Genomic DNA, 58,814 nt, shown 5'->3' with positions numbered 1-58,814 from the left:
TGTAATTTCTTATTTGTTTATAATATTATGCTTTGCTTGCTCCAGATTCAATATTTACACAAAACTGAAGTTTGTTTCCTTATGAAAAGGTTCAACTTTACATATCTGGAGAGATGGGAAGACATAAACAATTGCAGTAGTAAAGATTGGGTTTGGCCCCCGACTTCGTTACAGTTTTTATTTTGGCCCGCTGCGAATTTGAGTTTGACACCCCTGGTTTGGAAGATACTGAGGGAGCAGTTTCTGTGTGTGAATAAATTGCCTTAACTTAGGACATTTTTCATCTGAGGGAGACAGCCAAAGTCACCAAAGTCATAAGAAAATTTACCATGTACGTAAAAATTGTATGTTTGTTATGTATGTTTATCACATATAGATTAGTGATTCACCATTTTTCAAACAGTTGAAATTATTGAGAATGAAACAAGGCAAAGTCTCACATCTTTAACACAACTGCACATCACGCTATCCACAACAGTCTGTGTGTCAGTATCTAGTCTGAGGTTTGTCACTAAGGGGTCTTGGCCACAATACATACATGCATTAAGACCAAAAACATGAACAGTTCAAATTTACATACACCTTTGTAAACTGCATTTTCTTTATTGTTCTGAAACTCAATGCTTGTAGCAGTTGTTATATTATTTAAAAATGCAAATCATGTAGATATTCAAACTGTCACAGACAAACACAGAAATACTTTAGTATACAATATACTATATCCCTAAACACTCATTTAGTGGAAACAGCAACCTATGTTACCTTCAGTTTGCCAAATATCTTAAGCATTTAATCTGATATGAACAGAAAACTTACAATATAAAAAAATACAAATAGATAAGGAGACCAATGTGAGATATGAGAACAAAGATAAAAGAATATCTTAGAACATATATAATCCTGCTGGCCACTTTGTATTGATATAACTCAGTTGAAGGCACATTTTGCCTGTCTTTGTTTACTGATCATAAAGTAAATAAGTTAAACTAACCTGTTTAATTTCCAGAAAAAAACAAATGTGGGTAAAGATAATTATAATAATCCACTCCACTCCTCAGACTTCTTCTTTAAGAGTTTCTCCCAACAGCAGTCCAGTATAGCTTTTGGTAGAAGTTCTGCATCATCCACCACACTGATTACCTCGATTTTCACTAGAGGCGTCAGACTGGCTGCCTTCACAGAAACTGGAAAAAAAAAATTCAAATTCAAACGTTTAAAACCATGCATTATATCAGATTATTTAAATGCACAATGAGGTTACTTGAAAAGTACAGATGGGTGATGTATAAGACGCAATTAATTTACAAAAATCATTTGCTTACCCCCCTACCCCTTTATATGTTATTCTGAAGAAAATGTAAAATGCAGGGTGTGTGTGGAGCTAAGGCCAGAGTGAGGCAGAGAATAACAACAGACCTGTGGTCAGCGGCTTGTCAGCCCTGCAGTCCTGACTGTTGTTATCATGATAACTTCGCTGTGTAATTCTCTTAGACTCCGTGGTCAATAAGTAATAACACAAGGGTTTGTGCATGAATGTCACCTAGGCAAACAGTGGAAGTCAAACATCAAAAATATCTTGTAACACAAACATTTCATAATTGACATGCCTAATTATAAATTAAATTTAAGGAGTGTGTATGGTTCACATCACAACAAAAATACAATTAACAGCCTAATGGTGTGTCTTTTCCTGTCTCCACAGACCCCTAGTGGTGTGCAGAAAACAGAAAACCTTGTCAACATGTAAGGAAGGAAAACAATCGATTTTCTTTATAAACAACTGACATAAATCATAATAAATTGTCCCAAAGGTGCTGTTTTGTGGCAGAAATGTTGCTTACCTATAACCATAGAAACATTCTATTTCATATAGGTTTAGCCAACTAAGAAGCCCTGCTGGTTCTGTCTGATATCTAAGGCACAGCTCATCCTGCCACTACAGCCGGACATCTTCTCCTTAACGACCGCAAACTGGCCCAAATCATGATGTTCGCTCCTTCATACTTTACATTTGGGATAATGTTTTCATGATGATATGCAGTGCCCATTTTATGTCAATTGCAGTGCTGTGTGTTCTTTCCAAATAGGTCAACATTGTTTCATCAGTCCAAAAAAAAGGAAACTAGATTTGGGCCTGCTTTGCTGCATCACGGCCTTGCAGTGACAGCTTGCAGTGAAGATAAATTCCCAAGTGTATCAAAAAAATCTTCAGCAGAATGATCAGCTGATACTAGAAATTGGGTGATGCAACAAGACATTAACCTACAACAGAATGGCTTCAGAAAAACAAAATCTGCCTTTTGTAGTGGCCAAGTCAGAGCCCAGATCTTAAATCAAAAGAGATGCTATGGGACAACTTTAAGAGAGCCATGCACAACATGTCCAAATAATATGACAGAGCTGAAGTAGTTCTGCCAGGAATATCCAGGAAGGGGCTAAAACTCCTCCTGAACAATGTGCAGGTCAGCTGCAGGAAGGGCCTGGTTGAGCTTATTGCTGCCAAGACCACACCACACTGAGTCATCTTGGACACCAAAAGAGCTACGTTAGCATTTAACACAATATTTCTGGATATTCTGAATTCAATCAGACTGCAGATACAAGATTAAATGGTCTGCACTTATATGTAGCTTTTCTACCTAGCTGGTACCCAAAGCGCTTTACATTGCGTCTCATTCACCCATTCACATGCACAAGCACACACACATTCACACACCGATGGCAGAGCTGCTATGCAGCTGACCTGACTCACCGGGGGCCTCCCCCATTAATCAATTATAGGAACTCTCAATGTAAAGCTTGGGGGGTGGCTGTGGTTCAATAGGTAGAGCAGTTGACTGCCAATCAAAAGATTGGTGGTTCGATTCCCGGCTGCCATGTCACATGCCAAAGTGTCCTTGGGCAAGATACTAAACCCCAAGTCGCCCCCGGTGAGTCAGGTCAGCTCTGCCGTGTGTGCTTGTGCGTGTGAATGGGTTAATGAGATGGAGTGTAAAGCGCTTTGAGTACCAGCTAGGTAGAAAAGCGCTATATAAGTGCAGACCATTTACCATTCAATGTCTGCAGACTATTTAACCAGTCATTCTGTCATAACAAAAACAAACTAAAACCATAACTGTATCATTAGATTCAGAAAAAGCAATCAATAAATGTAACTGAAATGAACAGTTACACACATACTTTTTACCACTTTACATATGTTTGGTTTCGTATAATTGTTAAAGCATTAGATTAGACAAAAAAAAAAAGAACAACAATAAAAAAAAAAAAAACTACACTACACCAAAGGCCACAACAATCACAAATGGGGTCAACATTTCCCTGAACAAGGGGGAGCTGGAATTTTTGTCCTTATGTGTACTGATATGAGGCATTCTAGGGTATCGCTCCGTGTCGAACAGCAGGGGGATCAGGATGGCTCACTAAATTCCAAACATCCCTTACCTATTTTGTGCTAATAAACAGGCCAATTGTCCAATGTTTCACCTAACAAGCCTATTCAGGTCAGGTGTAAAGTGAAATGAACTTGGAGAATAAATTTGTGGTCTCTAACCAACTATCCTCAGACTGAAGAAGCTAGTTCAATGAGTAGTAAAATGTTTCAACCTAACAAGAAGGAAGTCCAGTTGCCATGACTCCAGATTCAGATTTTTTTTTTCAGACTAAAAAAGGCTTTTAAACACAAATTATTTTACACAAACAAACGTTTTGTCTGACCTTTAACAACAGCTGTAGTGCACTTCCAAATGGCAGGACCCCCTTTTGAATGAGCTTAGTGAGATGTCTGCTTTTGTCTTCGTCTTGTGCCTGTGTCAGTGGATTCCTTATTTTACTCTGAAGGTTGTTGTGTTCCATAGTAGTTCCTGATTGCGGGGTGCCACTCTGACAACTGACCTCCTTTTCGAGCATGTTAGTGTGTGTGAGAGTCTTCTTCCTTGGGGAAATTAAAGGTGCAAGAGATGTGGGTACCTTAAGGTTAGTGGCATTGTTTGGCAGTACCAATCTTAACAGACTGAGCCATTTCATTGGTGTATAGCTTTGGTTTCTCTGACTCTCTTGATAAAAGCTTTTTTGTGCTCCTTCTTCTTCTTTAGAGGATACCAGTGTAGAAGTACCAGTGGAGAAATTATATTGCGATTGTCTCACTACTTGATGGTTGGTAGACTGAGTGAAAAGTCTGGACTGGAAGATTACATACACATGTAGCAACTTCATTTGCTTCTGCAGAACTTTCATTAAGCTCTTCTGACGGGAAGCAAGGGAGGCGAGTTGCATTTTCAGCCCATGTTGCGAAAAGAAGTTAGACACACTCCTGTACAAAGATTCAAACACTGCTGTTAATTAAGTGTTCTGCTTAGACATTGACAGTTAATTAAAAACTGAATAGATACCACAATGTTTTTAAAAATAGGCTGGAATTTTTACCTGTTCCAGACAGGTGACAGTAAAAAGATTTTACAGAAGAGACACTGTAGATTTTACATTCTATATAACTGTGAGGTTGTTTAAAGTGTGTCTGACCACTTGTCTGCTTTAGTTATATGTTGCCATAAAGCTGCTGTACATCTAGTCATGGTGTCATCATCAGTGTGCTTACCAGTACAAGTTTATTGACGTTATAAACCAATCATGGTCAATAAAAGTTGGAATAATAATGTAAATTATACAGGCAGAGGCAGGAAGACTTAGCAAACTGGTTAAGAAGGCTGGCTCTGTCCTGGGCTGCACACTGGAGTCCATCGAGGAGGTGGCGGACAGGAGGATGTTGGCTAAACTAACATCCATCATGGATAACCCATCCCACCCCCTGCACCAAACTGTAGAGGCTCTGACCAGCTCCTTCAGCACGAGACTGTTACACCCACAGTGCAAGAAGGAGCGCTACCGCAGGTCATTCCTCCCCACAGCAATCAGACTTTACAATACAGTACTACAGCGACACACTATGTACCTACATGGTGTATTTCATTCATTGTTGCTGTTGTTGTTTCTGTAATTTGTTTTTATACTGGTGTTAACTGGTTATATTATCGTTGTTTAGTGTGTAATTAATTAATTAATTTAATTGTCTTGTAATTTGTTTTATTTTTTCTTGTGTAGTTAATATTGATGCTTGCCACTCTATATTGCTTTTCTATACTGTTCTATTTAATGTCACCTTGCTGCTGTAGACAAAAGAATTTCCCCATTGTGGGACGACTAAAGTTTATCTTAACTTATCTTATATTATCTTATCTTATGTTATAATCTTATATAATCTTATATCTTATTAATTATTATTATTACTCATTAATGTCAAAGTGAAAACAGGTTTGGACAAAGTAATGTCAATTAAATAAAAATATGAAATTAGTGTTTGCATCAATATTCACCCCTTTAGGTCAGTATTCAGCAGATCCATCTTTGGCTGCAGTCACAGCATGAAGTCTGTGTGGACAGGTCTCAATTAGGCTTGCAGAATTGAACACTGGAATTTTATGCAATTTTCTTTGCAAAACTGCTTAAGCTCTGACAGATTGTGCGTGGATCATGTGTGAACAGCCCTTTTCAAGTCCAACCACAACTTTTCTATTATACTGATGTCTGGGCTCCGACTCAATCCAAAACATTTACCTTGTTGATGGTAAACCATTTCTGTGTAGCTTTCGTTGCATGCTTCGGTTCATTGTCTTGCTGGAAAAGAAATCTTCGCCCCTTATTTAGTCTTGCTGACTAAATCCTTCAGGATTGTCCTATATTTTGCCACATTCATCATACCCTCTACCTTAACAACCCTGTCAGGGCCGGCTGCTGAGAAGCATTCCCACAGCATGCTAATCAAAAAGGCCAAAAAGCACCATTTGGATCTCATCAGACCAAAGAACCCTCTTCCAATTGACCATGGAGTCTGTTCTACCTATTGGCGAACTCAAGTAGTGATTTAACATGAGTTTTCTTCAACAGTGTCTTTCTCCTTGCCACTCTCCCATAAAGCTCTGACTGGTAAAGAACCCAGGCAACAAGTGTTGTATATACAGTCTCTCCTATGTCAGTTGCTGAAGCTTGTAACCCCCTCAGAGTAGTCATAGATGTATTAGTGGCCTCTCTCCTTAGTGTCCTTCTTGCACGGCTCAGTTTTTGTGGACAGCCTGTTCCAGGCTGATGTAGACATGTGCTGCTTCAATTACTTGATGATGGATTTCACTGAACTCCGGGGATGCTTTTCAATTACCTGTTCTCTGAGTCGCTGGAAGTGTTCCTATGTCATAGTACCCAGGAATACTGATTAACCATTTTAATCATTTTAAAGATTAAAAGAGTGAATATTAATGCAAACTCTGATTTCACTTTACATATTTTAATTAACTGTTTGTATTTTGAAGCTGATGTATTTTTCTGATTTTTTTTGTCAAAGTTGCCAACTTTTAACTTTTATTTTACCTGGTTACTTGAATGCATGTAAACACACTAAATTACTCTTTTGAGTGATATGTTATCATAATAGGCATAATGTCCAAAAATAATGTTTTAATATCTGTAAAGCACAACTTGAATTTACAAAAGAAAAGAAAATACACTGATTTTGGGAGACTCATTTACACACTACACTAACGATTTAAATTTTATTTCTACTATTGTATTCTACCATTTATATTTAGAATATTTACTCCATACCAAGTAGAAATCTAACATCCTCCTATGTCATTTGGCCATGTTATTTTGTGGTTGGCTCATTTGCTTCACGTCAATTGAGAAAAGTTTCTGAACTGACCAAATTCCCTGGGCAAGATTAGCCTTCACCAAATGCTGTTTGGCAAGCACATCAGTGAGCACACACTGGATCTGTCTTAGAGCTGCATGATATCTGCCTGGAAAACAGAACAACTACAATAAATTATATTAAATTGCTGTGCTTCTAGTTGTCATCACTTTCAAAGCAAACTGTCAGTATTTTGCATCATAAGTGTTGGAAATTATGGGCTAATTATTATTCACTTCGATCATTACAATGTAAATTAATGTTATTGTTGCTGTCAGTGAAGAAGGCTGGACAGTTTCAGCTATTCCACCTGCATCCTGTGGCTCTGATAAAGGCCAAGTCAACATTTCTGTTTGGTTCTTTCCCACCTCATCCAAAAGACGTGTGACTGCCTTAGAATGACTCAGCTACAAAAACAAAACAAACATGATTAGTAAAAGTAAAGTATAGTAAAGTATCAACAATGTGAAAACTATTTAAATAAAGTGATGCTGCATGTCTTAAAGAAAAGAATAGCAGCAGATGTTTGAACTTGCACTATACATAGTTAGACCTTGTCAGCCTCACCTGACACTAATGCCGACTTCAGTTTAAGGGTATTTTACTTACAAAAAAAAAATCTTACAGTGGTGGTGTCTTTCTTTCCCCGCTGAGTGTCACTGCGTTCTCTGGCTTCATGTGTGTCATCCGATTCTTTGTACTGTATATTTGCTGTGTCACTGCAGTTAGAATTGCTCTGGCAGGAGAGCTGTATGTAGCAATGGGCCTCTACAGATATGGCACATCAAAGAATCCTACACTCAGATTTCAGTTGTAATCATCCCTCTTAAGAAATGTCTGTCTTAAAGTCTTAAAGTTTTCCTGGCTTGTTACTTAAATTCCTATTCTGTATCTAGGTCTAATTTCAAGGACACTATATAATTATTTTACATTGTGTTTACATTCCACACTGCATCACACCTTTAGTGGTAAAGTATATGTAATTATTATAGTCGCTTGCATCTTTTACAATAGTATATCAAAATTGTCAGCATTTGTTCAGTGAAGGACAACTCAATTGTCTAAATCATTGCATGCTGAAAGACTATGACGTACTGCAGCAATATTCAAGAAAATACATTTGTAAGGCACAACTTTGCAAGTCCCCACACTCTTGCATCATGTCTTGTAAGCTACAACAGTATTAATCAAGCTATCACCCTAACAGCATCATTTCTGGCATGTCATTTCACACAACAGAGTTCTCACTTTGCTGTAACATACATTTCAAGTATATAGCACTACAACTAAAAGTTTATAGTGTGTTTTTCTCAACATTACATCTTAACAGTTAGTTCAGTCTCCAAACAACCCAGACGATTACAATTACACAGCTTCTTTTTGTCATTGCCTACTTGGCTGTTTATATTTGTTGCAACCAGTGTAAGCCTACTTGTGTTTTGGTACTGAGACTGTGTGGTCTGTGAATGCATGGTTATCTGTTATCTATTAAGCTGTTTAATTTTTTCATCCTCTGCCATTTCTTGTGGACTTAGACTAGCACCATTCCTATTGCTGACATTTGACCCATACTGGAGGACAAGTTTCACCACCTATACATTTAAAGCATCCCATTAGTGGAACCTTCATTAGCTATTTTCATATTAAACACAACTTTGTCTATAAAACCCATAGATTAAAGTGTGCTCTTGAACATGGCGTCTGCTCTACCTATTGGTGAACTCAAGAATTGATTTAACATGAATTTTCTTCAGCAGTGGCTTTCTCCTTGCTCTCTCCCATAAGACTAGTAATGAACCCGGGCAACAGTTGTTGTACATACAGCCTCTACTCAGTTGCTGAAGCTTGTAACCCCCTCAGAGTAGTCATAGGTGAGCTAGTGGCCTCTCTCATTAGTCTCCTTCTTGCACGGTTACACTTTGGCTTGGGACCATAGCTGATGCTGTGAGGTGATGTCAACAATCATGTCCTGTTTAAGTAAGTAAAGTTATTGTGCCCTTTCCAACAAATACTTAAATGCTGCATTCATACCACCAAATGCAGTCGTGTGATGTTCTAACTTCTAACATACAATTTACTTCTACTTCTTATACTTCTCTGAACATTTACTATGAAAATTAACCATAGAGAGGAGCACCCCTTGGAGATACCACCCTTACTAAGATAACATTTACAGTGCTTTAGTATGCATAAACACCTTCTTCTCCTTTCTGTGTGATAATATATTTATGTGATATCTCTCATTTTTTGTAACTGAATCAGTTGTCATGAAGAAAGCATCATGTACAACTGATAGCCATTCATACAAAATGGTTTCAGCAATTAAGCTAACTGGCTATAGACATGGACAGTTAAATATCTCAAAATACGTCAATAGGACCCATCAATTGACATTTGTACAAAACTCTAACTTAGGTCAAGAACATTCCAATGCCATGAATACAATATAAAGTATAGCATTTAGTGTTGCATAGAGTACAAGTATAAATTGTTGTAATATACGGAATTATAAAAGTTTATACCAACTCTAACTTACCCTAACTTTGATAAGACAGTGAAAACTACACACAGAGTTTTTTTCCCATTACCTGGTAGTGTCCTGATATAACTGCATCATGTAAAGGAATGACACCAACAAAGCTTCTAGAGTTAACATTAGCTCCAGCCTTCAACAGCTCCGCTACCACTGCTTCATTGCCCACAGAAGAAGCCTCATGTAGAGCTGTCCAGCCTGACAATTCAAGTCAATGTTTACTGAAATATCAGAATATAGTATAGTGATCAAATGCAAATAAATGTCTAAGCTGTGTAAAAAAAATCTGCATAATCTTTCATGTTGACATTGACCCCAGCTTGAATGAGCGCTTTGACCCATTCAAGATCTTCTCTCTTGCATGCTTTATGCAGAAGAGTCTCTCCCTTTTCGTTTCTCTTCTGTAGCTGTATCTTGTTGATTTTCACACACCTTGAGACATTTGCTTTAAAGATGCATAATATCAAGGTTTGTCAAATAAATTAAGATAAAACATGCCAAATTTAAATGTAAAATACATGTCCTACACTATACAACAATTCAACAGTTTATAATGTACAATAACCTGATTGAGAAGTAGACTTACCATTGCCTGCTGCAGACTGGATACAGCTGGACTTTGCAAGTGGTTGACATATGTCCATATCTGCTTTCTTTTCCTGGCCTTTGTTGTCAACTTGCAGATTTAAATATTATATTTCCTTATTCACATTTATGTCTTCAGCTGCCTTTTTTCACATTGACAAGCATGGAGATTATGCAAAAAGCTTACAGAGTCAATATCTGTAACTCATAGTACTCAATTTCTGTTGTGTTCCTGATAATGGTCAGTCATCTCCTCTCAGAATGTTGCTGTAAAACATTCACACACAGAAAGTACAGAAAATACAATAACATTTTTCTAATGCATAATGAAAAGAATAAATACTACGTAAAAGGACCAGACCCCAAATTCATTACAAGTACAAGAACATTATAAAAAAGATCACCAGCAGGAAGGATTTTTTTCCATAAGCAATTGCCCTCCTAAATAGCTGAACCAAAACAGAACTCTGCACTGTTTATTATTTGTTACAATTGTGCAAATAACAAACACTAATTTGAGAAGGATGTGCAATGAGTTTTGGTTTTTAAATGTGAAATTACTTGTTTTATCACCACAGGGATGAATACACTGTACAGTGCTATGAAAAAGTATGAAAAATGTATCTCACAATTATAGTGAACCTAAATATCATGGCTTTTCAGTTGACTATTATTATTATATAATTGAAAGGTTTTGAACATTTAAAAAAAAAAATACTGACAGACAATATATGGTTCTTATTACAAATGTTCTTATTATTTAACATGTAAACTTAGGTTATTCAAGATTCAAGATTAAATACACAGATTACAGTTATGCACACAGGGTTCTATGTGGAATGTGTTCCTGGAATATGTATTGTGAGGGGAGTGTGTGTGTGTGTGTGTGTGTGTGTGTGTGTGTGTGTTCGAGGAAGCCAGTAGGAAAGGTTACACACGAGAAAGTAAGAAGTTGGACAGGGTATAAAGACAAATGAGAACGCTGGTGTTGATGTTGTGCCGACTGTAGCATATCAAAGAAAAAGGACAATAAACGTATTTGTGTAAATACCTTAACCAAGTGTCGAGGGACAGCGCATCCGAGCCTGCGTACCAGAGTTTGTATTGACGTAGGTCAACTACTAAAAGTAATCATCACATACCATTACAGCAATGAGTAATGAGTAAATAAGGTAACAGTATGGTAATCACGGTTTTAACGGATAATTCAAATGTGAAATGGTAAGAACCGCCGGTAATGTTTCACGTCATCAGCGTTAGCTAGTATTAGTTTGCTAACACAGAAAGTCTAACCTTAACGTTAATAAGATGAAGATGAAGAAGAATAACTATGTCTAATTACCGTTACTGTTAATGTCATGTGTATTCTTAACTGTTTAAATAAGGGTAAACTTGCTTGCTTGCCGCTTTCTTCTGATTCTTTTTGCAAGTTAAGGCACTGCGGTGAAATTGGGTGGGTATTTAACAGAGTTAGGGACCGTGTATAAATTGTCATTCTGTCAAAACCTTTACAAGCTTTATTTATGTATGTATGTATTTATTTATTTATTTATTTATTTATTACTAGAGTTATTACTAATAAAACGAAATAACTTAAATGTAATGTACGCTGCAGTACTGTGCAAAAGTCTTAGGCACCATTAAATTTTTCTTTTTGGGTTTGGCAGTGCTATTATAACTACAATATATACCTTTTTATATTGTAATCACTTGATTAGAATACAGCTAGTGTACATCAGCAATATGTTCACACTGATAAAAAACACAAAAATATCAGAATAAACATGTACGTCTATAGAGAAAAAAGGACAAAAACAGAAGTGGAAGATCTGATAAGTATTTCCCAGCAAGGACCTGGTTCAGCATCTGGCAGGATGTCAAGTTGGTCCTTCTGCAGCCTAAAGAAGCTTGGCCAGAAATGTTTTTTGTGGTAAAGCAAAAGCCAGGAAACCACTTTTTCTGTTTGTTTTTTTTTTTACATTAGAAATAAATACTGGTCATTATTTATAAAAGAACAAAGCAAATGGTGTCTAAGACTTTTGCACAGTACTGTACATATTATGCAGAGGCATATTTTCATAGAAATAAAATATTTTCATATTTAAAATAAAATATAAAAATATTTGAGACTGTTTCCAGGATAGAAACTCAACATTCTGAGGCCCTCATTACAATATAAGGAGATTTTAACCATGTGACTATATGCAAGCAAGGAGACCTATACCCCCAGAGATGGTAAAACACTGCTACTATATGTATGATAGTGTATATCAAGGAGGCCTATACCTCTTTTGCCTTACCTCCACTTGACAGGTCTGATCACTGCCAAGTCTTACTGCAGACCTATATAAACCATGTGTACTTAGGAAATCTACAAACACCATTACAGTCAGGAAATGGACACCTGCAATATTAATGCAGAATATGTGAGATGAATGAAAATGGGTCATTAATTATAGTCTAGGATGGAGCGATTATATGACAAGAAATTGTCAGTTCCCCCACCCCTTACAGAGGTGGGAAGAATTGTAAAGCTTGATGGCCACAGGTAGAAAGGACCTCCTGTGGTGTTCTGTGGAGCACTTAATGTTGATCAGTCTCTGGCTGAACGCGCTCCTCTGTCCAGCCAGCACACTGTGTAATGGGTGGGAGGGATTGTCCAGGATTGAAAAGAGTTTGGACAACAGCCTCCTCTCAGTTTCGACAGTTAGAGGGTTCAATTCAATTCAATTCAGTTTTATTTGTATAGCGCCAATTCACAACAAAAGTTATCTCAAGGCACTTTACAGTTTAAGGTTTAAGACCTCACAAAAAATATTTATACAAAAAGAATATAGAGGAAAACCAACAACCCCATTTGAGCAAGCTTTACGCAACAGTGGAGAGGAAAAACTTCCTTTAGAGGAAGAAACCTCCAGCAGAACCAGGCTCATAGTGGGCGGCCATCTGCCTCGAGCGGTTGGGGTGAGTGGAGAGAGAAGAGAGAAGAGAACAGCAGGCAATAAGACAACAACAAGCAGCAAGAACATTGGACAGGTGAACTGGATTCTGGAGATGTACGATGGTTCAGAGTCACCTGATCCATCTCTAAGTATAAGCTTTATAAAAAAGGAAAGTTTTAAGTCTAGTCTTAAATGTGGAGAGGTGTCTGCCTCCAGAACCTGAACTGGGAGCTGCTGAGGGGCTTGATAGCTAAAGGCTCCCATTCTACATTTGGAAACTCTAGGAACCACAAGTAAACCTGCAGTCTGAGAACGTAGAGTTCTGCTTGGAAGATATGAAACTATAAGGTCTTTAAGATCGGATGGAGCCTGATTATTAAGGGATTTATGGGTTTATAATTAGTGAGGAGAAGAATTTTAAATTAAATTCTGGATTTTACAGGAAGCCAATGGAGGGAAGCTAACGTAGGAGAAATATGATCTCTCTTGCGAATTCCAGTCACAACTCTGGCTGCAGCATTTTGGATTAACTGGAGGCTTTTTAATGAGTTATTGGGACATCCTATTAATAATGAATTACAATTGTCCAGTCTGGAAGTAACAAATCCATGGACTCATAAAACATCTGCAGCATTGTGCTGCAGAAGTTGAAGGACCTGAGTCTCCTGAAAAAGAACATCCGGCTCTGAGCCTTTTTGTGCAGTGCTGCTGAGTTCTTTGTCCAGTCCAGTTTGTTGTCTAAGTACGGTCCCAGATATTTGTACTCAGATACGACCTCAACCTTCTGTATAGAGAGAGGGATGACTCCCAAATTTCCCAAAGTCTATCACCAGTGCATTTACTCCAAATCAGTTCCTAACTTCTTGTGACATTACATTTTGTGGTAGCAAAGATTAAACTAGAGACAGTCCCATTCATGCCCTTGGGATGCTGACCATCCCAAGGTCAAAAATCTGGGAGTGTGCCATTTGGTTGTTATTGATGCAGGACCATTGGTACCAGTAGTTGTGGCTTGGAAAGCACACATCTGAGTCATTCTGATGGTAGTCATCTCCCGAGATTTGGACAATATGTTCAGATTCTCAGATTCTCAACCAGAGCCGAGGGCCTTGATGTATGCATGTAAACTTGCCGCAGGCAAGTAAACCAATGTGTACGGTGATAGTGCTCGTACCCATGGGACTTTTCATCTCTCGTCATCTTTTTGCTTCAGCCAATGGAGAGGTTGTAAGAAGGCTGATAGTTCTCATGTGCTGCATGGCAAGCAAATCAATAAGCTATTGGTGGCAATGATGAAGCCAAAAGCCATTGCCATCATCAAGTGAGCTGCCCGTCTAAAAGGTGATTCTGTAGTCACACTAAGAAATGCAGCTGCTCCCCGAGCTGCGAAAAGTGCTGCTTCAGAAGGTGAAAAAGCCAGTATTGTGGTTCATGACTCACAGGGCATAACTAGGAGATGGTTCATAGGATGGAGGAGGAGCAGTCGCCAAACCCCAGGCTGAGTGGTTTGATTCCCAGTTCTTCTGGGCTACTTGCTGAGGTATCCTTGGACAAGACACCAAAACCCCATAGTAGCGCTGACTCAGTCTAGCAGCTGTCCAACTGAATTTCCCCAAGGGGAAAAATAAAGTATACATTATTATTATGCAACACATAGTTCAGCAAGAATCTGTGGGGCCATTTTGTGATTACATTTTAGTGTTTAAAACAGATATAAATTATACAATGTGCTCTATCACCTAGTCACCAGGACCCTCCTTCACAGACTGTGTATAGTACTGTGTTAATTTTAGATGCTGGGTATTTTTTATGGTGACGTTTCAAATAATATTACATTTTACTCAATGAAAGATAAAATTTAAACAGAAAAGTCAATACTTATAGTAAGACAATTTATCTTTACAAATGTTTTGGATTCAAACAGTTCAGTTATATCACACCATATGTTTTTTTTTTTATCAAAATACATAAGAAAATCATATATCAGAGATTTCAACCTGGTGCTGAAAATTTGAATGAAGTAATCTCTGTGTTAAAATACTCAAAATACAAATTAATGTCATAACAGATAAACATACCTTCTACCCTGACAATGTAATTCTTACAAAAAGAAGGGAATATGATGTCATGCAGGCATTACTTATGTGAACATTTCTTTTGCCATTTTACAGAGACAGTGTGACAGCTGTTGCAGATTCACTAGGACTAGAATAGAATACATATTGTCATAACCCTGAGGTCCTGGTTTATACAGTACACCTTATTTTTCTATATCTTATGTTCTACTTTGTTCTGTGTCTATCCTCTCTCTATTAATTAACCTGAACTCTTGCACCTTTATCTGCCAGTATTTCAAATCACCTGTCAGGTTGCTGCCTAGATCCTAGTTTTGATGCCTAGTTTTTGGTTTTGAAACCTGATTTGCAATTTGGTCTGACTTTTGCTCTGACCCTTTGCTCAGTAATTATTTTTATTACTGACCTGTTTGTGGAGTTACACTCTGGACCTGAAATATGTGTACAGACCTAGCCCAATTATTGATTTATAGGATGTGGAACCTGGATCTTGTTTAGCCTAATTATTTTCATGGTACCATGATCCTAATAATAATGATACACCATTGTGAGATTAGAGTAACTACTAGAATGGTCCTGGAATTACGCACCAAAGGGTCAGTATTGATCAACCAAGTTCACAACAAAAGCTGTTATTGAATCTAAAAGAATAGATTTTCATCTATAAATAGTGCTTCATAAACAGTAAAAATAAACAATGCTTTGATGAGAGTATACTTCTTCTTCTTCGGACAGCTTATACACTCATAAGGTACGTGGGAATGGCACTTAATTCTGCGCATGCCCACTGTTTTGCAAATATCCAACTTAATAACAGAAACACAGAAATAAGGCTCGATATTTGGCTTTGCTTTATTTCTTCATTTGATTACCAATTCCTTACAAAAACATGGAAACATGTTATGTTTGCATTTCCTGATTCCAACAAAAAACAAAATTCTGGTCTGTTTATTTATTTTTTCCACACTACATAGTACATTTCTCCTCTGTGCACTGGTTCTTCCAGCTCCACTCTTCACGTAGTCTCTCATGATGTTTAGGCCCCTGCTAAGCGGTGGCGAGATTAGGCGTCCTCGCTCTGGCCATGCCCCAATATTGCAGTCGCCTAGGAAACGGGGCGTGGATAAAGCCCTCGTGAAGCAGGTAGCTGAAATGATTGGCTGAAGTGTCGGGTGATGTAGTAGCGTGCCATCGTTCCATCGTTTTTTTAGTGAGCTACTGAACTCCTCTGTTTTTGAGAGGGCCGGCTTCGTGTAGGTTCAGTCAGTCTCCTCTGGTTTCTTCTATACTCATCAAACTTGAGTGACAGCTTTACTTTTGCGTGCTTGCTTAAGGTAAGTCAGTCTTAACTTTTCATTATAAACAACTGAATCCATTAGGCTAATCGCCGGTCAAGCCGACATAGAACTTAAGCGGAGCAGTGGTCAGGTGCTATGCCGAATTTTGCATTCTTGCAGAGATAGCAAAAAAAACTTTATCATAAATACGTCATTTTTTTTTTAATGTCAAAGTTAATAAAAAAGTATCTGCTTCTAAAACGCTTGACGTCAATTTCGATGGGATATGCGACACTCGCACTTGTTGCATGCCTGATTTCTTCATTGTCAACTTTAAATAATCTAAAGCAGCGACACATACAGTCATCGCCTTGCGGTTTTACATTTGTGATGACTAGAGGTCAGCATGGACACTGATTTCACCGCCGTCGTGTGTGATAGTGTGTAATAGTGCGTGTGAATGGGTCAGTGTGAAGAAGCATAAAACCCATTGTATCACCAAGATAGAAAAGCACTACATGTGCACATTATTTCCCATTTAAATTGACTTTATTTTAGGCTAATGTCTATTTCATTATTTTACTTATATTTTGTCAGTTCTCCTGTAATGCCGACGTAGCTCTGAGTTTTGGTGCTGTCACTTAAAGTGGGGATCTTTTGAGAGTGGAGTGATTCACCAAGGTCTGACTACTGTTTGATGCCTCTTGCAATAAGTTAAACTCTTTACCTTCAAAATTGACCTAATTTATTAAATCACTTCATTTTAATTTATTTTAAAGGTCATGTCTCTACATAACACGCTACAATATTGCATTGATTGAAATTACTGACAGTAGGAAGTACAAATAATGTGAAACCGGATCGTCATTCCATTTCTGGTACTACCCAAAATAAACAATGTTAACATTTTTATAAAATAAATTAAAGGAAAATTACATAGGATGTCCCAAAAGTTCAAATCAGAATATAGAGAGCAGTAATGCAAACCTTAATGTCAAACTACATTACACAAGAACAAATCAAATAAAAACAAAGTTAAACAAAAAGCTAACGCAGCAGGTATGCTAAAGCCTAAACATACTTAAAAAATAGTAATACAACCATCTGGGGATAAGCCCCCTTTCAGACTGTTGAAGGTTAAATGAATGTATAACTAATATTATTGTTGTTATTATTAATACTTCCAGTGTACATAGTGTACTTGTGTAATTTTTCTAGCTCCATTGCACCATGCTGACTCGTCTGTTCCGTATGCATGGGCTCCTGGTGGCATCCCATCCATGGGAGGTGATTGTTGGGACAGTCACCCTCACCATCTGTATGATGTCCATGAACATGTTTACTGGCAATGACCAGATCTGTGGCTGGAACTTTGACTGCCCCAAAACGGAGGAGGTTAGTCTTTTTGTTGTCATTGGTAGTTTTTACTGTTTACTACACGATATAAATTAAGCCACTGACCTAAAGGGAAAGGGTCTCAGGACTGTCTCTTCATTTGGATTACAGAAGAGAAGACAATATAGTATATTTGTCAAAAGATTAATGAGAATATTTAATTTGTTTCCACACAATACATTTTTAATGAAATTAAATAACTGCAACTAACTCAGTTGTCTTCTATTTAATAGCAAATTCTGAGCAGTGATATCATCATCCTGACCATTACACGTTGCATTGCCATTGTCTATATATACTTCCAATTCCAGAACTTGAGACAGCTGGGATCCAAATACATCTTAGGTAAATTATTTATGCCAAATGTTACTAAAATGCTACAATCCTATAACTGTAGACAATATATTTTAACTAGTATTAGGTAGTTGTCGTATCTGTTAATTGCATTTTATTATTCCCTTTTATAATTTATTGTTGTCTGTTGTAATATAAACTTCTCTGCCACAGCATTTAAACTTATGGTTTTGCTCTTGTGTAGGCATTGCTGGCCTTTTTACCATATTTTCCAGCTTCGTATTCAGCACAGTGGTCATTCATTTTCTTGACAAAGAACTCACAGGCCTAAAGTAAGGGCACATTCTGCATACTGTTAGTGTTACTGCTAGTGTCTCTTTTAAAAGTTCTAACTAATTGTTCTGTTCTATTCTGGTCTTCAGTGAGGCATTGCCCTTCTTCCTGCTTCTCATTGATCTCTCTAAAGCATGTGCTCTTGCCAAGTTTGCTCTAAGTTCTAGTTCTCAGGTATTAAGAAATATTCACCTGTACATTCCACATGGGATTCAACAATCATCATGACTGCCATTATTCCAACTTTTTAGGACGAAGTGAGAGACAACATTGCTCATGGCATGGCAGTACTGGGACCTACCTTCACATTGGATGCCCTTGTGGAGTGTTTAGTGATTGGAGTGGGAACCATGTCAGGTACATATTATTGTACATATTATTAGACACATGGACCATGCACCTTGCATGGACTTGTTGTCCCTCACTACATGCTATAGACACTTAGCCTTTGCCTGTACGTCAGAAAATGCAGACGGTAGACTTCGTGTTTGTCAGTTTGTTAGCGCATTAGCTAATTAGCCTGTTAGCTTGTTGATAGTACAACTGTGTGTTTCATGCTGCCTGCTTACTTTAGTGGGACTTGCTGCAGCTGCAGTTTGCTTAAGATAGTTACACAGTTTTGTCCCTGCCAGTTTTTGTTTTACATTTTTATTTTAATACTATGTTGTCCTTTTTCCTTGTATGTGCTTTAGTGAACACAACATACATCCAAATAATTTTTATTTATTTTTAATTCAGGTCACTCTAATATAAGAAGGTAATTGTTTCAATTCTAATCACTAGGCTTCTAATGTCACTCAATGCCAACAAGAGTTGGTTAGGTAGTTCACTCTATGAAACAAGAATGGAGGTGTGGTTTAGCACGACCTTGCATTATGAATACACTTAAACAGTTTTAGTGTGTAGAATGTTAATTGAGGTAAAAAAAAATAAAAAGACCACAGCTAAAGTGTAACTGGTTCACATCTTTGTTTATGAGTCAACCATACACAAAACATTGAACAGTCATAAAAAGAGTATGGGGACATATGCGGACGCAGTCATCAATAAACCCCATGGTCAATGGTTCGACTCCTGGTTTCTCCTGGCTACATGTAATATAGTAGTACCGTCATCTGCTGCAGCTGTCTAAACAATTTCCCCAAGGAGATCAAAAAGTAATTTTATTATTAATATTATGAAGGAAGCATATGCTTTAACCATCATGAAAATGACATCCCAAATGTCTAGACCTGAATTAAGTGTAGGTAGAAATGCTGTGGAACAACCTTAAGAGACCACACTGCACCCTTGTGTGAGTAGTTCTTTTAGATGCCTTAGTATCTGCCTTGTATCTTTCAGGTGTGCGGCAGTTGGAAATTATGTGCTGTTTTGGCTGTATGTCTGTCTTGGCCAACTACTTTGTATTCATGACTTTCTTCCCTGCATGTGTTTCACTGGTGCTGGAGGTAAGGTTTAGAATGTCATTGTTTGTGTTATGTGCTTTGATACTTGGTCAAGTAAAGTCAATTTCAGTTGTATCAGTTGTCATACATGGTCGCTATCAAGGCACTTAATAAAAAAAGTAATAGATCAGTATTACAAAATGAACCAAAAACAAAATAATCATGTACAACAAAAAATGAAAAACACCTAAACCTAACTCTTTACATTGTATTGTTTTGTTTCTGTAGCTGTCCCGTGAGAGTCAGGAGGGCCATCCTATCTGGCAGCTGAGCCACTTCTCCAGAGTGATGGAGGAGGAGGAGGATAAAAAACCCAACCCCGTAACCCAGAGAGTCAAAATGATCATGGTAACGCCTCTTATATTCTATCTTCTATTCAGGAACATTTTATGGTAAGGCAACATAAATCTGGAGGGCACGAGGGTGTAGTGGGCAGTACTGTTGCCTCACAGCAAGAAGGAATCAGGTTCGAATCTAGGGGTGTTCCCCCTTATGTTCTTTCAGGTCTCCTGGCTCTCTCTTACTGTCAAAAGCTAGGCATGTTAGGTTAGGGTTGAGTTTATTAGTCACTCTAAATTGCCCATAGGTGAATCTGAGTATGAATTTTTGTCTTTCTCTGTACATTGGCCCTGTGATAGAGTGACAACCTGTCCAGGGTGTACTTTGACAGCTGGGATAGGCTCCAGCACTCTTGCAGCACTAAGAAGAGAAATGGTTGGGATAATGGATGGAATCATCATGCAAGAACAATGCAATAATTAAAGGAACAATTTGTAATTATGTATAATTACAATACTAAATAGTAAAATTACCTCTATAGGTAATATGACATTATAAAAACATGCTAAGTTAAACTGCTAGCTTCTTGGGCAGCAATGCAATGAGCTCCAGCTAAGTTTAGTTAAATTTAACTTAACACACCACACCAGTAGGGACAGTTATTTAAGTAATTTAAAAGCTGGGGTTCTGGCATTCATACCCTGTGATCTGTCTGCAGACAGTTTATTAGGGCGAGTATCTGAGACACACAGCTCATGAAGTGATCCCTACTAGGGCTAGATAGTGTAGCAATGCTAAATACTCCAAGAAACAAGGAGCAGCCAGACCTGATTCCGACCCAGTGAGCGTCGCATGGGCAGCCATCACTGCGACTTCAATTTACGTCCGTGAAAGCACTCCATTACCTCATGTTATCTGTTAGGTTGAACAATGGGTGTGTATTTTTGCAACAGAGGGTTATTGTTTTCAGAATAGCTGGCTATGCTTTGGCTGGACTACTTACAACCAGCCATGCATCAACCTAATGCTGTCAGAATACTATAACATCCCCATGAGCTGGTTTATTATTGTAAAACAACAAAAATGAATGTATGTTGGTGGCAACTGTAGGACTCATTGTCACTGGACATTGTCAAAGTTTAATATTCAGTGCTCATCTCACATTTGGTCCTATACAGAAACATCCTCTACCTGGTTAATTCGAGTGTGGGGAGGAGGGGTATGGGGAAACAATGCTGTCCAGTATTTAGAATTTGGACTGCTGTTACCCTTTTAACCCCCTGGGGTCGACAGACGCACCAGCACGCCCAAGTCACGGAACCAATTTAAGACAACAGCAAGACAACAGCTTGCTTTGCAAGAAACAACTGTTTCTTGTATGCTTTTCAGGTCCATGTTTAATCCGGTATGTCAAAATGAAGAAATAACTGTAATATCACACAATCACATAGATTGTGCTGACATGAAACATTAACGTGACATGAAAGTTTTTTTGTTGAATCATAAAGCACTAATCAAATGTAGTCTAAACCATAATTCCCTGATCCCCAGAGGGTTAAGTGCCAGTGTTAAGGGTTGAGCCAGTGCCAGTCTTGTTCCTTTAATGCTACAACTAAGGTATTTGAATCATTATGTGTAATGAGTTATTACTGATGTTTTTGTCTTCTTTTTAGTATTAGTGGTGTTCAAGTATTCTGTTGCATTAAATGAACTTAAATTATCAATAACTAAGCAATACTGTATCACGTCTTCATGAATGTGGCCCTCCTTATTATGTTTTCCTCTTTATCTATTTCTTTTTTATTTGTATTTGACTGCAACTTCTCCCTTCTTGGTTTATAGTCTTTGGGCCTGGTGATGGTTCATGCCCACAGCCGCTGGATTGCAGAGCCTTTGTCCATGAACACCACAGAGGGGATCCTTCAGGTCAGCACAGAGCTTGATCACCTGTCCCCAAGAAGGATTGAACCAGAGAAACCACTTTGGCACTTCTATCTCAGCAGGTGAGGCTAGTGATATGCTTGAATATTTTGATCAAAACTCCAGCAACACTTTTGGTGTAGCCCACAAATTTTATGGTTAGACCATATTGAAATTGTGACAGATTTTTATTTTTTAAAGGTAGGTGTTTAAGACACAATAGTCTTAATATTACTGTGCAAATGCTACACACACTAGCTGTGGCATGCAAACCTTCTAGTTTTTAAAAAATATTGCATTATCAATACAGATTCTTGGTCTTAACGCTAAATTTGAGTCTACCATCCACTGATGCTACAACATACCTAAAATAAATGCACCCTTAAGTAAAGACTGTCTGAGTAGAGATCATCTGAATGCAAAGGAAAGGGACATGTCACATACTGTACCTATCGAATAAAAAGAGCACAAATTATTTAGTTATGAGCCTCTAGTTGAGTCTGAGTTGTTTTTCAGTTAACCTTATCATGCTGTTGCAGCTATTCTTTAAACCCCCAATATGCAACATGTTTATATTAAAACAAAAGCTTTAAAGCATTTTCATGGTACACTGCCTCATAGTTACACCTCTTTGTATATCTGGAATGGCTACCACCAGACTGGATTCTTTGTCACTTTTAAATTCCATCCTGGAGAACTCTTATAAGAACTGTGTAATGTTTATGGCATTACCTACACACTAGTGTGCGACTGAAAATGGCAGAGGGAATAGACTTCAGCACAACACCAGTAATTTAAATTTACTAGTGACTATGCTAACTAGTGACTTCTGAATGTGTCAGTGGTTAGGTCAAAGTTATTACACATGGCTGTCCTTGTTAATGCCACTTTGTGAGGTTGTTATTGAATTATCAAAACAAATGTACTGTATGTGAATAGTGTTTTGATTGTTTAGGAGTAAATGTGTTACACACAAAAATGTGTGCACATTCTGTTACTCAAAAACATGAAGCAAGTTACTTCATACAATTTGCAACAACAACATGCAAATTCAAATAGATCTGAAGCCGGGAAAATATGTAACACATATATAACATACCAAAATGCTGTGGAAAGCTAATTGAGATTGACTACCCCAGGGGTCAGCAACCTGTAACACCCAAAGAGCCATTTGGACCCGGTTTCCACCGAAAAAAACCCACTGGGAGCCGCAAATACTTTTTGACATCTAAAATTAAGATATTGTTTTTTCTACCTCTACGCTTTGTATAAACAACTAAAGTGTGTTTCTTATGACATTTATGAAGGGCTACAGAGAAAATTAAATTTCATTTATGTAATGAACACATTTTGAACTCTCAAAAAAATTATGACACAAAATAAATAAATAAATAAATAACACGCCGAGTTGAAGTTCTCTTTCAAATGAATTAAAAAGACGAACTTAAATTATCCACGTAGCAAACCGAAGATGCTGAGAGCCGTCATCCTTATATCGCCTTCTGGCTGTCAGAGCGTGTAACGGAGCGTTGACATGAATTTAAAAAGTAAATTGGAAAAAAAGCACTATGTCACCAAACAACGAAAAACAACTATTTGCAAAACATCTGCATACATATTTGTTATACCTGCTCCTGAACCTCTGCGCACAGCGTCTGCAAATCGGCACTGTACGAAGTCACTGTTATCTTTACGCAGGACTGTAAGCTGTCGTCTGTGTTTGTTTTTAACGTAGTTCATGATGGAGAATAGCTGCTCACATACGTAGGTGGATCCGAAAATTGACATGACTCTAAATGCATATTTCTTCATGTTTATGTATTTTTCAAACATGAGTTTGTCCGGTCTTCAAAGGTTCTCAGTATCACTCTATTTGTGATTGTGTTTTAATTAAATACTTATAATTTATTTTCCCAAGCCACGCGGGAGCTGCAGGTTGCCGACCCCTGGACTACCCAAACAAACTTCACAAAAGTTGAATTACCATAACACAGAGGTGCCCAGTAAGCCCCCCTCTTTTTCTGTTGACAATCATTAGCATTCATGCAACCAGTCACATCGGACAAACTTAATCCACCCCTCCCCAAAAATGGCCAAATAAAAGAGGCCAAGTGCACAGTTCGCTGAAAAACTCAGCTTACTCTGCACTGAGTTAACCCAGCGATTTGCCGACAGCAGATTTGCTACTCAGTAATCCGTTTGTGGCTGATGTGAAAAGCTCACCAACCACCCTTCAAATGGAGCTGATTGAACTCCAGTTTAGTAACAATTGAGCGTAACAACGCTGGACGCTGGGTGCTGGACAGTTTCCATATAAAAAAAACTGAAAGTTTTAAGTCTAGTCTTAAAATGTGGAGAGGGTATCTGCCTCCTGAACCGGGAGCTGGTTCCACAGGAGAGGGGCTTGATAGCTAAAGGCTCTGCCTCCCATTCTACATTTGGAAACTCTAGGAACCACTAGTAAACCTGCAGTCTGAGAACATAGAGTTCTACTTATACTTAATATGTAACTATGAGGTCTTTGAGATCATTTGTAATTAACTTTGAATACTGAGAGTCTAACAGATGAAATTATATGCATGTAGACATATATGGGACTTGTGAACTATGAGAACCATGGAGATCTGTTACAAACGAGGGCACGGGACAAACAAGTACGAAACAAAAAAGTTTAATAAACTAAACACCCAGTCCAAATACAGGGGACACAGGGAACCAAAACAAGACAGAGGGAAACTAAACGAGCATGGCTAATGATGAAACAAAGCAACAGAAACCAAAGCACTAAATGCAATAGGAAACCCAACCAACTCACTATTGAAATAAAGTAACAAACTAAGATGAATACATTAAAGCAGACAAAAAAAACTAAACGCACACACTAGACATATAAAGTAACAACAAAAAGTCACTTTTAAGGCAGGCAATCTACTCACAATCTAAACAAAACAAGGCCAACAAACAAAATGCAAAGTCCAGAGGAAAGACAACAACAAACAACCAAACCAGGAATGGAGGTGAGTGATGCAGTCAACAAACTAACAAAATGCAGTGCAAAATGGAGTCCAATGTGTAACAAACCAGCAACCAAACAGAGGACTGAGGGGTGCTTATAAAGAGACAAAAACTAGCAGGTGAAATTAATCAGAAATTATGAGTCCGGTGAGTGGAGGAAGAGGAAGTCAATATATGGGCAAACAGGAAGTGGCAGGAGAACAGGGTGAGAGCAGGTGACAAACAAAAACAAAACCAACAGAATGGGGACCAAAGGGAGGAACTGTAACAGAGATCTAGATAGATAGATAGATAGATCAGGTGTGCAGCCCAGGACAGAGCTGGCCTTCTTAACCAGTTTGTCTCTTCCTGTCTCTGCCTGTACTGCCCCCTGCCCAGCAGACAAATCCATAAAGGACTACTGAGGCCACCACAGTGTCATAAAAAGTCCTTAGCAGCTGTCTGGACACACCAAAAGACCTCAGTCTCCTCAGCAGGTGAAGGCGACTCTGGCCCTTCTTGTACAGAGCGTCCGTGTTGCTAGACCAGTCCAGTTTATTGTTAAGGTGAACACCCAGGTATTTAAATGTGTCCACAGTCTCAATGTCTGAGCCCTGGATGTTCACCGGAGTGTGTGGTGGGCAGAATCAAATCTGTTAAAGAACATGTTCAGTTCATTAGCCCAGGCTTGGTCACCTGTGACCTGGTGACCATTTCCAACCTCACCGTGGCCTGAGATGTGTTTTAGAGCTCTCCACACATCACGGACGTTGTTGTGTTCCAGGCGATGCTCCAACTTCTTCTAGTCACAAAACATATTTTAGACAACATAGAGACACATTATTTTAAAATTCTTTAGATAATTAATCAAAATGTCATTGCAATTAATTTCAGTTCCTTCCAATTCATTGATAATGTTGTCCTGAGTACATACAGATTACTAAGTGACCATGGGGGTGTGCAACACCCCCTTTTTATCTTGTCCAGAGTCACATTGTGCTTCAGCAGCGAGGGCCAAAACATACTTATTAGTTATAAAACTTCCCCTTTTGTTATCTGTGTTCTTGCAGAATGATTACCATGGACATAGAGCAGTTGATCTGTCTGGCCCTAGCCCTGATGCTGGCTATCAAGTACATCTTCTTTGAGAAGGCTGAAATGGAGTCCACACTGTCACTGAAGAACCCAATCACCATGTCAGTGCCAAGTTTTGTCCCACGTCGGCCTACTGAAACCTGCTGCAGGAAGGAACCTGCTCCACAGCCAGTGTTTTCTGCCCACATTATGGATGCTCTGACACCTACCAACGCAGGAAGAGGTGTGTGAGACTATGTGTGTACTCAACAATGATATTAATAATAATGTATACTTTGTAGCAAATGGATTTGTGTAACACCATGGCATTTACCTCCACCTTGTTTCCTTAGATGAGGATGAGGTTATTCGACCTGTGTCTGCCCTGGGTGCCAATTCACAGCTAAAAAGTTTCTTTGTTGGGTGTGGGAGGGAGGAAGAGCTCAAATCTGCTCAGCCAAGTCTCCCCTCAAAGCCTAGAGGCCTGGACCAATGTGTGGCCATTCTCAACAAACCTGAAGTAAGACCTCTCTCTCACACGCAACTGAAAAGTTACAGAAGTTGCATTACACCAGAAAGATTGCAAGATTTGTAGTTTAACTAGGCTGCAATGAGCTTAGTCACTACTGTTATCTTTTTTAGGTTAAACCAATTAGAGTATTATACAGACAGAAAAGGAAACGCCCACTGATTCCTCTATTCCTTGTGGCCTCAAATCCATTTAACTAATGCTTACAGATTCCCATATAAGATGGAAATGTTAGGTTGGGGCAATTTTCATTACACAATTGTCCTACTGCTACTCTTTTACCAAAGGTCTGTGTGTGTACTTCATTGCAATCCATAAAAATGGTACAACCTAATTGTTGCCTAGTACGCAAAATACATCAAGCCTGGAAACGTTTTGGGGTGGCCTGAATTATTACTTTTTATAGGTTGACATGAGGTACAGTTAGAGTCTGTCCAAAATGCATGTTTAACACTCATGTTGATATATTTGGAATGAATAGACAAATATACAAACAATTGTCTGTCTGATGATCCATCATCAGACAGATCTGTAGTTAGTGTGCTACAGGCTAAGGCATTATAGTGGGCATTTGCAGACCATACACCCCAAATGATTTCCTCTGCCTATTCAACCACAGACCAAGCTTTTTGCACTACATTTTTATTAATTACAGCATATCATCATGCTTTTGGTGCATCCATATCAAAATGCAAGGATTTATTCTTCACTCTGACACTGTTTCACTGACTGTTTCATTCCTTCCTGACTACTAGTGGCAGTAAACAGTGTGAATATGTCTCCTTGGGCTCCATGCAGATCAAGATTTATGTGACGTATAGGCTATGTGTGTCCCAGCTATAAATACTCTGTGAAAGCCTACATACCCTCTTGGATCTTTGCTAATGATCACTGTGGACTTGGTGTTGATTGGTGTGTATCCGTGGTCCTCCTTATGATCCATGTCTCAGTTCTATACTTTGCTTGTAGGTCCAAAGGGGAGGTAAGCACATTCTGTGTGTTAGTGTTTTGTCAACCTGCCTGTGACTTAAGGATTAGAGTGCAATTTATTGCCCTCTAAGGTTGTGGTTGGCAGCTCACCTTATTTTCTATCTTGGAGGTTTTTCTTTGAGCATACTTTTCTTTGTGCTGTCTCGCTCACCTGCTATATTAACTGTCTTAAGTAGTTGACAGTTAATATACAGAGATATAGCTGCCTGACGGCATTCCAGACTCCAATGTTAATATAGACAGTTTCAGCACTATACGTTATGACAGAAGACAAGTGGTAAGAGGAGAGAAGGAGGGCTTGCAGTTTTCTTTAACAACTGGTAAAACTGAGGCATTCAAGTAAGGTAACAGGGAGGCAGCAAAGAAGGTCGAGATATTGTTCTCTGTCAGGACAAAAAAGAAAACCTTAAGCATTGCAACACCAGTAAGGTGTGGAGGGGCATGAGGACCATCACTAACTACAAGTCCAGCAGCCAGGTGACTGAGGGGAGTTTGGACTGGGCCAATATTTTTAAAAACTCCAGGCTCCTCAGTCTCTCTGACAAAAACCACCACCTCATCAGCTCAGGATCAGGGCCAGCGCTTGGGCAGGATAAATGTAAATGGGAAACCTGGTTCTATATGCCTTTCCTCCAATCCTCCTAATAACACCCACACTTCACAGGTGGACAAAAAGAGAGGTCTTTTTGTGACTCCCAGTGGTCACTGAGGATTTCATTTTCATTTTTTTTCCCACAATAGTCTCCTAGATGGGAACCCTTGGCATCTTCTGGGGAGGATGGACCTTTTGTCTTAGTTGGACTGGAGGGTGTGGCATCCATAGCCCAGCCAGCTACACCTCTGGGTGTGGCCGCTGAAGTAGAGAAATCACCCTTAGCTAGCTTGGCGCCTGCAGCTTGGGAGGCTTTGCATAATGCAAGGGCACCCTTTACAAGAGTTTTGAAATCGAGAAGAAATTGCTGGGCTGCATTTTTTTAGTTTAGGTTTGCAGGACCCTGTAGCCTTAACTGCAGTGCATGCTCACACATGCCTTAGATCAGTGCTTCTCAATTTTTTTGTGTTATGCCGCATCTGTGTCTGTTACAGCTGGGTCCTCGTTTCCTCAGTGATGATGAGGTAATGCTGTTGGTCAACACCAAGCACATCCCTGCATACAAATTGGAGGCCATGATGGAGAGCCCAGAGAGAGGAGTGGCCATAAGAAGACAGATCATATCTGCTAAGCTTCCCTCTCCTTCTGCACTGTCCTCCCTACCATATACCCACTATGACTACTCCAAGGTTAAGAAACACATACAAAACACACAGAGACATTCACACAGACATTTCCTATAACCAAATCAACAAATTTGGCCAGGAAAGCCACACAAAGGATTGTATACTTACAGACAGAATTTTATAACTTTTGAAACTTGTTCAGACACAGAGCTGATGCCAAAGATGATGACTTTCTATTGAAAATAAATGAGAATGGGTACTCTTTTTTCAGAGTCAAAGTATGTCTATGTAAAGTTTGGCACTTTGCTTCCAGTTTTAATTTGTCAGCATTTATTTTTTTTCCAGGTTATTGGCACCTGCTGTGAGAATGTAATTGGTTACATGCCCATACCTGTTGGTGTGGCTGGACCACTTAACTTGGATGGGAAGCAGTTCCAGGTACCAATGGCGACTACAGAGGGCTGCTTAGTTGCCAGCACCAATCGTGGGTGCCGAGCAATTGCTGTGAGTGTTAGATACAGTTGCACTTTAAATGATTCAACCCCAACTGTAAGTTAGAATTAGGTAGAATTTCCCAGTTTTAAACTGTTTGCAATGAACAAACAAACAAGAACTATTTTAATACCTCAGGGTAACTAATGTTACATGTAGCTCCTTCAAATTCAACACAAATTTAACTTTTATAGCAACACACTAAATGCTGAAAGAATTTCAGAATTTTTTTACAACTAGGGTTAAATAGTTTTAAGTGCAACTGAATGTTGTTTTTAAAGACAATTTTTTACATCATAAGTACAAAGTTGGACAAAAGTATTCATCCATTGATGAGTGGCAATCTTCCATTTAGTATTTATTCTCAAACCTGTTAAGGCTTCATATGGCGTCTTACAATAACTGCTTACTAACAAGGTACCTGTGTAGGTATATATTTAATATTTATTTTATATTTTATGGTTGCATTGAAATCAATAAACGATAATAGAAACAGTAGTTAGAAGCAAAACATATGTAGCTCATTATTGACTGCGATATTAAAAATGTGTGTAAATGTATTATTTTTTCCAGCCCTTTGTTTTTCTTAAGAATATTTAATAAAAGTGAAGTTGATACTCAATGTCTCTGAGAGTTAAGATGTTAATATGCACGCTGTACATGCTGTAGTTGGGAGGTGGAGCCAGAAGTCGTATATTGGCAGACAGCATGACTCGAGGACCTGTAGTGAGGCTGCCCTCTGCCTGCCAGGCTGCTGAGGTCAAGGCCTGGCTGGAAAGCACCGATGGTTTTCAGGCCGTCAAAGAAGCTTTTGACAAGACCAGCAGGTAAAGCATGAAATCTACGGCATTTAAGCCTCACTAAATTATCACATTCTTAGTTGAGCCACAAAGGTAAAAAATAAATTTATATGAATAGAAACAAATATGCAAATACAAGGATACAAAATAGATCATTTGTTTTGCTCAAACTTAATTATTTGAGTGATAATAATGTCTCTTCAGCATATAATTTATGCTGAATAAGCATAAATTGAACAAGAATAAGCACAAATTTAATGCCATAAAAACCTTATGTGGAACATGAGGACATGGAACTAGATTTAAATCAGTGAATCAGTATCCATTGTGTGTCTACATACAGCTTTTTCTTTGACAGAATCTGTGGTTGCTTTTGGCAGGTTTGCTCGACTCCAGAAGCTGCTGGTTGGTCTTGCTGGGAGAAATCTCTACATCCGCTTCTATTCTTTGACTGGGGATGCCATGGGGATGAATATGATCTCTAAGGTAATTATGTAAGATTGGCGTATTGGTGTATTTGTATATGTTGCAGTTCAATTCAATTCAATTGTTTTTGTATATGGCCAAATCAACATGAGCATCTGTCGTATTTCTCACCTCCTAGTGCATCAGATATTTTTGAAAGAATGGCAGGTCAAACTGCAGGCAGGCAATGACATCCAGATGGAGCTAAACTGTTGTAATGCATGCAAAATGTGCTTTGCACAGTTTTAATGTGATTAATATGGACAATATTGCGATATGTAGTACAAATGGTACTACTACAATAGTTGTACTTGCTAAATTGATCAAAGACAATCCTAACTTGAATATTTGGAAAAATATATAGTTGCATTATAGTTGCAGCCGTCAATTTAACATTAATTGAATAGCTAATGGTAGCTATTTTGTAAAAGGGAATCTTTGAAGTTTTAGATGCTTTACCTACCTGCTTATTACTTTGTTTACCGATAAGCAAGGAACATGCTTTCTGTGTTTTGCTAGTCAGTTTTTATTTTAGAGAACTTTTTTTAGTGGTTGAACCCACATTTTATCACATAAGAAAGAACCTCACCCTATACTTACTTTTTTTGCCTAGTTCCAACTTTTTGAGCTTTTTCTTTGTACTTATATTAAAAAACCACAGTACTCCTATAGCACTGAAGAAAATTACCTGCATGCGCAGAAGAACATTCACATGATGTCATACACAGTACGTCGTATACACGGATGTAAAAATCGATCCAGCTGAAGTGAGCCTATATACAGCTGTGTTTGTTGTTATCCAAGCTAAATGGTACACACTAAACACTAACACTAGCAGTTATGTCACACTATTGTGATGTCAAAGTCAGATAAAATGGGACCTGATTGTTTAGACTGAGTTGGCAATATAAAACATCAGATTTGATTGAGGACCACATATGAATGCAAGAAAAAAGGATGGATGGATTGTCATTTGGACTGTTCAAATCAAAAAGATCAGAAAACAGATTGATTTACGCCACTTTTACCTGCAGTCTGAACATAGCCTCATGTTGCCCTGAGCAGGTTAAAATACTCACTTGTAAGTCGCTTTGGATAAAAGCTTCTGCTAAATGAATAAATGTAAATGTAAATGTAAAAAATAATATAGAGGTAATATTTCTGCCTTATATGTCTTAACCGTTCCTGTACCTAGTAACTAACTGTAATTCACTTTGGATAAAAGTGTCTGCCAAATGACTAATTGTAAATGTAAATGTAAAAGGGAGCGTGCAATGGGTCACCATTAATACTTGCTTTGTTCGCACCTGGGCTCACACACACATACCGCTGACTTTGTACTAAAGGGCCTAGGGGTTAATCTCCGAACTGAATAACTCATATATTTGCTCCACTCATGTGGTGCTCACCCACAATACAGAAACAGAAGAAAACAGTAAACTATACTAGTTGTATGCAGGTTCTACAAATAATTTTATGCTATTAAAGTGGCATGGTGGTTTGGTGGTTAACAGTAACGTCTCACAGTAAGGAGGCCCCCTGAGTTTGTATGTCCCATTGAGTCCCTTTTTGGAGTTTGAAGTTTGCATGTTGGAGTCAAAAGGGATCAACTATTATCAATTTGCAACACAAAATACATTAGCAGACCCCTGAGAGGGTGAAAATATAGGTTTAACCACTTTGTGTATATCTGCTTCAGTTACAATCATTGCATTAACATGCACTAGTAACCTGTTTAAAACTGTGTTTCTCTCGTAAGCTTAGTTCTTACCAGTCATGTAAATGTGAAGGAAGGTGAGGGAAGGGGATATAAGAAACCTAATTTTTGCGTAATGACACGGCTGTAGATGGTGAAAGTAGCAGCATGTACTTTATGTATTAGAATTCACACATCTTCTGTCTGCAGGGTACAGAACAGGCTCTAAGCAGACTGCAGCAGCGCTTCCCAGAGCTTCAGTTGGTGGCTGTCAGTGGAAACTACTGCACTGACAAGAAACCAGCGGCTGTTAATTGGATTGAGGGTAGGGGCAAGTCTGCAGTCTGTGAAGCTACCATTCCTGCTAAAGTGGTCAATGAGGTAGGTAGAAACAGTGCTAAGGTTTAGCTAAGTTCTCTCATTTTAGATGTTTGCTTCTGGCTGAAAATACAAAACATACACCCCTCCCTTTTGTAGGGTAAAAAATTGAATCCATATTTCTATAGCACCTTTCAAATTTCAAAGTCCTTTAAACCCAAACCCTACTCACCTGTTTCATGTTCACAATGCTCACATGAATACCATCTCTGTTTGTATATGTACAGTTTATTCATTAAACACATAATTCTCAAGAGCATAAGAGCTGAAAATATTCTGCAATATAAAGTAATAAATAAAAAAAGTAATTTATAAGATGTTAAATTCAGCAATGTTTCACCTAATACAAGTTATATATTATTAGTTAGTATAATCACATGCAACTATACTTTATATACATATAATAATTATATATATGCTGCAGGTTCTGAAAACAACAACAGAAGCTCTGGTGGATGTGAATATCAGTAAGAACCTTGTGGGCTCAGCTATGGCAGGTAGCATTGGTGGATTTAATGCTCATGCAGCCAATCTGGTGGCTGCCATCTACATAGCTTGTGGACAGGTAATTTCATAACTTTGTTTTAGTACTGCATCATTACATCTTTTTATATTTTAATGTATTCTTGGGTCTCTATTATTGTGTATCTATGTGCATCTCTGTGTGTGTGTATACTTCAGGATCCAGCCCAGTCAGTTGGCAGCAGTAACTGCATCACTTTGATGGAGGCATCAGGACCAACAGGAGAGGACCTGTACATTAGCTGCTCCATGCCTTCTATAGAGTTGGGCACTGTCGGAGGAGGCACCAACCTGCCCCCCCAGCAAGCTTGTCTACAGGTAAATATGGTTTATAATATGGTAGAAGGAAAAGGTGGTACATGATTTCAACTATTTAGGGGAGTCCAGCTCAATCACTGTCTAAAGATCTTTAATTTTATTGTTTTGGTTCACAATTTAGTTGTTTTGGTTCACTTTCACTTAGGGGTGAACTAGAACATCAAGCTGTATAGGTTCATAACTGGTCATTTGTTTTGGGCTCCTTTATATCCTCATAACAAAGATTTCCAGCAGCTGTCTTAAAAAAAAAAAGCTCTAAAAAGCCAGTGGCCTCCATTTGCCCAGTAGCAAACAGACTGCCAGACTAACTGATGAACATAGAGGAGCATTTAGCATACAGAATGAAGAGCCAGATATCTATGAGGCATAGAGATAAGAAACACACCCTGCACTCATTAGGTAGACACAAACATCAAGAAAAAGTGAACAGGTGGTTAAAATCCAAATGTAATCAGAGATTTTTGTGGTTCATGGATCACAAAGTTGTCTGTCTGCAATTTTGTGTGCAGATGTTGGGGGTGCAGGGAGCCAGTCAGGGTTGTCCAGGGGAGAATGCCCGGCAGCTCGCTAGAGTTGTATGCGCCACTGTGTTGGCTGGAGAACTGTCACTGATGGCTGCTCTAGCTGCGGGACATCTGGTGAAGAGTCACATGACACACAACAGGTAATATCCAAGAGCCTGACATGAATTATTTTTGTCTGTGAGCTGAAGCACACTGTATATGATTTCATTTTGATGAAATGTGAAAATGCAATTGTAAAAACACAAAATAAAATACAAACTCCCTAGGATGTGACAAATTGGGGCCAGGTGTATCTTAAGTTTAGAGCTTAAATAAAGTGTGCCTGTGGCAAGTTAGGATTTACGGTCTTTAATTGTGGTGATCTATGGGGCAAGGGAATGTATTGTTAATGAGTGTCCTTACTCAAGAATAGTGAGATGTGGCTGTGTGTGTGGGTTTGTGTATAAGGCTATCGAACCACCCTGAGACCCTTGACTCTTAGGTACACTGCAGAGATGGGAAATCTAATTAATGGATCAGCACTCCATCAATCAGGCCCTTATGGTTGTGATCTGTCTGTTCTGTTTGCAGATCCAAGGTGAACCTACAGGATGCTCCAGGAATTTGCAGCAGGAAGGCCTCTTGAATGTCTGATAGCAGCACTTCAGTGAACCGCTGTATGGTAACAGTAAAGTAACAGTAAAAGCAAGAGAAAATTGACAATTTTAAAGGGACTAAACACCATGAAAGTATCATCTAATAAGTGCTTTCAAAGAAATAAAAACAGTGACTTTTGGCTATTCTCTATGCTGGACATGAATGTGCTAATAAGCCAGTTGAACCTGGTTCAAATTAAAATAGAAAGGCTAAATGTGCCATAGTGAATACTGAATCAGTGCTAACTAAAAGTTGAAAGTTAAAGATTGTTGAATGTGTGTGGATGGACATGGGCACTTAAAATCCTGCTTGGACTGACTGCAGACTGTATGAATTTATCTTTAGGGTTTTTTTAAGCTTAGAATCACTAATGGTTTACAGCATTCACAGTATTGTTAATCTTAATTATTATCGCAGTGAATTCTGTTCAGCTGCCACAGCAGTCAATAGGAAGAGGGATCAACCACCAACCATGAGGTCGGGGGTTTGAGTCCCAGCTCTTCCCACCTACACATGACAAAGTGTCCTTCTGAATGGGATTGGTTAATTGTAAAATTTCACTAGAAGGTCACTATACAGGTATTGTAAGTGAACCAGAGCATAATAACATGCCTGTCCTCTCCCCCCATCACAGACACAGAGGGGTGGAGGGGGGTTGGCCACCAGCAATGAGGTCAGTGGTTGGGTCTCAAGCTCATCTGAGACCCCTCTCCCGCATACACACACAAATAAATAAACACATGAACTCAAGGAATAACTTAAACAGCCATTGAGAATTTTTCTTTTGAAAGGTTAATTATAATTAGTTAATAAGACAATTTAACAGTTTAATAAATTATTCCTACTTCCACCGAATCTTTTCAAAAGAAAAGCATGAAATGATGGCTTATTTGTCAGACAGCCATGGAGGCTACATTTAGCATATGCAATTTTGTCATGTCTTGACAGTAAATAATAAGTCTACATTTACTAACACAAGGTTACTGCTCTGAACGATAATGTATTTATGTTATTAAGCCATATATATTAATGAGCTCACATTAAAGATCTTGCAAATTTCAAAATAAAAGTTTGTTTTAAAAATTTGAGATTCAACTGCTTCAGCTTCTTCTGCATAAGTTCAGCTCTTTTAAAACAGTATTTCATCTTCATGAAGGAATGCAAAAAAGGTCAGGAAGTTACAGGTACACTGGCTGTTAGGTACACTGATAGGCAAGATTAATCTAAATTAATGGAACGCCACTTCCTCTACAGCTTACGTGATGTCAGCTTTGAGCTACAGATTTGTGATTTGTAAGTTGGAGCTAGCTTCCTCTCATTCACTACCTTCTTTTTCAGAGGAGCAATAGTATCAAGTAGGTATGGCTGCAGTATTATCAACAAGATAGTCGACTTGTGCTGGAATAACGTTAGGATGACTGCCTTCCCCTGTGATGGTACATGGCTATGAAATAAAAGATGCAATAAGTTCTTTAAATTTGTCAACAGAATTTTCAGATAAACATCTACTGTAGTGAATCTTATTCTTAGGCGAAATGAGGTTTAGTACTGTACATTCACATGTCAAATGATGAGATAAAAGAGGGGTGTTGGGGGAAAAACTATTAAATGATCAATTTCAACACTGTATGTCAGAACAAGATCAACTGATCAAGATCAATCACACTTGGGGGGTTGTAAGGAAACTGCAGAGAGGTGTGTAAGACTGTGTCCCTGCATCCTGTGCTCCACTCTGCATTATTTCTAGAAAGTAGAGACGCACAATCTAAAATGGGATCAATCAAGTTTTCTTCACAAAGTTTTCCGATTGTCTATGTAGCCCATGTTGTTTGCGAGACACTCCTTAGAGAACCAACGGTTAAATGCGACATACAGCTAAACATGTCCTCATTGGTGAGATTGGGAAGGGGTCCAAAGAAAATTACGGAGTTATACACAGAGCTGTCGTAATGGGAGCTGTAGGTAGTTCGGTAGGTAGTTCGCCTGACTTGCTGGCTTATTTTCCATGGTGCGGAGCCGAGTCTCCAAAGCGGTCAGCCTCGCCTTTAGTGCTGCAAATAAATGTTTTATTAAAAATCCCCCTAATCACTATTGGAGGCCAAGGAGAAACTAAAGATATACACACAGGGCAGGTTAGAGCAGGAGAAGCAGAGGGAGAAGAAGAGGAAGAAGCAGCCATGCCAAACTGATGAGCTACCAGACCTTAGAATACAAGAAATTCAAAAATCAGGAGTATTCATTTCATTTCATGAGTCCAGAGGCTATTAAGAAGTTAAAGACACTGCCAATTTCTATTTATTGCCCTTCAGACAATATTCTTCCCCTCAGACTGACAATAAAATCAGTGTCTATGTGTTCTTGATTTAGACCTTGCTTGGCTAATTTATTAACTTAGGGACAGTCATGCCTGTTCTTGGATGAACTACACCTAATGCTGTACAGTACAGAAGCAGAATCCCTGTATGTTAGAACCTGACCTGGCCTAACTTGTCAACTGCATACATTTCCATTGAATATACGCTCAAATCATTTGATGTTCTTTTGAATATGCTCGTTTTATGACTCAGCACTGTAACTGCAGCACAGGTTCTGCCAGATCTGGGATCCATCTGTCATTAAATAAAATAAGATCATTAAATCCGCAATTTCCCTTTCCTTTTTAATCCTTGATACTGCCAAGTATACAACTGGACTCTCCAACCTCCGTAGTTGAATCAAACCCTCTCTTTAGGAGTTTCATCTCTATTGCTGCCTCAATTCCCACTTGTCCAAAACTCTCCTTATTCATGCCCATTCATTTCCAACAATCCTCCAAAACCTCTTTTGTGGGGTGGTCATCCACATATGCCTTTAAACCTAACCAATAATTAACTAAGAGATGCTTTCTTGGTAAGCACAATGGCATTTCCCCTATTTCCACCTAAACAGCATACACAAAGGATATCCTAGTTGCACAGGTGCAAAGTCTTAGTGCTTTGGATCAATAACGTCAAGAGCTTTAAATCTGGTGTCAACCACCTTGACCTGGATACTTTTTCCATTCGAAAAGTCACTTATCCAGTGACAAAAGTCACTTATCCAATCCCCAACCTGTGTACCTTGATTGATCCATCCTTCCACATCTTATCATAATCCTTCTCTTCATCAAAAAAACATGGCCACTACAAGCACATTGTTTACATAAGCCCCTCTTACATTTTCATAATCTCTATATTATATATATTAGATGTTAAAGCTATAGGCCTATAACTTCCAGGTTTGCTCTATAATATTACATATATTAGATGTTAAAGCTATAGGCCTATAACTTCCAGGTTTGCTCTGATCCTGTCCTGGTGTCTTTATTTAAATTGCTTCCTTCCAACCTTTTGGCACTTTCCCCATTTCCAATACCCTATTAAACAATGACAACAATTTATTTAGTCCAATGCTGCTTAGCTGTTTGAACATAATACAACAAATCTCATCCTTCCCTGGAGCTGGTTTATTAGTCTTAGCTATTACTCTCACTAACTCTCCCATTGTAAATGGTACATTTACGTCATCAACAACATCATCCTTCCGGCCCAACATATCTTTATTTTCCTCCCTTGTTTGCTCGCTTCCTTTTTGTCCATCCATCAACAGATTTTCAGAAGCATACACTTTCACAAAAGCTCTCACCAGCATGCCTGATTATTCTTTATGTGAGGGAGACAGCTGTGTCTCTAGATCTCCATCTTCTATCATACACAATTTCATGTCACTAACTTCCCTAAATAACTCCCACCTAGCTTTCTTAAACACCCACCTCCCTCCTCTATCCTCACTTGATATTGTCATTTGCCCATTAACTTTACAGAACACTGGATAGTGATCACTTCCAATGTTTCCCTTCTTGTGTAACCTCCATTTATCCCTGCAGCCAAAGGGCTTGACACCATCGTCAGATCCAGTACTTCCCTATTTGTGTTTATGTCCAACCTCCCATCATTTAAACAAACTAAATTCTTTTCGTCCATCAATTCTTCTATTACCTGCCCGTTATTGTCAGTTTTGTCACTTCCCCACAGTTCATTATGTGCAGTGAAATCTCCACATAAAATAACACTTTCCGTATCCACCCCCTCAATCCCATCCAGCCTAGCTAACACTAACCTCTTACAGGGGTCATACAAGCTTATGACTACCACACTCTTCTTTCCCATCCACACCTATACCACTACATATTCCATATCAGATCCTCTTCCCAAAATTCTACACAGAACTCCCCTTTTCACAAGTGTGATGCACCACTCACACCCACGTCACAGCTAACAGCAACAGATCCACCGACAACGAAATCTGCGGATTTAACCTAGACTCCTGAATACATGTATCATCTGCTCTTTACTTTTTGTCAACAATACACTTCTTGAACTCAAGACTGTTTGCAATTAAACTCCTTGCATTCCACTGAAGTATTAACATCAGCAGTAAAATTAACCCACACATTGAACCACTTGACTCATTTGCAAGCTAAGCTCATTCTTCCTACCTCAATTTTTCATGTCTAGATGATGACTTGTCGCCTTGACTATTATTTGAATCCTCTCAATCTTAGATTTAACCTCAGCTGTTGCATTAATAACCCCTGTCATGCCATCAAGTATGAACATGTTTATGGACATTAGAAGAATGTTAGAATTGTTACTTGTGATAAATAATGTGTGCATGTTTTCGGAATTAGCTTTATACAAGTCAAGCTACTGAGTGTAACACACGAAATGTGTAACGTTATGTATTATTTGTTAATTTTTTTTCTTTCTGTTTCTTTCAGTTACAAGATAAAATAAGATAATAATAGAAGTGTAGTGGAGAACAATGTACTCCTCAGTACACTACAACCCCAGTAAAAACAAGAAAAGCAAGCCTTGTATGGAGTCTAAACCCCCACCTCAGTTAGTCAGTTCTATTTCATATAGGCTTTGCCCTCTTAGAGCTGTCGCTATTGGGTTTATCTCCTCCGTGCACATGCGCAGTCGTGAACGAGCTCCTTTGTTTTACTAATGTTGACTTTGACATGGTTTAGTCCACACCAGTCCACAAAACTGTCCACCACTCCCTGATACTCTGTGACGTCTCCACTCTGAATACATCCTACAACTGCACATGTGGTAGATGGAAGTTCTGATAGGTGTAACAGATATTGAAGCTAAAAACCATATTAACAATACAGAATTCATTTGTGAAGTTGACCATCCTTTGAAATAATAGCAATATGGTAACATTAAAAACTATGTAAATGTACTATTTATTATGTAGAAAACAGTAACATGGTCAGTGATAAAACAGTAACATGGTCTGTGATAAAACAGTAAAATGGTCCGTAATAAAACAGTAACATGGTCTGTGATAATACAGTAACATGGTCTGTAATAAAACAATAACATGGTCAGTGATAATTCAATTCAATTCAGTTTTATTTGTATAGCCCCAATTCACAACAGAAGGTAAAAAATATTATGAGAAAACCAAACACTCCCATTTGAGCAAGCTTTAGGCAACAGTGGAGAGGAAAAACTCCTTTTAGAGGAAGAAACCTCCAGCAGAACCAGGCTCATAGTGAGCGGCCATCTGCCTCGAGCGGTTGGGGTGAGTGGAGAGAGAAGAGAGAAAAGAACAGCAGGCAATAAGACAACAACAAGCAGCAAGAACGTTGGGAGAGGGAGAGGAGAGAAGACACAAAGTTAATGATACAGGAGAGAGGAGAGGAGCTCAGTTTATCAGTAGAGGTCCCCCAGCAGACTAAGCTATATCAGCATAACTAAGAGATGGTTCAGAGTCACCTGATCCATCTCTAACTATAAGCTTTATAAAAAGGAAAGTTTTAAGTCTAGTCTTAAATGTAGAGAGGGTGTCTGCCTCCCGAACCTGAACTGGGAGCTGGTTCCACAGGAGAGGGGCTTGATAGCTAAAGGCTCTGCCTCCCATTCTACATTTGGAAACTCTAGGAACCAGAAGTAAACCTGCAGTCTGAGAACGTAGAGTTCTGCTTGGAAGATATGAAACTATAAGGTCTTTAAGATAAGATGGAGCCTGATTATTAAGGGATTTATAAGTGAGGAGAAGAATTTTAAATTCAATTCTGGATTTTACAGGAAGCCAATGAAGGGAAGCTAACAAAGGAGAAATATGATCTCTCTTGCTAATTCCAGTCAGAACTCTGGCTGCAGCATTTTAGATTAACTGGAGGCTTTTTAAGGAGTTATTGGGACATCATATTAGTAAGGAATTACAATAGTCCAGTCTGGAAGTAACAAATGTATGGACTAGTTTTTCAGCATCACTTTGGGACAGGATGCTCCTAATTTTAGCAATGTTTCTCAGGTGAAAAAAGGCAGTTCTAGAGATATCTTTGATGTATGAAGTGAAGGAGATATCCTGAACGAAGATAATTCAAGAGATTTCTTACAGTATTACTTGAGGCCAATACTAAGTCATCAAGGGTGACAAGACAAGGTGTGATTAGACATAGTGTCTCTGAGATTTTTAGGCCCAAACAGTATAACTTCTGTCTTGTCAGGATTTAGGAGAAGGAAATTGGAGGACATCCAGGCCTTTATGTCTTTTAAGCATGCTTGAAGTTTGACTAATTGATTAGTTTCTCCTGGTTTCATAGATAAGTATAGCTAGGTATCATCTGCATAACAATGGAAATTTATAGAGTGTTTCCTAGTAAAATTGCCTTAGGGGGACATATATAGAGTGAAAAGAATCGGTCCAAACACAGATCCCTGTGGAACTCGATAGCTGACTTTGCTGTGCATGGAAGATTCATCATTAACATGTACAAACTGAAATCTATCTGATAGATGCGATTTAAACCACTCTAGTGCTGTTCCTTTAAAGATAGATTGATCTGATCTAATATGGACGTGCTGATCAAAGGTAAGACATCCTTGAGGAGTCGGGATGGGATCTAAGATACACGTTGATAGTTTAGAGGAATTAATTACTGAAATTAATTCAGAATGATCTACGGGGAGGAAGCAGTATAAGTACGAGCGTGATCTTGCAGATGAATCTAGAGTTGCTGTACAGTACATGCTGTATGCAGGGAGGATTTGATAAATTTTTTCTCTAATAGTTATGATAAAACAGTAACATGGTCGGTGATAAAACAGAAACATGGTCTGTGATAAAACAGTAACATGGTCAGTGATAAAACAGTAACATGGTCTGTAATAAAACAGTAATATGATCTGTTTACAACAGTAAATTCACTGTATCTGTATTAAATTACACGGTCATTAATTAGTTGTGTCTGTGAATATCCAGAAGGGGGCGCTCTCGCTGCGATAGTTTCATTCTTCATAAAGATGCTAAAGAGTGAAGTCCGTGTGCAACATTTTTATATAAAAGAACAAACAGTGACCACAGGTCTCAGTTCAGCATTCAGTCACCCCGGAACCACTGAATCTCCCGCCTCTTTCTCCCGGGTCCCCTAATTCCTCTCCCTCCGTAAGTACACCTAACGTCACTCAACTATATACACTACAAAATAAAAGCACCAATCAAAAGAACTACACGCCACATAACAACAGGAATTGGAAAAGCAGCATCAAACACCACAAGAACAATGTGCCCTACCTCTGGGCCGCTACAGTATGTTCAGTGTAACAAACGCGCTGTGTTGTGTCTAATGTGTCTATTAATGTTGGTGAAAAACGTGATGGATAACCCGTAATAAACATCTACATATTTACAAGGTATGTTAAACAGATGGAACTTGTTGCACATTTGGGTTTATTTGGGTTAGTACTAATTTAAATCAGAGTGTGCAGAGATGTGACCGCCCAGGTTATAGTCAGTGTCAACATGCATGATTAGCTTTACAAGTTGTTTGGATTGTTGAAACTTTCAAATGTCATGCGTGTGTTTATTGAAACATGTTACTGTTACCTACTGTATGTATACTGACGTTGGTAAAGACAAATGTTTGTTAGATCTGTGAGAATGGAGGGAAACTCAGGAGAATAATGTAGCCAAGAGCTCAGGTGACTTTCTGTGTATTTGTTTTTGTTTGTTACGGTAAAACAGGATAATGAGTCACTGAACTGTTCAGATGCACATTTTGTATATAAGGAACATGTACAGAATTTTATGAACTGAGATGATTTCCAGACGGACTGCGACTGAAGTAGACTGTAATGTCAATAGACAGCTATTGTGGAACCTGGTGTCTTCTAGGTCTGTTATGTTTTGTGGAACATTCTTCATAAAGATGCCATAGAGTGAAGTTCATGTCTACTAAACAGACATCTTCATAGATGTTTTCCCTTTTCAGGGTGTAACACAGAGTCATCAGAGAACTTGTGAAGATGGCGGGACTCTGAGTCATACCTGAAGTAAGTAAATTAGAGGAATGGAGACAGAACTGTCCCCTGTGGAGCACCTGTGCTACAGACCACAGTGTCAGACACACCGTTTTGTAAGCAGACGTACGGGGGGCAGTCAGTGAGGTAGTCGATGATCCACACAACCGGGAGTGTCAACCTGCCTTTTTTTTATTATTCTCCCAGCTGATGATGAGATCAGAAACATGACTCTTTATATTTCCTGTATTTGGTTTAACTTGTTTACTCACTTACTTACACACTGTTCACTGTTGATAGGCAACAATAAAAAGCTGCAGGAAAAAACAGCTGAGAAAAAGTGAAAGATCTTTTGAAAAGATTTGTTCAGATATGTTATGCATGTTTCTGAAATCATAATAACGTTTTAGTGATTTAAATGTTGCTTCACAGTGAGTATTTTGAAATGGGTCTGTGAAGAATCGTTTACTTTGCAGATCTGTTGGAGATGTTGATGTTCAGTGAGTGGATCAGCCTATTTTATGTGTATCAGAGAAAAACTGACAAAGCTGCACTAGCGTTTTTTTTAAACATAACATAAACATACAGATGAACTGGTTACAGTTCTTTTCTGCAGCATCAGTCAAAGCTTGTGTTAAAACCTGTTCTTTACTTTGTGGGTGTAGTTTTCATTGATGTGTTGGATTTATTCAGCACTGAGTTTAATTCCTGAGCAACACAGCAGCTTGATAAACGTTTCTGCAACTGCTCAGCAACTCAACACAGTTGTTCAACATCTGTCTTCAAATATTTCTTTTCATGCTGCTGAAATAAAAAACGATTTTCAACATCAACAAAGGCGACAGGTTCTTCAACATCGCAGCTCAAGGTGTTTTCATGTCACATGAAAACTCTCTCCATTGGCTTCCTGTGGCAGCAAGGATTAAGTTCAAAGCTCTGTCTCCTGCCTACAGAGTGGTCAACTCTACTGCTCCAACTTACCTACACTCCCTCCCGACCTCGTCCGTACAGTTTGGAGCTGGGACGTCGCATCAAGCAGAAGCTGTGGGAGACACAGTATCAAGATTTTAAAAACAATGGATGAAAATGGGACTTTTATACAGTATGTCAGTGTAGAACTAGACAGACAATATGGGGACAGAGAGGGTAGAAGGTGGAACAAATGTCTTCGGGCTGGAAGTCCTGTCATGATGATTGTGGTTCTGTGATCTGGATCTTCAAATAATACAGCTCCAGTGTGTTTGCAGTAGAATTTTTATGCTCAGACTTTGCCAGGTGTGGGACTTTAACATAACACTTATTGTTTATATTTTTCACCAGGTTTTTTTGGAGTTTAAAATCTTCCAGATCTATATAGGGACAAGTCCTTCTACAGAAGATTTCCTCCTCTCCATCATCAATGATCACCACCCACTCCTGCTTCTCTACTAACCAGAAATGGTAAATGGTCTGCACTTATATAGCACTTTTCTACCTAGCTGGTACTCAAAGCGCTTTACACTGCATCTCATTCACCCATTCACACACTGATGGCAGAGCTGCTATGCAGCTGACCTGACTCACCAGGGGCAACTTGGGGTTCAGTATCTTGCCCAAGGACACTTTGGCATGTGATGTGGCAGCTGGGAATTGAACCACCAATCCTGTGCTTGGCAGACAATTGCTCTACCTATTGAGCCACAGCCACAGCCACCCCTCACAGAAAGGACCTCACACCTAGAGGACACTTTGTCATCTCTACATAATCCTCAACAACACCTGACACCATTTCAGCAACATGAGTCTGTTGTTGTATTTTGCATGTTAGTTGAGATTGGAGTTGGAGAGTTGAGGGATTTATTCTGCCATAAAACAACAATAGGTACAACTACAAGTCATCAATCTGATGTTGATTTCATAACTACTACTGCACGGCTGATCGACGTAACAACACTCAAAGAAGCAATGACACACAACCCGACATTGAACATGCTCAAAGATACCATCTACAAAGGTTGGCCAACTACAGGGAGCAATGCCCACCTTAATTATGGGAATATTGGACATTCAGGTGCGATCTTGTTTTGGAAGAAGGAAATGACATTGTAAACATTCTGCATACAGGTCACCAGGGCGAGATCAAATGTATACTGCTGGACAGAGAGTCAGTGTTTTAGCCAGGTATTAGCAACACCATCAGAGAAATGATAAAAGGATGCCAAGTATGCAACACGTTTCAGCCAGCACAAGAGAAAGTGTGAATAATTCAGCCTGACCTTGCAACACACCCCTGGGAAACACTTGGATCTGACATATTTGAATTCAGTGGACACAAATATCAGATTCTCGAGGACTACTATTCTCACTTTCCAGACATGAGGCTACTGCCCGACATGTCAGCAGGAACAGTGTGCACATACTTCAAGCCAACAGCGTAGCTCAAAGAGCTGTGAAAGCGGCATGGAAGAAGGCAAAGGAAGAGAACAAATGTCCCTACACAGCACTGTGGATGTACAGGATAACACCACTTCACAACAATATTCCCCAGGGCCAAAGCGGGCGACGTCAAATCCTATTTATAACTCCTGTCTAAGGATAAAAGTAAATACAGTAAAATTATAAATCACACAGGAGTTAATTAAGATTATGCCAATCGGAAGTCACTAAAATGATCGTTGAATCGGTGTGTAACTTTGCCAAAACGTTGTCGGACTCCGTAGTTTTCTCTGGGCCCCTTCCCAATCTGACCAGTGACAACATGTTTAGCCGCATGACGTCATTCAACAGCTGGCTCTCTAAGTGGTGTCCCGCAAACAACATGGGCTACAGAGACAATTGGAGAACTTTCTGGAGAAAACCTGGGCTGATTAGAAGAGACAGCATCCATCCCATCTTAGATGGTGCATCTCAGCTCTCTAGAAATATGGCAGAGTTTATTAGACGACCTAAACCCTGACATGTCAGAGTGGAGCCCAGGACGCAGAGACACAGTCTTACACACCTCTCTGCAGCTTCCTTACAGCCGTCACCCCCCAAAAACTACCATAACCTCGTAGAGACAGTGTCTGCTCCCCGACCACCTAAGTTATTATTTTTTAAAAACTAACCCAAGAGGAGTGATTCATAAAAACCTAATACAAATAAAGAGGACTCCTCTCTTAGGACAAAATAAAAAGAAAACAATCAAATGTGGACTTTTAAATATCAGATCCCTCTCGTCTAAATCCCTGTTAGTGAATGATTTGATAATTGACCATCAAATAGACTTATTTTGTCTTACTGAAACCTGGCTACAGCAGGATGAATATGTCTCTCTAAATGAGTCAACCCCCTCAAGTCATATAAATTATCATGTTCCTTGAAGCACAGGTCGGGGGGGAGGAGTAGCAGCAATCTCCCTCTCAAGTTTATTAATTAACCCCAGACCTAAACATAGTTTTAATTCATTTGAGAGCCTCACTCTTAGCCTCTCTGATCCTACCTGGAAAAATCAAAAACCAGTCCTGTTTGCTCTCTTCTACTCTGGAGTTGCCCATGGTGAGAGGCGGCGGGCAGGGGTGGGCTTGCTTATAGCCCCCCAGCTCAGCTGCCATGTGTTGGAGTTTTCCCCGGTGGACGAGAGAGTTGTTTCCCTGCGCCTTCGGGTAGGGGATAGGTCTCTCACCGTTGTTTGTGCCTACGGGCCAAATAGCGGTGTAGAGTACCCAGCTTTCATAGGGTCTCTGGAAGGGGTACTGGAAGGCGCTCCGACTGGGGACTCTGTCGTCCTACTGGGGGATTTCAACGCCCACGTGGGCAATGACAGTGATACCTGGAGGGGCGTGATTGGGAGGAACGGCCTCCCTGATCTGAACCCGAGCGGTGTTTTGTTATTGGACTTCTGTGCTAGTCACAGCTTGTCCATAATGAACACCATGTTCAAGCATAAGGGTGTCCATCAGTGCACGTGGCACCAGGACACCCTAGGTCGGAGGTCTATGATCGACTTTGTGGTTGTGTCATCTGACCTCCGACCATATGTCTTGGACACTCGGGTGAAGAGAGGGGCTGAGCTGTCAACTGATCACCACCTGGTGGTAAGTTGGATCCGATGGCGGAGGAGGGAGCTGGAAAGACCTGGCAGACCCAAACGTATTGTGAGGGTCTTTGGGAACGTCTGGTGGAGTCTTCAACTCCCACCTCCGGGAGAGCTACAATCAGGTGCCGAGGGAGCCTGGAGACATTGAGTCCGAGTGGACCATGTTTTCCACCTCCATTGTCAATGCGGCTGTTCGGAGCTGTGGCCGTAGGGTCTCTGGTGCCTGTCGTGGCGGCAATCCCCGAACCTGGTGGTGGACACCGGAAGTAAGGGAAGCCGTCAAGCTGAAGAAGAAGTCTTATCAGGCCTGGTTGGCCTGTGGGACTCCTGATGCAGCTGATGGGTATCGGCAGGCCAAACGTGCCGCAGCCCGTGCGGTCGCAGAGGCAAAAACTCAGACCTGGGAAAAGTTTGGCGAGGCCATGGAGGAGGACTATCGGTCTGCCTCAAGGAAATTCTGGCAAACCGTCCGGCGCCTCAGAAGGGGAAAGCAGTTTCCTGCCAACACTGTTTACAGTGGAGGTGGGGAGTTGCTGACTTCGACTGGGGACGTTGTAGGACGGTGGAAGGAATACTTTGAGGATCTCCTCAACCCCGTCGTCATGCCTTCTGTTGAGGAAGCAGAGGCTGGGGACTTGGAAGTTCATTCGTCCATTTCCCTGGTCGAAGTCACCGAGGTAGTCAGTAAGCTCCTCGGTGGCAAGGCACCAGGGGTGGATGAAATTCGCCCCGAGTACCTTAAGTCTCTGGATGTTGTAGGGCTGTCTTGGTTGACACGCCTTTGCAGCATCGCGTGGAGATCGGGGACAGTACCTCTGGACTGGCAGACCGGGGTCGGTGTACCGGTCCGTCGTGGTGAAAAAGGAGCTGAGCCGAAAGGCAAAGCTCTCGATTTACCGGTCAGTCTACGTTCCTACCCTCACCTATGGTCATGAGCTTTGGGTCATGACCGAAAGGACAAGGTCGCGGATACAAGCGGCCGAAATGAGTTTCCTCCTCAGAGTGGCTGTGCGCACCCTTAGAGATAGGGTGAGGAGCTCAGTCACCCGGGAGGAGCTCGGAGTAGAGCCGCTGCTCCTCTGCATCGAGAGGGGCCAGTTGAGGTGGCTTGGGCATCTGTTTCGGATGCCCCCGGGACGCCTCGTAGTGGAGGTTTTCCGGTCCTGTCCCACCGGGAGGAGGCCCCGGGGAAGACCCAGGACACGTTGGAGGGACTATGTCTCTCGGCTGGCCTGGGAACGCCTCGGTGTCCCCCCGGAAGAGCTGGAGGAGGTGTCTAGGGAGAGGGAAGTCTGGGCATCTCTGCTTAAGCTGCTCCCCCCGCGACCCGGCCCCGGATAAGCGGATGAGATTGGATGGATGGACAGTCCTGTTTGTCATTGTGTACTGTCCTCCTGTCCCTTACTCTGAGTTTTTAACTGAATTCTCAGAGTTTCTATCTGATTTAGTTCTTAGTGCAGATAAAGTCAATTTAGTGGGTGACTTTAATATCCATGTAGATGTTGATAACTGCCTCAACACTGCATTTAATTCACTATCCATTGGTTTTACACAAAATGTAAATAAACCCACTCACTGTTTTAACCACACCCTTCATCTTATTCTGACATACGGTGTGGAAGTTGATTAGTTAATAGTTTTTCCCCAAAACCCTCTTTTATCTGACCATTTCTTAATTACATTTGAATTTACAGTACCAAACTTTACCACACCTACTGATAAGATTCACTACATTAGATGTTTATGTGAAAATGCTGTCGACAAATTTAAGGAACTGATTCCATCTTTTATTTCAGAGCCATGTACCAACACAGAGGAAGGCAGTTATTTTAACGTTACTTCAGGACAAGTGGACTATCTTGTTAATAGTACTGGTGCTTCACTTGGAACAATACTTGATACTGTTGCTTCTCTGAAAAAGAAGCTAGTGAGTCAGAGGAAGTTAGCTCCATGGTACAATTCACAAATCCGGAGCTTAAAGCAGAAATCACGTAAGCTGAAAAGGAGGTGGCGCTCCACCAATTTAAATGAATATTGCCTAGCCTGAAAAGATAGTTTATATATATATATTTATATATATATAAATATATATATAATAAATATATATATATATATAAAAGCCCTCCGTAAAGCTAGAACTTATCTCATAACTCATATTACTCCTCATTAATAGAGGCAAATAAGAACAACCCCAGAATTCTTTTCAGAACTGTAGCCAGGCTGACAAAGAGTCATAGCTCGGTTGAGCCTTAATTTCAGTAATTAATTCCTCTAAACCATCAACATGTCTCTTAGATCCCATCCCGACTAGACTCCTCAAGGATGTCTTACCTTTGATCAGCACGTCCATATTAGATCAGATCAATCTATCTTTACAAATAGGCTACGCACCACAGGCTTTTAAGGTTGCTGTAGTCAAGCCCCTACTCAAAAAGCTACGCTGGACTCAGGGGTCTTAGCGAATTATAGACCAATATCCAATCTGCCCTTTAGCTCTAAAATTCTTGAAAATTCTAAGCAATTGTATGAGCACCTGCGCAGCAATAACTTGTATGAAGATTTCCAGTCAGCATCTAGAGTACATCATAGCACAGAAACAGCACTGGTAAAGGTCACTAATGATCTTCTATTAGCATCAGACAATGGACTACTCTCTATACTCGTCATGTTAGATCTTAGTGCTGCATTCAACACTATAGATCACAACATTTTATTACACAGACTGGAACATGGTCATTGGGATTAAAGGAACAGCACTAGAGTGGTTTCTTTCGCATCTATCAGATTTCAGTTTGTACATGTTAATGATGAATCTTCCATGCACAGCAAAGTTAGCTATGGAGTTCCACAGGGTCTGTGCTTGGACCGATTCTTTTCACTTTATATATGCCCCCCTTAGGCAATATTATTAGGAAACACTCTATAAATTTCCATTGTTATGCAGATGATACCCAGCTATACTTATCTATGAAACCAGGAGAAACTAATCAATTAGTCAAACTTCAAGCATGCTTAAAAGACATAAAGGCCTGGATGTCCTCCAATTTCCTTCTCCTAAATCCAGACAAGACAGAGGTTATACTGTTTGGGCCTAAAAATCTCAGAGACACTATGTCTAATCACGTTCTCACCCTTGATGACTTAGTTTTTGCCTCAAGTAATACTGTAAGAAAAATCTGAGTTACTTTGATCAGGATATCTCCTTCACTTCATACATCAAAGATATCTCTAGAACTGCCTTTTTTCACCTGAGAAACATTGCTAAAATTAGCAGCATCTAAAGTGCCAAAGTCCCAAAGTGATGCTGAAAAACTAGTCCATGCATTTGTTACTTCCAGACTGGACTAGTGTAATTCCTTATTAATAGGATGTCCCAATAACTCATTAAAAGCCTCCAGTAAATCCAAAATGCTGCAGCCAGAGTTCTGACTGGAATTAGCAAGAGAGATCATATTTCTCCTGTAAAATCCAGAATTTAATTTAATAATTTAAAATTATTCTCCCCCATTTAAATCCCTTAATAATCAGGCTCCATGATAACACTATAACAGCTTCAGTTTTTTGTTTCTGTTTCAACTTCACTTTTACTGTCCATCATTTGAATTTGGTCAAATTGGATGTTTAAGCTGAACAAACTCATCTGCTGTGTCCATCTGATGGACATTTGTCTCTGGTCAGATGCTAACGTGTGATATTAAGTAACTAGTTGATGAAAACCTGACGTCATCTGGTGTGTTTCCATTTTCTAACAAAGGTCCACCAGGCTGCTGCTGCTGCTGTCAAGCGTCCCAGGAAGAGGAAGAGGACCTCAGAGGCTCCTACTGTCCAGCCAGAGGAGGATGTGGTGTCCACTCCTCAGACCTCCACCACACGCCGACTTGCCAGTTGTCTCCAACGAGGCCCCCAGCCCCGACCCTCCACTGCTCCACTGATGCCCGACTTCCCTCTGAGAATCCACAACTGCTCAGTGGGAGAGTACCAGCAGTTGTATCAGCGACTGCTTATAACGTCATGCAGCACCACCTTTATTCTCCACCTTCACCTCTGCTGCCTTTAACATCATGCAGCACCACCTTCACTCTCCGCCTTCACCTCTGCTGCCTTTAACATCATGCAGCACCACCTTAATCCTCCAATTCCAGCTTCCCTCCGCTGCTTATACCATCATGCAGCACCGCCTTCACCCTCCACTTTCAGCCTCCCTCCGCTGCCTATACCATCATACAGCACCACCTTTATCCACCACCTCTACCTCTGCTCCCTTTAACATCATGCAGCACCACCTTTACCCTGCTTCTGCTGCTTTTGCCATCATGCAGCACCACCTTTATCCTCCAATTCCAGCCTCCCTCCACTGCTCTTTCACATCATGCAGCACCACCTTCATCCTCCACCTACATCCACCATCTACAGCCTCTAACAGCCACACAAATAATCACTCATCCACCTTCAACCTTTGTCTGTCAGCTTCTACCAGCTCCCTGCAGTTGCCACCTCCACCCACAGATTCCAGCAGTCACCTGTTGTCCAAAAGTATTTTCTCCAGCTTTTCTCATCTGGTCAATTCAACCTGTATTATTGTTAAATGAACCATGTTCTTTGTTTCTCAGGTGTTTCCATGTTCTTGATGAGTGAAGATCACACAGTCCAAACAGGAACCTGCATCTTGTGGAAACCAGGACTGAGCTTCATTGAAACAACTCTTCTTCCTCCCACTAAACTGGGAACTTAAGGTAGTAAAAAAGTCCACTGTAGAAAAGTCTGAGGTTGGCCTATTGTGTCAGTGTTCAGACATTCATTTTAAATTGTTTGATTTTCTAAAACATTGAAGAAAGAATCAAGATTCTAAAACCAGTCAGATGAAAATGTGACTTTTATAGTTGTATACACGGCTGGGAGTCCTGTCATGGTGACTGTGGATCTTTGATCTGAAATTGTTTAAATAATAAAACATCAGGGTGTCTGCAGTAGGACCTTCAGAAAGGAACCTTGTTGATTTGAGCTATTTTCACACAGCACATGTTGTTTGTGGTTTTCTTCAGGTTATGTTGGACTTCAACAACATCCAGGAACTGATCACGGGACATAAGGACAAGTCCTTCTACAGAAGATGTATTCCTTTTCTCCTTCATCCATGTTCACCACCAACTCCTGCTTCTCTACTCACCAGAAAGGACCCCACACCTAGAGGAGACTTCCTCATCTCCACATAATCCTCAACTACACCTGACACCATTTCAGCAATGTGAGTCTGTTATTGTATTTTAAAGGTTATTTATGGAGTTTATTGATTTATTCCTGCAGTTATCTGGTCTTACTGAACTCAGACAACATATTTTTGAATCAGATTAAACTTACCATAGTTGTGTTTCTTTCTCTATGTCTCTGTGTCTCTGGACCTTTCTGCAGGGATCCTCAGCTTCAGAGCTGTCTTGTACGTGTGTGCAGATGTGGAGCAACCAACCAGCTCAGTGATTTGTCTGCTGCTCGTTGTTGTTTTTTTTTTCTCTCCTCTTTCCACTCACCCCAACTGGTCAAGGCAGATGGCCACTCCCCTTGAGCCTGGTTCTGGTGGAGGTTTCTTCCATTATTGGGAGTTTTTCCTCTCCACTGTCGCCTAGTGCTGCTCATTTTTCTGGGTTTTTCTAACTCTCTATATCTTACCCTTATGATGTAAAGTGTCTGAATACAAATGAATATGGAATAAACACTGTAAACTGTTACATTTGAATTTTGTTATGAAAATAAATGTTTGTTCAAACTTAAAAATATAAAGTATTCTTTTTTTTTGCGCAACAACACATGATGACAGTGACAGTAGAGTGTGATGTAACCCAGTAAAAACAACAGAATATGATGTGTTGGAGATAAAATAAAATCATTTAGAAATGAAATCATTTGAGAAGTTTACTAATCACCTGCTGTCTGAAATGAATTGATATGGAACTAATGCGATTGATAAAGTAAAATATCAATCTTTAATTCAATCAACAGTAGAAAGGGAAACTTACAGTTACAGTGTAACATGTTATGATTCAAGATTCAAAAAACAGTTGTTCTCAACAGAGAAAGAATGAAACCAGAACACAACCAGAAAAGATCCAAACCAACACAAATACACAATAACATCAAAACAGAGAATCTCAGTATATATACAGAATATGTGAGATGAATGACTACGTGTTGCTTATAAACATTGCTTGTACATTACACTACACACACGTCTATGGTTTTGTGCTTCTCTAGCTGAGAGAAACCGATTGCGACCATAATAAGGATTTTGAATGGTTAGACAGGCCTTAGTTGCTGCATAGATTCAGAAGCAGTTAGAAAGGAGTTTCCTGCTTAGATTTTAGTCTAGAGGCAACATATTTGAAAACTAATTACATTTTAGTTTATAAACATTGCTTGTAAACTACACTACAAACATGCCGATGGTTTTATGCTTTTCTGGCTCAGAGAAAGCGTTTGCGACTATAATAAGGAATTTGAATAGTTGAAAAAGCTTTAGTTGCTGCACAGATTCAGAAACAGTAAGAAAAGATTTTCCTGGTTATATTTAGTCTAGAGGCATATATTTTATGCTAAATAAGGTTTTGCCTATAAACATTGATTGTATACTTTTATAAACATTGCTTGTACACTACACGAGACACATGTCTATGCTGAAGTGCTTCTCTTGACGAGAGAAAGCGTTTGCGACCATAAAAATAGCTTTATTTGCTGCAGAGATACAAAAGGAGTTAGAAAGGAGTTTCCTGCTTATATTTAGTCTAAATGCAACATATTTGATGGCAAATAACCTTTTGTTTATAAACATTGCTTGTACACTACACTACACACATGTCTATGCTGAAGTGCTTCTCTTGACGAGAGAAAGCGTTTGCGACCATAATAAGGATTTTGTATTGGAGAAAAGCAATAGTTGCTGCAGAGATACAAAAGGAGTTAGAAAGGAGTTTCCTGCTTATATTTAGTCTAAATGCAACATATTTGATGGCAAATAACCTTTTGTTTATAAACATTGCTTGTACACTACACTACACACATGTCTATGCTGAAGTGCTTCTCTTGACGAGAGAAAGCGTTTGCGACCATAAAAATAGCTTTAGTTGCTGCAGAGATACAAAAGGAGTTAGAAAGGAGTTTCCTGCTTATATTTAGTCTAAATGCAACATATTTGATGGCAAATAACCTTTTGTTTATAAACATTGCTTGTACACTACACTACACACATGTCTATTCTGAAGTGCTTCTCTTGACGAGAGAAAGCGTTTGCGAGCATAATAAGGATTTTGTATTGGAGAAAAGCAATAGTTGCTGCAGAGATACAAAAGGAGTTAGAAAGGAGTTTCCTGCTTATATTTAGTCTAAATGCAACATATTTGATGGCAAATAACCTTTTGTTTATAAACATTGCTTGTACACTACACTACACACATGTCTATGCTGAAGTGCTTCTCTTGACGAGAGAAAGCGTTTGCGAGCATAATAAGGATTTTGTATTGGAGAAAAGCAATAGTTGCTGCAGAGATACAAAAGGAGTTAGAAAGGAGTTTCCTGCTTATATTTAGTCTAAATGCAACATATTTGATGGCAAATAACCTTTTGTTTATAAACATTGCTTGTACACTACACTACACACATGTCTATGCTGAAGTGCTTCTCTTGACGAGAGAAAGCGTTTGCGACCATAAAAATAGCTTTAGTTGCTGCAGAGATACAAAAGGAGTTAGAAAGGAGTTTCCTGCTTATATTTAGTCTAAATGCAACATATTTGATGGCAAATAACCTTTTGTTTATAAACATTGCTTGTACACTACACTACACACATGTCTATGCTGAAGTGCTTCTCTTGACGAGAGAAAGCGTTTGCGACCATAAAAATAGCTTTAGTTGCTGCAGAGATACAAAAGGAGTTAGAAAGGAGTTTCCTGCTTATATTTAGTCTAAATGCAACATATTTGATGGCAAATAACCTTTTGTTTATAAACATTGCTTGTACACTACACTACACACATGTCTATGCTGAAGTGCTTCTCTTGACGAGAGAAAGCGTTTGCGACCATAAAAATAGCTTTAGTTGCTGCAGAGATACAAAAGGAGTTAGAAAGGAGTTTCCTGCTTATATTTAGTCTAAATGCAACATATTTGATGGCAAATAACCTTTTGTTTATAAACATTGCTTGTACACTACACTACACACATGTCTATGCTGAAGTGCTTCTCTTGACGAGAGAAAGCGTTTGCGAGCATAATAAGGATTTTGTATTGGAGAAAAGCAATAGTTGCTGCAGAGATACAAAAGGAGTTAGAAAGGAGTTTCCTGCTTATATTTAGTCTAAATGCAACATATTTGATGGCAAATAACCTTTTGTTTATAAACATTGCTTGTACACTACACTACACACATGTCTATGCTGAAGTGCTTCTCTTGACGAGAGAAAGCGTTTGCGAGCATAATAAGGATTTTGTATTGGAGAAAAGCAATAGTTGCTGCAGAGATACAAAAGGAGTTAGAAAGGAGTTTCCTGCTTATATTTAGTCTAAATGCAACATATTTGATGGCAAATAACCTTTTGTTTATAAACATTGCTTGTACACTACACTACACACATGTCTATGCTGAAGTGCTTCTCTTGACGAGAGAAAGCGTTTGCGACCATAAAAATAGCTTTAGTTGCTGCAGAGATACAAAAGGAGTTAGAAAGGAGTTTCCTGCTTATATTTAGTCTAAATGCAACATATTTGATGGCAAATAACCTTTTGTTTATAAACATTGCTTGTACACTACACTACACACATGTCTATGCTGAAGTGCTTCTCTTGACGAGAGAAAGCGTTTGCGAGCATAATAAGGATTTTGTATTGGAGAAAAGCAATAGTTGCTGCAGAGATACAAAAGGAGTTAGAAAGGAGTTTCCTGCTTATATTTAGTCTAAATGCAACATATTTGATGGCAAATAACCTTTTGTTTATAAACATTGCTTGTACACTACACTACACACATGTCTATGCTGAAGTGCTTCTCTTGACGAGAGAAAGCGTTTGCGACCATAAAAATAGCTTTAGTTGCTGCAGAGATACAAAAGGAGTTAGAAAGGAGTTTCCTGCTTATATTTAGTCTAAATGCAACATATTTGATGGCAAATAACCTTTTGTTTATAAACATTGCTTGTACACTACACTACACACATGTCTATGCTGAAGTGCTTCTCTTGACGAGAGAAAGCGTTTGCGAGCATAATAAGGATTTTGTATTGGAGAAAAGCAATAGTTGCTGCAGAGATACAAAAGGAGTTAGAAAGGAGTTTCCTGCTTATATTTAGTCTAAATGCAACATATTTGATGGCAAATAACCTTTTGTTTATAAACATTGCTTGTACACTACACTACACACATGTCTATGCTGAAGTGCTTCTCTTGACGAGAGAAAGCGTTTGCGACCATAAAAATAGCTTTAGTTGCTGCAGAGATACAAAAGGAGTTAGAAAGGAGTTTCCTGCTTATATTTAGTCTAAATGCAACATATTTGATGGCAAATAACCTTTTGTTTATAAACATTGCTTGTACACTACACTACACACATGTCTATGCTGAAGTGCTTCTCTTGACGAGAGAAAGCGTTTGCGAGCATAATAAGGATTTTGTATTGGAGAAAAGCAATAGTTGCTGCAGAGATACAAAAGGAGTTAGAAAGGAGTTTCCTGCTTATATTTAGTCTAAATGCAACATATTTGATGGCAAATAACCTTTTGTTTATAAACATTGCTTGTACACTACACTACACACATGTCTATGCTGAAGTGCTTCTCTTGACGAGAGAAAGCGTTTGCGAGCATAATAAGGATTTTGTATTGGAGAAAAGCAATAGTTGCTGCAGAGATACAAAAGGAGTTAGAAAGGAGTTTCCTGCTTATATTTAGTCTAAATGCAACATATTTGATGGCAAATAACCTTTTGTTTATAAACATTGCTTGTACACTACACTACACACATGTCTATGCTGAAGTGCTTCTCTTGACGAGAGAAAGCGTTTGCGACCATAAAAATAGCTTTAGTTGCTGCAGAGATACAAAAGGAGTTAGAAAGGAGTTTCCTGCTTATATTTAGTCTAAATGCAACATATTTGATGGCAAATAACCTTTTGTTTATAAACATTGCTTGTACACTACACTACACACATGTCTATGCTGAAGTGCTTCTCTTGACGAGAGAAAGCGTTTGCGACCATAAAAATAGCTTTAGTTGCTGCAGAGATACAAAAGGAGTTAGAAAGGAGTTTCCTGCTTATATTTAGTCTAAATGCAACATATTTGATGGCAAATAACCTTTTGTTTATAAACATTGCTTGTACACTACACTACACACATGTCTATGCTGAAGTGCTTCTCTTGACGAGAGAAAGCGTTTGCGACCATAAAAATAGCTTTAGTTGCTGCAGAGATACAAAAGGAGTTAGAAAGGAGTTTCCTGCTTATATTTAGTCTAAATGCAACATATTTGATGGCAAATAACCTTTTGTTTATAAACATTGCTTGTACACTACACTACACACATGTCTATGCTGAAGTGCTTCTCTTGACGAGAGAAAGCGTTTGCGAGCATAATAAGGATTTTGTATTGGAGAAAAGCAATAGTTGCTGCAGAGATACAAAAGGAGTTAGAAAGGAGTTTCCTGCTTATATTTAGTCTAAATGCAACATATTTGATGGCAAATAACCTTTTGTTTATAAACATTGCTTGTACACTACACTACACACATGTCTATGCTGAAGTGCTTCTCTTGACGAGAGAAAGCGTTTGCGAGCATAATAAGGATTTTGTATTGGAGAAAAGCAATAGTTGCTGCAGAGATACAAAAGGAGTTAGAAAGGAGTTTCCTGCTTATATTTAGTCTAAATGCAACATATTTGATGGCAAATAACCTTTTGTTTATAAACATTGCTTGTACACTACACTACACACATGTCTATGCTGAAGTGCTTCTCTTGACGAGAGAAAGCGTTTGCGAGCATAATAAGGATTTTGTATTGGAGAAAAGCAATAGTTGCTGCAGAGATACAAAAGGAGTTAGAAAGGAGTTTCCTGCTTATATTTAGTCTAAATGCAACATATTTGATGGCAAATAACCTTTTGTTTATAAACATTGCTTGTACACTACACTACACACATGTCTATGCTGAAGTGCTTCTCTTGACGAGAGAAAGCGTTTGCGACCATAAAAATAGCTTTAGTTGCTGCAGAGATACAAAAGGAGTTAGAAAGGAGTTTCCTGCTTATATTTAGTCTAAATGCAACATATTTGATGGCAAATAACCTTTTGTTTATAAACATTGCTTGTACACTACACTACACACATGTCTATGCTGAAGTGCTTCTCTTGACGAGAGAAAGCGTTTGCGAGCATAATAAGGATTTTGTATTGGAGAAAAGCAATAGTTGCTGCAGAGATACAAAAGGAGTTAGAAAGGAGTTTCCTGCTTATATTTAGTCTAAATGCAACATATTTGATGGCAAATAACCTTTTGTTTATAAACATTGCTTGTACACTACACTACACACATGTCTATGCTGAAGTGCTGCTCTTGACGAGAGAAAGCGTTTGCGACCATAAAAATAGCTTTAGTTGCTGCAGAGATACAAAAGGAGTTAGAAAGGAGTTTCCTGCTTATATTTAGTCTAAATGCAACATATTTGATGGCAAATAACCTTTTGTTTATAAACATTGCTTGTACACTACACTACACACATGTCTATGCTGAAGAGCTTCTCTTGACGAGAGAAAGCGTTTGCGAGCATAATAAGGATTTTGTACTGGAAAAAAGAATAGTGGCTGCAAGATAGCAAAAGGAGTTAGAAGGAGTTTTCCTGCTTATATTTAGTCCAAATGCAACATATTTGATGGCAAATAACCTTTTGTTATATAAAACAAAGTGCTCGTACACTAACACTAACACATGTCTTG

The 58,814-nt window shown here is 39.2% G+C and overlaps 2 protein-coding genes and 1 long non-coding RNA gene across 5 annotated transcripts; 2 read left to right on the top strand and 1 right to left on the bottom strand.

Moving 5' to 3' along the window:
• Window positions 1-1,032: 1,032 nt before the first annotated feature.
• Window positions 1,033-11,276, bottom strand: LOC113150424. The gene is made up of 10 exons (XM_026342949.1): window positions 11,200-11,276; window positions 10,909-10,978; window positions 10,045-10,124; window positions 9,859-9,948; window positions 7,365-7,507; window positions 7,050-7,146; window positions 6,752-6,848; window positions 3,718-4,312; window positions 1,417-1,540; window positions 1,033-1,184 (listed from the first exon to the last, which is right to left on the bottom strand). The coding sequence occupies exons 4-10, from the start codon at window positions 9,914-9,916 to the stop codon at window positions 1,033-1,035; spliced, it is 1,266 nt and encodes a 421-aa protein (XP_026198734.1). The 5' UTR covers window positions 9,917-9,948; window positions 10,045-10,124; window positions 10,909-10,978; window positions 11,200-11,276.
• A 4,822-nt stretch (window positions 11,277-16,098) lies between these two features.
• On the top strand, window positions 16,099-35,507 carry LOC113151273 (3-hydroxy-3-methylglutaryl-coenzyme A reductase). Of its 3 annotated transcripts, none has more exons than XM_026344206.1 (20): window positions 16,099-16,208; window positions 17,370-17,546; window positions 17,858-17,891; window positions 18,085-18,172; window positions 18,263-18,347; window positions 18,425-18,530; window positions 19,515-19,621; window positions 19,847-19,966; window positions 21,740-21,900; window positions 25,882-26,129; window positions 26,239-26,405; window positions 28,491-28,685; window positions 28,968-29,126; window positions 29,784-29,941; window positions 30,295-30,400; window positions 32,286-32,456; window positions 32,878-33,018; window positions 33,135-33,293; window positions 33,803-33,957; window positions 34,388-35,507. In XM_026344206.1, exons 2-20 carry the CDS (start codon window positions 17,382-17,384, stop codon window positions 34,440-34,442), a joined length of 2,580 nt encoding a protein of 859 aa, XP_026199991.1. In that variant the 5' UTR covers window positions 16,099-16,208; window positions 17,370-17,381; the 3' UTR covers window positions 34,443-35,507. The 3 variants fall into 3 exon arrangements, with proteins under 3 accessions (XP_026199991.1, XP_026199990.1, XP_026199989.1); XM_026344205.1 differs by having other exon boundaries at window positions 17,780-17,891; window positions 28,968-29,060; XM_026344204.1 differs by having other exon boundaries at window positions 17,780-17,891.
• Window positions 35,508-51,480: 15,973 nt separating this feature from the next.
• On the top strand, window positions 51,481-52,379 carry LOC113151001. Its single transcript, XR_003297692.1, has 3 exons — window positions 51,481-51,579; window positions 51,889-52,091; window positions 52,256-52,379. It is a non-coding gene; the product is annotated as an uncharacterized LOC113151001 (long non-coding RNA).
• The last annotated feature ends 6,435 nt before the right edge of the window (window positions 52,380-58,814 follow it).

The sequence above is a fragment of the Anabas testudineus genome, chromosome 9, assembly GCF_900324465.2.
Source record: "Anabas testudineus chromosome 9, fAnaTes1.2, whole genome shotgun sequence".
Classification (NCBI taxonomy): domain Eukaryota; kingdom Metazoa; phylum Chordata; class Actinopteri; order Anabantiformes; family Anabantidae; genus Anabas; species Anabas testudineus.
The sequence above is the reverse complement of the archived record's forward strand: the minus strand, read 5'-3'. Positions and strand labels throughout refer to the sequence as shown.

Coding starts and splice junctions, on each gene's coding strand:
- LOC113151273 (XM_026344204.1), top strand. CDS start 17,382: ATGCTGACTCGTCTGTTCCGTATGCATGGGCTCCTGGTGGCATCCCAT. Junction 21,901..25,881: donor TGGCACTTCTATCTCAGCAG/GTGAGGCTAGTG, acceptor GTGTTCTTGCAG/AATGATTACCATGGACATAG. Junction 29,942..30,294: donor GCTTTTGACAAGACCAGCAG/GTAAAGCATGAA, acceptor TGCTTTTGGCAG/GTTTGCTCGACTCCAGAAGC.
- LOC113150424 (XM_026342949.1), bottom strand. CDS start 9,916: ATGGACATATGTCAACCACTTGCAAAGTCCAGCTGTATCCAGTCTGCA. Junction 7,508..9,858: donor CCAGTCTGCAGCAGGCAATG/GTAAGTCTACTT, acceptor CCATATCTGTAG/AGGCCCATTGCTACATACAG. Junction 1,541..3,717: donor CACTACAGCTGTTGTTAAAG/GTCAGACAAAAC, acceptor CTGTTTGCCTAG/GTGACATTCATGCACAAACC.